The following is a 72,089-nucleotide window of genomic DNA, read 5'->3' as shown; positions in this document are numbered from 1 at the left end:
TGGAACTCACACTTCCTTTAATAAGGCACTTGGTATGAAAGAGGTTCTCTCTTTGATCATCCAAGACCTTACTAAACAAAGTCCTCCGAACCACATTACTAGGGATATCACATTCCCTTTCACAAGGAAACACCTCTTTCTCACTTCCCTCTTGAGTTTTTGGTTCTATGTACTCTCCATCTTGAGAGTTGTCATTATTCCCCTCAGTTTCTAATTTTACTTTTTCACCAAGGTAGTACAACCTACCTTCCCTTAGGATCACATTTCTTCAAGTAGCACACTCACTTGCCTAATGACCCCAACCTTCACACTTGAAACATTACAAGCCCCTAGATAAATTAGGAAAGGCATTCGGCTTTACCTCCAACTTTGGAGATCGGTATGACACTTGCTGTTTTGAGATCTGAGAAGAAGGAGAAGATAAAGAAGATTTGTTTTTGTGCCAATCCAAAGTCAAAGGACTCTTTGTTTCTTGTCAAACTCGAACCTTGTTAGATTTTAAGCGTGTAAGATGACATCTCTTTGTTCTCTTTTTCAATCTCCATGGACGGTTGGAAGACTTTAACCACGATTTCAAACTTGTGAAGAGTCAAACAGGAGGATATGTCCTTGTTAAATCCAACCTTGAAGCGAATAACATTATGTTGCACTTGTTCACCTCTATGATCAAGCTTCAAAATGAGTTGCTGAAATTCGTCATAATAGGCCATGACACTCTTGCTTCCTTGCCTCAAGTTATAAAGTTTTGCAAGAAGTTCATGCCAATAGTGTTCTGGTACATACCTCTCTCTTATTAATCTTTTCTAGTCTTCCCAAGGGGTTGGTTGGCCACCAATCAAGACATTCCCAAATCTCTTAGTGTTATCCCACCATATATTTGCATAGCCTTCAAAGTATGCAATGGCATAGCAACTTTTCTTCTCCTTAGTTAAGTCATTCACTTGGATCAACTTTTCACAAAAGGATTCCAAGCTAAGTACACCTCTGGGTCACTTTCTCCCTTGACGACTGGAATGCTAACCTTTATAGAATTGATGCCAATGTCTCTGATTCTTGGTTGATCTCCAAGCCTATGCCTTGCATCTTGCCCCTAGAATCTACCATAAGGCCCTCTTTGATCATGTCTTGCCCTCATTTTTTCTTCAAACCAATAGTCATCATTAGGAACATCATAACCTTCTTGCTTTCCTCTACCATAATCCTCAATTTGGATGGGTGGGTTTTGGATTTGAGGCCTTTGGGGAAGTGGGTTTGGTCTTTGGTTATGTGGTACTGGAATTTATGGCATTGGAGGTGGTGGATGGTAAGGTATTTGGTACATGGGATTTGGTATTTGGTAAGTGGTATTTTGTGGAGGTATTTGGTTCAGATTTGGTGGTGGAGTTTGAGTTCCAAGTCCCTTTTGTTGGAACTGGTTTATTTAGTAAGGTATTGGCCTTTGAAGGGTCCCGTTAGGAGAGGTTTGGGATTGTTTTAGTGTCTGGTTTTGTGGAGCTCTTGGAGGATTAAGCATTTGGTAGAGGGTTTCGGGTGTTATAGTCTTAGAAGATTTATTGGCTTGGACACTAGAGGATGCATGGTAGGCATTAGGAGTAGAAGGTCGTGAGTTCCTCCTACTTTCAACACAATCAAGTCTTCCACTAAAAGTGGAAATTTCACCCTTCATAGACACTATTTCACTCCTCATAGCATCCACATTACTTCTCAAGGCATCATGATTATCTTCCATTTTTCGGCCTAAGGCATCAATCCGGGCCATCAAGGCTCCAATAGCATTATTTCTCAAAGATTGGGAAGTAGTTCCTTCATATTCCATGGCAAATGTACCTAAAAAGTGCTAGTTCAAAAAAAAACCTCACTTCACTCACCCTTAACCTCACCTCACACTTGGCTTCACAAGTGTTGGAGAATCGGCAATACTTGGCAAGTTACTTGAGAGGTGAAAAGCTTTCGATCGGAATTGATCTTTGATTGAAATGACTCAAATGAAGTGATGCACACACTTAAACCAACAAAATACTACAACTTAAAAATGAGAAAAGCACACAAAAAAATGAAGACACGAAATAAACGCACTCTAGACTAATTACCAACCTAGTAGGTACTTACTAGTTTGCTAATTGGTGATAGGATTTAGCTTAAAACAAACTTGAATCAAATATTAGAAACTAGGAAACCTAATTTTAGATTCGAATTTTGGTTGAGCTCAAGTGATAACGTGACACTACGTGGTTGGTCATCACTTCTTGAAATTTCAAACTTTCCAAAACCTAATTTTGGCCAAACACCACATTGGGATGAGAGAATTTTGGATTTTGGAGGGAGTAACAAGGCAATTTAGGGTTCTTTCAAGTCTCAAATGAAAATGGAATGGAATGGTCCCCCCCTAGTAATTCCACCTGTACTTTGTTTGTCCCCTTGCCCCATCCTCCTTTTGGGAGAATGGAATATTCTTAGAATATGTTTTAGGACCAAAAACTTTTTCACTCTCTTTCTCCCCTTTTTGGATCAAACAAGAACTTTGAATACTCTTCTTCACTAAGTTATGAAGGTCATGGATGAACAAGATGAATATTCAAGTGTTGACCAAGTTTGACCACCAAGCAAATGAGCCCCAAATCTGAATTTTTTTATAGATCTAGGTTCCTTATGACAAGACAACCCTAACCAACTAAAATTCAGCCACCAAACACACCAAAATCACCAAGACAAAATCAGATCTAGCTCAAAAATCTTCAAAACTCCATAGCCATGGTGGATCTAAGCTCAAACTCAACCAATCTTCAATCTAAAAGTAGATCTAGACTCTTTAAGTATTAGAGAACAAGAATCTAACACTAGAAACTATCAAAACACAATAAAAAATTGTAGATCTAACTTGGAAATTTCGGATCAACAACAAACACACAAGACAAGACAGAATTTTTTTTTGGTATTTTCTGATTTTTTGACTCTTTTTTTATGAGTTTTCTATATAATAGCACTAAAACCAAGATTTAGGGATGTTGGAACAACCCTAACCAAGGCTTTGATACCAAATGATAGCCTAAAGGCTATGAAACTCACGAAATGGACTCACAAGATGAAAATTCCAGCAACTAACAAAGAGAAAACAACACATAGAGAATAGAGATAAAGAAGAGGAATACTTGAAATTTAAAGATAGATAGAAAGACCCTTACTCCTATTAAGTGATTATCACTAGAAGATGTTTCAAAATCTTCAACACACCTCACAAATAATAGTTCAAACCTTCCTCTTAGGTGACCCAAAGGAAACACTCTTCCTCAAACCACCTTTCGTGCCAAATTATCCAAAACAAGTGAAGCCCTAACTTCAAATGTTCTTGGACCTTAGTTTCGGATTCTAAGACCTAAATCTAGAGAGTAAAACTACAATATAAGAGTAATATAAAATGTCATCCAAGTCTAATAACAAAAGTAAAGAAATGGTCTATTTATACTAATACATGCCAAATGACAAAACTACCCTTAATAAGGACTTAGATAGGGGCGCCTATGGAGAGTTAATTTGAAGTGACAAATGTCTTCCTTGCCCTTCACTTGAGGCTCCTATGGAATGCACAAGTTCCACTCCTTCCTTCTCTTGATCAAGGCTTGAAAATACTCCAAAAATTCTTTAATTGATTGCCAATTCCGAACCCTCAACCCTTAGACCATACTTTGTGCTTTTGATGCTCCTTGTGCTTGTATCATATGAGCACTACTAACACTGACTTGGGAATTAGAGCTTGGTGCTCTATCCCTATTATCATTTCTGAATTTGGGTACGGAAGCACTGGCTCAAGAAGGTGCTGGGGCTGAAGACCTCTGGTGAAACTAAGTATGGTTACCACCCTCTGACTTTGGCTGAATAAAGTTAGAACTACCCATCCTAGCCCTCTTATTTCCTCTCTCCCTCTCCTTAATCTTCTACTCCTCTATCTGTTGAGCATAGACCATCAGCCTAGACAAGTCCATATCACTAATCAGCATTGTGGTCCTACACTCTTTGACCACATTATTAGATATGCTAGACACAAACTTACTTATCTTAGACCTATTATCAGCTACCACATAAGGAACATATCTAGATAACTGAGTAAACTTGAGGGAATACTCGCTCACGCTCATGCTGCCCTGTCTCAAGTTAATAAACTCTAATACCTTGGCCTCTCTCAATTCCAATGAGAAGAATATGTCTAAAAAAGTTATGGCAAACACTTCCCATTCTATAGGCCTTGCCTGCATCTACACCCCTATCAACCTTCCACTGCTTAAACCAAGTATGGGCTACATCCTGCAACTGGTATATAGCCAACTCAACACTCTGACTAGATATCATGCCCATAGCATCTGTGACCTTCTAAACTATATTTAAGAATTCTTGTGGATCCTTTTCAGATTTGGATCCCATGAAAGAAGGAGGATTCATTCGGGTGAAATCCCGAATTCTGGTTAAAGCAGTATTGGCCACTGGGTTGGCCGGAACAATAGCTGGCCATTTATGTTGTACCGCTACAGAGTTTGCTAGAGTAGTGAACGCAGCTCTAAATTCTGTATGAGAGACATGCTCATCCAGAGGATCTGCCTGGATGGGCTGAGGGGCTGGCAGGCTTTCTGTTCTTCTTTAATTCTCCTTGGGGGGCATGTTTTGTAAATGAAAGAAAGAAATGGATTAGATCGAGAGTTTAATTTAAGCTTATGGTCACTCGTACGACATCAATACTGAAAGAAGGGAAACTTTTCCTAAACGCCTTATAGCCTCCTGCCCATAAGTATGGTGCGCTACACACCCATGCACAAGACTCTACTTGATGCGACTTTTGGACTTCCTAGGACACTTTAAAACCTTAGGCACTAATATCAAGTTTATAATGCCCCGAGATTACACCCTGGGTGTCACACGATACTTACAGTCTCAGAGACCACAAGCTAACCCATGAGCTGGTACTTACTATGAGCACTGGATAACATGATCATAAATGTGGAAGAATACTGACATGCCATAAGGTTTTAATAACTGAATTCAAAACTAAAATATAAGTCTATAGAAATAACTGATTGAATTTGATAAAATAATGATAAAATGGATAACTAAATGTAATGTCTGAATATTGAATAACTGACTCTAAAGTCTGATAAGCCTCTAAAACTAAATGACTGTGAATTAATGGGACAGGCCTCAACTAACTCCAACAATTACTAAACTGAGACATGAAATAAATTAAGTCTGTCCTCAAAGTATGAGGACTCACCTATGCTACTGTTGAGGATCTGATAAGTCTAAACGCGAGCTGGGAATTGAGCATTAGAGCCTATGATATAATACATCATAGAACAAAAGAAAAGGTATACGATCAATACTTTGAATATACTGGTATGCTAAATAAATGAGGTAGGCTGATATGCATGGTTTCATGAATAGAACTAATAATTAACTGAATATCCATGTAAAGCATAGAGTACTGAATAGAGAGCATGAAATTTGTAGGTACTGGGAATATGTGGAAATCTGTAAATATTGAGTATGCATGAAAATTTGTAAATACTGAGGATGCATGACCAAGCATATAATATGAATTGAGTAAAATTTATAAACTGAAATACTGAAATAACTGAATTCTATATGTTTTGGTCAAACAACACTAAGACTAAATAACTGAACTGGGACTGTAACTAAGACTGTAGGAGGTATCATCTAACCGCATTCCCCAATTTGAGCTAATCAGGGTCCAACCTATAACCCTGGTTGGAAGGGTGTTAATACCATGCCATGATACTAACACTAGTTGTGTGGATCCACTAAACTGATATAATGTCCAAAGGACTAAGGGTGTCAAGCCTGAACTGACGGGTGACCCCTGTGAGATAGTCAACCTAACCTGACAGGTGACTTCTCATATCCTACACGGGCTACGTAGTTCTGGAGTAGAAGGACTGCCACTAATGACTGGTTATCTGATGGGGAATCCACCATACCTATACTGGCTCAGTGCTAAATCCTACTCCCAACTGAAAGACACTGAAATACTAGACTGTTTTGAGTTTAACTAACTGATATTTGACTATTCTGAAATGCTTATAGTACGCTCTAAAGACTATTTATTCTATAATGTACTGAGACTTATATTAAATAAACAGCTATGGTTTTTGGGTATTCAATATCCCCAGGACTCAAAACAACAATGGTAAAATGACACTAAAGCTTGGGGGACAGAGCATGAAGGCTTTTATTAAACCAATCACTCTTGTAGGCATTTTATCAAACACTTGTACTTCATAGTTTAGTCAATTCATGGGAATAGTATAAAACTTAAAATAATAACATGACTTCAATATTTATAACACTAAATCATGATCTAATTCGAAGAATGACAATAATAAAACATGGGGAATTTGATAACAACAATAATTCCATTAAAGTATGGTATAAAATTAATATTCATGGAGTTCATGGAGATTCATAGTTTTAAATTACAATTTAATATCATAAATCTTGAAAAGGTGAAAGATTTGTTATTAAAATAGATACTTGGACTCCATGGATGAAAGGAATCCATGGATGAACATCTAACATACCTGGAATAATAAATTTGGAAGGATTGATGGTGAGTTTTTGAGACTTGGTGATATAAGAGAAGACTAGGAATTCATGAAATGGACACACAAAATGCAAAAATCAGCAAGCAAAAACAACACAAAAGAAAGGGGATGAAGAAGAAAATTGCATAAACGTAAAGATAAATAGAAAGATCCTTAGTTCTACCAAGTGATTAACAAAAGATGGTGCTTCAAACCATCAATCACACCTCACCAATAAAATCTCAAACCTTCCTCTTAGGTGGAAGGGAATTCATACTCCTCAAAACCCACCTTTCTTGCCAATTTGTCAACACAAGGTCCATATTGTCTTTCAAGTAAGGCGTCTCTTGAGTGTATGGTTCTCTTCTCCTTCTTCAACTTGCCAAGGCTTTAAAAGGCTCCAAACACTTGCCAATTCCGAAGCTTGAACCTTTAACAATACCTTGTACTCTTTTATGCTATTCATGCTTGTATCATCCTCTCCATCTTGAAAGGAATTTGTCCTCAAATTGCACCTTGCCAAACAAAAGAGAGGGAAAAACAAGCACACAATCCTTATGATAGGAGGGTTAGCATTAGTACCACAAATTAGGTGAACATGCCAAGGGAGTACACTTTTGGAATATAACCAACTATCCCTTGTTATGATCATGAAACACCTACCATAAGCATCAAAAAGGACACGGCTAAGGAAAATATCAAGAGGTACGACAACTACAAAGGTCCACAAAAACCATATAGCATTGTAACTTGAAGTGGACCAACAAACAAATATCCTACCCCTACATAAAGCAAATCCAAGACTAGCATGGATATCATCATAAGCAAAGAGGTAGTATAGGAAGGCATCAAGTGTAAAGGCATCATCCAAGGTGCTATAATCTATAAGAATACCAATTAGTTCAATAGTTTTAGCACCTAAGGTTTGAATCAAGTCATTTAAACACATATGGCTTCCTTCTTTCAAGTAAAACATCAACTTGGCATCCACAAGTTTGGATTCATTCAATTCAAGCACAAGTGTGTCAAGCAAGGATGCACATTTAGAAGCATTATCCCAAGACGACAATGGCATATTTGCCCCTGGGTTTTCAAGAATAATACCTTTCTTGTCATGTAGACCAAGCAATAAGTTGGGTGTGCCAGAATCCTCATATCCACATTTGGCATCGGGGTCAAATGGCAAGAGTGGCCTTAGACATGGATCTAGACAACACTCTTTTTCCCATAGGCTTCGCCCCATCTAAAAGACATACTCTCTACAATAGCATACATATCATCAAAGCCAAATAGAGAGTAAAGAAAGGTGTCACACAAATCAACTTCAACTATGGTGCCCTTATGCAAGTACTACTCACTAGTTCTAAGTTCATCACCACTAGGATGTTCAACATAGGAAACATACAAATAAGAAATAGATGGAATCTCTAAGCATGCACCACTTCCTATTTCAAGAGAGTAATTTCCCCATAGATATAAGTCACTATGAGAAGCAAAGGGATCACACACAAAAAGATGTTCATAAGAACAATCACAATTCGGGTTTCTTTCTTACATATTCAAGCAATTCAAGGTCACCTTCATCCGATTGTGCCTTTTCTTGGTTTCTTTGAGAAAATCTATCAATATGTCTTTCATAATACAACATGCTCAAAGAATTATCTCCAATCCCATGATAAACTCTATCAACTCCATCACTAACTCGAGACTTATCAAACACACCACACATATGCTCAAGTAGTGGGCTATATTCGTGAGTAGGTTGATCATCATTCACATCCTCACTAGTTGTTGGCAACTCACATACCAACGTAGACTCACCTTGGTTTTCACAAGGTTCAACTAGTGTGTGAATACTCTTATCACTTGGTAATGGAACCTTATTCAAGTTATAAGTGCTAGCACTAGATGGACACAAATCATTCTTACGAAAAGAATTAATTTTGTCATCTAAAGGATCAACTAGTGTTTGCATACTCACAACAAGAGTTTGGTCATTATTCAACCAAATAGTATTAAGAGTATCACAAAGGGAAGACTCATGCAATTCTCCTCCAAGAAAACCATCAACTACATCAACTTGGCTACTACTAGCCACATCACGGCATTTTAAGTTTATAGGAGTGTAGGAGATAGCATTGTTACCTTTTAGCTCACATGAGGTATGGCCTTCACCTAGATTTAGGTCATGGTAGCCCATTTGTTCCTTTGGAAAGCTCTTATTACAAGGGAGTTTGTCAAGGCATTACCTCTTTGTCATTTTTCCCAAATTTGGAATTCTTAGCCAAGAGCTCCATTTGATCAACAACCATGTGTTCTTGAGGAACTCTCCTTGAATCCTTCGGTGAAAGTATATTATCTTGAACCTGCACATAAGAAAAATTGATACAAGGCAAAATGCTTGTATCTTGGTTAGTGGTGATTCGGTTTAGATGGCATGCTTCAATCATCAATTGGCATAGACTTTCAAGGTGCCAATGGAAATTTTCAAAAGGATCCGATGTAGTATAAATACTATAACTATTCGGAGTGGATGATGTTGTTTCTTCCATTTTCAAGGTACCTAAAAAGAGCAAAAAACAACAAAGGCAAAAACCTACAAAACGAACAAATAAGTTAGTTCAAATAACCTCACACACTCACACTCAAATCTCACCTCACACTTGGTCTCACAAGTGTTAAATACTTGGCAATACTTGGTAAGTGAGTTGAGTGGTGAATATGCCTTGGTCCGGAATCGATTTTTCTTTGATAAGACTCAAATAAAATGATGCACGAACTTAAACCAATGAACTACTACGACTTAAAAACAAGAAAAGCACACAAAAAGTGAAGACACGAACAAAACGAACCCATGACTAATTATCAACCTAGTAGGTACTTACTAGTTTGCTAATTAGTGATAGAATCAACACAAAAGCAACTAGAAACAACAAATAGAAACTTAGAAAGCTAATTTAGAACTCAATTTGGTCGTTTGTATAAGTGATGATGTGGCAACTTGTGATTGGACGTCACTTTTCAAAATTTTCAAATCCCAATTCACTTGTTTCGGCCAAAAACACTTAGAAGAAGATGAAATTTCATTTGGGAGGGAAATATTGAAGGTTTGGATCCCTTTTGGGGCTTCAAATGAATTTAAAATGGATTGGTCCCCCCTTGTACTTTCAATTGTACTTGATTATTCCCTTTCTCTTCTTTCTTTTGGATAACAATGAATATGCCAAATAGTATTCTTTCATAAACACCAAGTACACTCTCTTTCTTCTCCTTTTCTGGATCAAACACACTCTTTGAATATTCTTCTTCAACAAGCTATGAAGATGGTGAAGAACAATATGAATATTCAAGAGTTGACCGAAGTTTGACCACAAGGCAAATGAATTCTAACTTTAATTTTTCTTTTGGACCTAGGTTCCTTGGGCCAAGGAAAGCTCAAATAACACAAAATAACAACCAACCAATGTCCACAACACAAAAACCACACGGATCTAGCTTCTTGAAGCTTCAAAATGCCATAACCATGGTGGATCTAGCTCAAAATTGACCAAAACTTGTTCCAAATATAGATCTAGACTCCTTAGGTGCTAGGGAGAAAGGATATAACACTTGAAACCAACAAAAACCCAAAAAAAAAAAAGTAGATCTAAGATCTAAAAATCTATGAAAACACAAAAACGGGTTTACAATTTTTTTTGTGAGATTTTTTATTTTCTACACTCTTTTTTGTTGAGATTTTCTTAGATCCAAGACTTAGAGTTGTGGGAACAACTCTAATACATGGATCTGATACCAAATGATACAAGAGAAGACTAGGAATTCATGAAATGGACACACAAGATGCAAAAAAATCAGCAAGTAAAAACAACACAAAAGAAAGGGAATGAAGAAGAAAATTGCATAAACGTAAAAAAAATAGATAGAAAGACCCTTATTTCTACCAAGTGATTAACAAAAGATGGTGTATGAAACAATCAATCACACCTCACCAATAGAATCTCAAACCTTCCTCTTAAGTGGACCAAGGGAATTCACACTCCTCAAAACCCACCTTTCTTGCCAATTTGTCAACACAAGAGAAATCTATCAATTGTGCTAACCCTAATTCAGTTTCTCACTCTTAAGGATAAAGAGAATACTACAAGCTAACACTAATAATACAATCTGAAAATTCACTCGATTCATTATGTCAAAACTAAGGAAAATAAGAGCTAAGGTGCCTATTTATACTATTATAAAAAAAAGACTAAAATACCCTTAATGAAGGGTGCTCCTTTAGAGTGTAAAAAGAAAGTCTTAAAGGACGCTAATAGCCCTAACAATGGGCACCTCTTGAGTGTCAAATTATAGTATGCAAGGTCCATCTTATCTCTCAAGTAAGGCGCCTCTTGAGTGTAATGGTTCCCTTCTCCTCCTTCACCTTGCCAAGGCTTTAAAAGGCTCCAAACACTTGCCAATTCTGAAGCTTGAACCTTTGACAATACCTTGTACTCTTTTATGCTCTTCATGCATGCATCATTTGGCCTTTATTCTCAAGAGCTAGAGTTTCTTCTTCTTGAAGAGAGTTGATTTTAATTTGATAAAATAATGACAAAGTGAGCAAATAATGCACTCTTCGGGTTAAATTCCGTGTTTAGGCGGATTTGAGGTCATCAGAAAAAGACCAAACAGCCCCTAAAATTTCAAATCGTAAAATTGGAAAAATTCTAAATTTTTGTCCTTGGCGCAACGTGGTGCTATCGTACCGTGTCACTGGAATCGGACAACTGAGAACTGAGGGCTTGGCGCGACGCGAAGGAATCACGGTGCCCTTTTGATTTTGAAATTCACCCTTGGCGCGATGCGCTATTATCGCGATAAGAAATTAGAAAAAGGACTATTAGGATTTTAGCTGACGGCACGACGTGGGGGTTTCACAGAGTTTCACTAGAAATTGACAATAGTTATTTATGATGGATCCTCAATGCTCTAAGGGTTAAAATGACAGTGTTTAATAACTAAAACTTAAAATCACCATAACTTCTTTCCCAGTTATCGAATTTGGGAAAATTTTATATCATTGGAAAGATAATTCAATTTCCTACGCAATGACAGGCTCTAAACTAACAAATAATAAGTGTTTTGAAAATTATATATACAAATACTTATGTATTAGGACTTAGATTACGCTAAGAAAATGTGGGGTATTACACCCTTGAGTGGACATGCTCCAAATGAACTTCAAGGTAATCAAACTAACTCTTACACTCTAGTAAATGAGGCTAGTAGCCAACTAATTGTGAAAGATAGTTTATCTTTAAGTGAGCCTATGTCTCTTTACTTCATGATGATAATGTACAACTTGAAAATGTGGAAACACTAGTTGATCCTTATGATGATAAAATTGACTCTTCCAGTAAGAGTCATTTGTGTCTACCTAGTGTTGAAGCTATTGATATAAGTGATAGTACATTGTCTTATGGAGATAATATGGACCAACTTGTGTGTGAACATAGCCCTCCACTTGGGGATGTTTGTGAAGTGTTTAAAGGACCCCAAGTAAATGGTGATATTGAAAATATTGGTTAAATAAATACGAGTGACCCTCTAATTACCTTTGTTGATGGTTATACTAGTATAGAGGGTGTAAATGATTGTATTGGTAGTAATATTGGGGGAAATAAGTTCTTTTTAAACCCATGTCCATGGACACTCTACCTATTTGATCCCGGTGATCATTTGAAGTATGGTGGTTACATGATTTGTCCCATGTCTTGGTATCATTATGAAATTTACCCTAGAGTAGACAATTCTATAAAGAATTTGCCTTAAAGTCCTACCTAGATGGTATTGATGTCTCTTGGAATGTCTTGAATGTGCATAAAATGTGTGGCTTCCCTATTCTGGATAACAAGTCCATTTGTTGTTCCAAGAAGAGTCTATGGTTTCCACTTGATAAACAACTCTTGTTCATTGTTTCTTGTCATACTTATGTGGATAGACTAGTTGATTCTTTCATGGAAGGTTTTTTAGGTAAAGGGGAGGTGTAGTATTAAAGCATGGTTTCTTGTGATTGGAAGGGTAATCTACTACTTAAAGACTCCTTGCTTCCACAATTAGTTATTTCAACATGTTATGATTTGCTTGGTTATATTGTTAATGAAACTCGCTTAAGGGAAATTCTTGATGATTTTTTTAGTTGAATCCTTTGCACTCTAAAAGTTAACTTTCTTTTCAATGTCTTGAAGGATATTTGGCTATATATGAAGTGTTTGCAGCCTTGGCATAATGCTATGATTGTTTGAACTAACCCTAACCCTCATGCCATAAGGTGTTTCTATATGTTTGTCCTTCCTTTGATTTTGCAAGGTTCGGATTTGAGGTCTAATCTTTTTCAAGAAGGGGAGGATAATATGAGTCAAGGGGTTATCATAGCTTTTGATGACACCATGGGAGGCCAACGCATAAAGACTCAAGCTTGGGGATTGCCTTTAATGCCTAACCAAGAGAACAAGCATTGAAGTGTGAAGAAAGATTTCAAATACTCCAAAGCCTCCCCATGTATACACTCCAAGGCCACCACTTTTGTAAAGCCTCATTAAGGGCTTTTTGGTCTTTTATTATGTAATAAGTTTAGGACAATACTTTAAATTGTTCCTTTTAGTTCATTTTTTAGCAACTTGGACTACATTTTGAGAGATAAACTCTTTGAGAGTAACTTGCAAGTGCGGATTCACTTGTAGCAAATGTAGATTCACTTGTGGCAAGTATGGAATCACTTGTGTTGGTTACTAGTTTAGAAACGGAGGTTGCTTGGGAGTTTCGATTCCCTTGAGGTCTTCGTAAGAACTTGGTATTGCTTATAAGAATCTTTGGGTCCTAATGTTTGATACACATTTTGGTTCTTAGATTTGAGCATTCATATGTCAAGTTATCTATCCATTTATTGTTATTGCTCATTGTCTATCTTGTTCTCGATTTTTGTATTTAATCTTTAGCTTGTTGTTGTCATCTTATTATCGTGTTGTTGGCTGGTTTTATGTCTATTATTGTCTGGTTTGTATCATTAGCTTGTTTGGATAATTTCCCACTCTTTCACTTTATTTGCTCTCTCAAATTGTGTAAAAATAATAGAAAAAGTATTGAAAATTAGGCTGAAGAAGGCGATTAAATATGGGGTCAGGAGCCATAATTGCGACTCTAAAATTGTGATCGCGATCTTCAAGGCATAAAATATATGTCGCGATCGCATTTTATCCTTCACGATAGTGATCGCACCAGTAACCTGATGCACCAGTAATGTCAAAAAACTTATTTTGACCCTCAAAACTCATCTGAGCCCTATGAACATGATCCAATAATGAATTTTGATTATAAACAATATTTCAAATCCAATCAAATCAGCGAAACTTTCAACTGAGATCATTTATACTAAATGTAGGGCCCACAACTATAGTTTCATTTTTCACATAATTTACCCAATAGCCCAAAATGAGTTTGGAAGCCTCGGGGCCTTAACCAAGGGTCCCCCAACATAAAATCAATGTTCCAAAGCTTATGGCATTACCAGAATTATCATTTGAGGTTATCTACTAAGAGTTTTGGTCCGAGACCAAATCCTAAACAATGAAAACTCCAAAACAGGGAAATGAGCCAAACATGAATAGTCCAATCACCAAATGAATAGTTTTGACAAGTCAAAAATGACCTATAGTTGCTATAGAAAATCTCAAAATACTAGAAATACATGCAAATCAAGAAAATAACTTGGAGGGTCTTTACAACAAAATAATTTTAGCATGGAATCTCCTATGCTCAAGCTATCATTCAAACAAATGTTGCTCGATGGACCCATAGATTGTATATATGGTTATATCTCCTCTCGTACACCAATGTATACTCCAATCACGTACTTGCTTTCCTAGAATAATCAAATCTTAGATCCTTATATGTAGCCCTTGAAGCATTAATCTCAAAAGAGTAGAACTGATTCAGCTTATATCACCTATTGGCATGTAAATTATGTCTTAAATTTATTGGGTTAATTTTGAGTGTGCACAAAAAGTAAAAGCTCCTTACTGAAGGGTCTGGGCTCGTATTTTAAATTTTGTAGTAGGTTACGACTCACCTTTCCTCAGATCAAGCTGGGTAATTAACCATTCATGTAAATTATATTATGGGTTCGAGATTTTACCATGAGATTCATCTTTTAAGATCATCATTTCCATGAAGGGGCTTATGTGAATATTATTCTTAACTTGAGAGATAATTATCATTGCGATGGTGATGCGGTAGTTGGTATTGGTCTTGTTTCAACATTATTTATTCCTTATTATTATTATGATGCCCAAGTAGGGGGTCTAGATTGATATTATTAATGTCTTACATGACTCTTTACTAACGTGTTGTCATGCGATAACTTATCTCATGATCTATTAAGACTTAAAGAGAAACTAATGTCAGTTATACCATTATTGAGTTGATTCATCTTATGATATTGATTTGGTTATGAGTATTCACCTTTATTTCATTCATCCATATTCATGGAATTAGTATTATTGAGCAACACTTTATAAACGTAACGTCCCAAGTCTGCACCCCGGACGTCACACGGTGCTTACAACCCCGAACGACCACAAGCTAACCCATGACTGGTACCTGCTGTGAGCACTAAATAGAGACTAAAATAATGCGACAGTTAGGCTGAAATATCATAAGGTTCATAATCTGAATACTGATATATATAGCAACTGATCATAATATTTGAAAACTGAATACTGTCGAAACTAGTCTAGTCTAAAAAGTCTCCAACTAAACTATCTAAATGTGGTGTTGATAGGATAATCCCCCAACTAACTCCGACTAATGAAATACCGAATCTACTGTAATATTAAAGTAAAGGAATATCCTCAATAGATGAGGACTAACTACTGAATCTGTTACTGCTGACTGAATCAGGCTAAGACGCAGTCAGGAAACTGAGCTTCTGAACCTATGATATCAGATATCATAGCACGAAAAATGAGTATGTGATCAGTACGTGAAATGTACTGGTATACTACATGAGGTAAGGCTGAAATGCATGGATTCATATGCATGAACAATAACTGACTAAGTGATATGAATATAATTAAATGAGAGTACATGGACAACTGAAGCTACTGTAAATACTAATTATGCAATACTGGGTATATACATATATTCTGTGCCTGAGATTTATACTGAAACTGAGTACTGAGTTATGATAACTGAGTAACTGATATCTAAGATTATTGATAACTAAATTACTGATAATTGGGTGACTGTTATTGATAGTCCTGATCCTGTAGAACTAAACTGAGTTCTGAAACTGAAACTGTGGGAGATAATCATCTAACCGACATACCCCATGTTAATCTCATTTAGGGTCCAACCTATAACCCCAGTTGGTAGGGTGCTATTATCGTACCACAGGTACTAACAGGCTAAAGAGTCACCCTCATCTGGCAGGTGCCCTAATGAGAATTGTATTACCCTCAACTAGCAGGTAAAATACCTTATCAACTCTCAACTGGCAGGTTGATATCTCAACCTACGCTGGTTAAGTAGTTCTGGAATGCAAGGACTTCTACTAAGGATCACAACCTCTATTGATAGGTGAGCCCCTATCCTTAGGTTCGCTCGATGTTGAACCTGCTCCTAACTGAATGACACTGATTATTAAGCTGAACTGAACTGGACTAAGTTTCATAAGTTCTGTAACTGACTAAGTACTATTTTTCATAACATTACTGAGTCTATCTTGTAGCTACTGTAATTCTAGGTAGCAGCTAGATTTCAGATAAGAAATACCCCCAGGACTCTATAGCATCAATAGTAAAACATGGCACAATTTTGAAAGCATACTAGTCATGATTCATTCATTGAGACATTTTATCAAACACTTGCAAGGCATGAACTTGTACATAAACGGAACACTTGCTAACATGTCATGGTTGCACTATTCAATCCACATAGGCATTCTATCAAACACTTGGGGAGCATAATTAATGTACATGAAAATGGTCATCACACAAGCATCATGGATAACATACTCAACTTGCAATTAAAAGGTTTAACAGAGGATCACATAATTCAACATACATACTATCTTAATTTTCATGAAACTTGTAATTAATCACGGATTAAAACCCAAACAATATCAATATCATGAACATAATCTAATTAGGCATGGAAATCACAAATCTGAAAACTTGTATTTTAAATAGGGTTCTTGGACTCCATGGTAAGGGCCCATGGATGAATACCTAACATACCTGAGAAGATGAGTTCTTGAAGTTTCTTGGTGGATTTCTTGAGAACTGCTCTTGATTCTTGGAGGCTATGGTTTTCTATTTTGAGAGAGAATGATCTTGATTTGAGAGGAATTGAGTAAATAATGATCTAATTAGGTTATTAGGGTATTAATCTCGTATTTAGACTGATTAGGGTCTAGAAAAGACCAAACTGCCCTTGAAATAATTTAAATTTTTGTCATTAAATTTCTTGATTTTGGCCTTCACCGCGACGCGATGGCATCATGGTGAGTTTCTAAAGTTTGGCTGGAACTGTTTAAAAATGGACATTTACGAAACTAGACCTCGGGGCGATGCAGTGGAATCGCGTTGCGTTACTGGAAATTGATAATTCTGAACTAGAACTATGGCGCAAAGCGGCACCATCACAGTGAAATATTGGAAAAAAATGAGTGGGAACTGAAACTTTACCGCGATGCGATGGAATCGCGGTGTTTCACTGAAAACTGATGAATGCCATTTGGCCTTGGTTGCATCACATAAAAACTGCACGGGCAGCATATATAATCCTATCTATACCATTAACACTTGCTTAAAAATCTTACCCGTTACTATACCACAAGGCTATAAAAGGTTCCAAATAATTAGAACAAGTACAAGCAAAATATGGGATGTTATATCCTTCTTCCCTTAGAAACATTCATCCTCGAATGTTAGCATAACTGTCCAACCAAAACAAGTTCATGCCTAATCTTAATATCCCTATTATCACATAGTACCTATATATTACACTTACTTGTTATTGCTTCAATTCAGCATCTTGAACTTTTTCTTCATATTTGAATAAATGGGGGTACTTGGATTTCATCGCTTCTTCAGCTTCCCATGTGATCTCTTCTACTTGTTGATTCCTCCAAAGCATTTTTATAGAAGCTATTTCCTTATTCCTCAACTTCTTAATATGTCGATCTAGAATAGCAATAGGTATTTTCTCATAGGTGAGATCTTCTGTAATTTGTACATCTTCAGTTGGGCAATATGAGATGGATCTCCAATGCACTTTCGAAGCATTGAGACATGAAATACCGAATGAACTGTGGAGAGCTCTTGGGCTAGCTCTAATTCATAAGCGACTTGTCCAAACCTCCGAGTAATCTTATATGGGCCTATATAATGTCGACTTAGTTTTTCTTTCGTACCAAATCTCATAACCCCCTTCATTGGTGACACCTTCAAGAATACCCAATCACCTATAGAAAACTCTAGCCCCCTTCTTCTAACATCTGCATATGACTTGTGTTGACTTTGGGCTGTTTCTAGCCGCTGTGGGATCACTTTAACTTTTTCCATAGCTTGATGAACAAGATTGGCCCGAATAAGGCAGTTTCACCAGCTTCAAACCATTTAATTAGTGATCTACACTTTCTTCCATACAAAACTTCATATGGTGCCATTTTGATACTTGAATGATAGCTATTGTTATAGGAGAACTCGATGAGAGGTAAATGATCATCCCAACTACCTTTAAAGTCCAATACACAAGCTCGTAGCATATCTTCAAGTATTTGAATGGTACGTTCTGCTTGTCCAACTATTTGAGGGTGAAAAGTTGTACTTATATTCACTTGTGTTCCCAAATTTCTCTGGAAAGACTTCCAAAAATTTGTAGTAAATTAAGCTCCTCGATCTGATATAATAGAGATTGGAACTATAATTTTGCATATTCTTCAACTGTGTAAGTGGTCCTAACCAGTAGAAAATGTGCTGATTTGGTAGCCTATCAACGATCACCCATATGGAATCAAACCTTTGAGATGTACGAGGCAAACCAGTTACAAAATCTATGTTGATCATGTCCCACTTCCAGATTGGAAGATCTATACATTGCATATAACCCCCGGGCTTTTGGTGCTCTACTTTAACTCCTTGACAATTTGGACATTCGGCTACAAATTTTGCAATGTTCTTCTTCATGTCACCCCACTAATATATCCTTTTCAAATCATGGTACATTTTTGCTGACCCTGGATGGATAGAATACCTTTAATGATGTGCTTCTGTCATAATCCTCTTTCTCAGTCCATCTATATTCGGCACACACAATCTGCTTTGGCACCGAAGTACTCCTTCTTGTGTAAGCTCAAATGCTTTCATCATACCACATTGAACATTTTCCTTAAGCTTTAATAGAATAGGATCTGCATATTGCTTCTCTTTTACTTCAGCTACTAGGGAAGATTCTGCCGCATTATGCACAATAATCCCCTCATCTGGAGTTTTAAGAAGGCGAACCCCCAAATTTGCTACTTAGTGTAGATCCTTAGTCATCCCTTGTCTTTTTATAGACGGCTCCATAGCCTTATGACTTAACGCATATGCCACCACATTTATTTTTCCTGGATGATATAAGATATCAACATCATAGCCTTTTAATAATTCAAGCCATCTTCATTGTCTCAAATTTAGGTCCTTCTGATTAAAGATATATTGCAAACTCTTATGGTCAGTATATATATCAACATGAATCCCATACAAATAGTGACGCCATATCTTTAAGGCAAATATAACTGCCGCTAGCTCCAGATCATGCGTCAGATAATTCTTTTCATGTGGCCGTAATTGTCTTGAGGCTTATGCTATGACTTTACCACGCTGCATCAATACACACCCCAAGCCAATTCTTGAAGCATCACAATACACTACATACCCTTTTGTGCCTTCTGGAAGTACCAATACGAGTGTAGAAGTCAACTTATTCTTTAGATCTTGAAAATATCTTTCGCATGCATCATTCCACTGAAACTTGGACGCTTTGTGTGTTAACTTTGTTAAAGGTGCAGAAATTGAAAAAATTCCTTCAACAAACCTTCTATAATAACCTACAAACCCAAGGAAACTACAAACCTGCGTAGGCATTATAGGTTTTGGCCAGTTCTTCATGGCTTCTATCTTTTGAGTATCAACCTTTATTCCTTCATCAGATACAATATGACCAAAGAATGCCAAGATTTTAACCAAAACTCACATTTAGAGAACTTTGCATATAGCTTATGATCACGAACAATCTGCAACACCTGTCGTAAGTGATCAACATGGTCCTCATTTGATCTCGAATAAACCAGAATGTCATCTATAAAAACTATCAAAAACACATCCAAGAATGGCTTGAACACCCTATTCATCAAATCTATAAAAGTTGCAGGTGCATTAGTTAGCCCAAAGGACATGACTAGGAACTCGTAATGACCGTACCGTGTTCAAAAAGCTGTCTTGGGTATGTCCTTCTTTTTTACCCTCATTTGGTGGTAACCAGACCTTAAACCAATCTTTGAAAACCACTTAGCGCCTTGCAACTGATCAAATAAGTCATCAATTCTCAAAAGTGGATATTTGTTCTTAGCAGTCACCTTGTTTAGCTGTCTATAGTCAATACACATTCTTAATGAGCCATCCTTCTTACACACAAATAACACTGGTGCGCCCTAAGGGGACATACTATGCCTTATGAATCCTTTTTCAAACAAGTCTTTCAATTGCTCTTTTAACTCCCGTAATTCTGCCGGGGCCATTCTACACAGGGGAATTGAGATTTGTTGAGTACCTGGGATCACATTGATACCAAACTCCACTTCTCGTTCTGGAGGTAAACCTGGAAGATCTTCAGAAAATACATTAGGAAATTCATTTACCACTGGAACGTTTTGAAGAGTTGGTGCCTCCGCATCTGTATCCTTCACTCTAACTAGATGACATAGATAACCCTTAGAAATCATCATTTTTGCCTTAAATATGAAATAAATTTACCTCTTGGTGCACCAATATTACCCCTCCATTCAAGGATTGCCTCTTTTGGAAAATAGAAATACACTTTCTTAGTTCGGCACTCCACTGTGGCATAACAAGAAGCCAACCAATCCATACCCATTATAGCATCAAAATCTACCATTTCTAACTCATCTAGGTCAGCCATTGTATTGTGATTGCAAATAGTTATTATACAATTTTGATACACTCTCTTAGCTATAACAGATTCACCAATCGGCATACATACTTTAAGTGGCTTAACTAGCAATTCTGGTGTTCTTTTGAACTTTCCACAAATAATGTAGTGACATATGATAATTTAGAACCCAGATCAACTAATGCATATACATCATGTGAAAAGATGGACAATGTACCTATAACCACATTGGGAGAAGCCTCTGAATTTTCTCAATCCGCTAAAGCATTGTACAATTCTGAACTCCACTAGAGCTAGCTCCTCCTTTAGCACCTGTACATCTCTACCTAAATAAGGCACCGATGATGATGATGCAATGGTTGATCCAGTCGGTCGTGCCATACTACCTATGCCCCTTTGAGGGCATTCTCTCATCATATGTCCTGACGTACCACACCAAAAGCAAGCATTTATCTCGAACCGATATGCACCTAAATAAAGCTTTCCATATTGTTTACATGGCTGTTGAGGAGGCCTTAATTGGCTCATACTCCCTTGATCTTGATACCTCGGTGTTCATGAACTCTGACTCTCACTTCTTTGTCCAAAACCACATCAGCTTCGTTACACCCTCCAACCAACACACAAAATAAATTGGGTAGTAACAAGTGCAACAATTAGTTCGGTGGTGTACTACCACACCTTTCTTCTATATTTCATTACAAACTAACCACACCTTTCTCCAACATCAACCTGGCATCCCATAACACGAACACACAAAACAATCCGTAAAAAACACCCTAATCATTCTTTAATAACAACCAAATATGTCCAATCCTCTACCAACACATGTATATAGAAAAAGGACAAAAGTGGACAGCAAACATACCTTGATTTCCTTGTTAGTTTAGCCTCTTAATTTTTATCTCTTCAATATATTAATCCCTTCACACATACACCAAAAGAGAAAGAAAGAAATCCCTTAATAACGAAGAATAATGGACTGTCCAACTTATAGAGAGGGTTGTCCAGAAATTAATCTTAAAGAACACATAGTTTCCTTAGTACAAGCTCATGAATTTCTCACTCAACTTTATCTTGGGAGGAAGGTCAATTCCAATAACCCTCGTGGGAATATAGGGTTACTTCATAGCCAAGAGAGAACAAGAGGGAAAAACCTAGAAGCTGAAATTTTTGTTTAAGTTAAAAATGAGCAAAAATTGCTGATTTCAATCTATATAAAGGAGCTTCTCTTTGGACGACTTTCTTGACCCTTTTTTCGCCCATATTTTATCAAGTGAATGATGTATATACTTGCCCAATATATTGGGCTTTTGTGGATCCAAAGTTATTAGGCCTTAGCCACCCATTTTCCCTTCTTTTCTTCTCTTTAACCTTGGGCCTTGGCAAATTTGAGTATTGGGCCTTTTTACCCATTTTCTTCCTCTTCTATTTAATTTGGGCCCAAATTAGTACATTAAATTGCTCCATAGAAATATGTCCATTAATTTGGTCCAAATAACTCAAGTAGATGACTCACCTACTAGCTTAATTAATTCAAGCAAGCACCCCAATATTTTGTTCCATTTTCAGCTCCTAATCCCTTTAATCTAACCTTAAACTTATACACACTTGGTCACTTTAAACTTCAGATTCAAATAATAGCTTACGATCCCAAGTTTAAATAGTTGTATTGATGTTAACTCGGTCGCATCACATAAAAACTGCACGGGCAGCATATATAATCCTATCTACACCATTAACACTTGCATAACAATCTCATCCATTACTATACCACAAGGCTATAAAAGGTTCCACATAATTAGCCGCTAATAGAAAACCGAAATAACTAGTTATAGTAAGCATGAAGGGGCTAAATTTAATGAAATATGTTCTTTTTATACATATGTTTAAAAAGCACTTACCTAAGTTTCAAATTTTGCAAAATAAAAATAAAAAGGAGGGTAGACAAAAATCTCAATTGAAATTGGAAGAATAAGTTGAATGAAAAGTTTTTGATTCATCTATCATTATAGGCAGATAACACTAACAAAGATAAAGTGCTAGACATATAAAAGAAATTGATTCATCATCTGTAACATCTATCCATCTCGCAATTCCAATCAACCGATTCATTGAGTAACTCTTGGGTAAACTATTAAACTAATAAGAGTTGTATCGTCTAACTTCATTCAAAAATGAAACTTGAATTTTTATAGAATCAAAATAGAAATGATTTTAGAATTTGACCATTTCTTAGATTCTGTTGAATTGTATCTAATCCATTTTTGATTTTAAAGCGAACAAGTACAAGTAAAATACGGGATGTTACACCTGTCACCGCGACGCGATGATATCGCGGAGCCTGACTGCTGAAACTAAAATCACCATAACTTCTTACCCGATTATCTAATTAATGTAAATTTTATATCGTTGGAAAGCTGACTAAATTTCCTACACAATGGTGGGTCTTAAGCTGGTAAACTCTGAGTATTTTGAAAGTCATATGTAGGAATTCTCGTGTACTAAGAGCTAAACTGAGTTAGGAAAATACGGAATAATATAATATCTCTCCCTTGGGAACATTCGTCCTCGAATAAAATTAATTATGCTGAGAATACTGATATATTGAGTTACATACTAAACATGCTCAACTAAAGCTTACTTACATGACTGAAACTACTAATAAACTGAGTTTTTATACTGAAACATGATTACATGGCTGAACTGATTCATGAATTTGAATATATGACAGACATGGAGATAATATGCAATGGTAATTGATACCAAGTTTGTAAAGGTAATTGAGCATGGAATTGAGTAAATCTAAGGAAGATTGTTACTCAAGCTGAGAATACTGATGAACCTATGATCATTACTGAACATGCATGAATAGGAACATGAGAACATAACTGAGTCTAAAACATGATACATGAACTGAATATCATGAATTGAACTGATTTCTTGAATACATTACATAACATGGGAATGGTCATATGGCTGAGATTGGAACGAGAGAGTTAACTTATGAGTACCTATTACTTCAAACTGGATCTTGTTACGTGAAGAGAAAATAGAAAGTTTAGGACATGAAAGCTCGGGGGATTATAGTGCATCTCCCCCTTGGGATATTATGTCCCTCGAAGGATGTTGACTTGGCTAAGATATTGAGGAAAGACTAAGAAGATGCACGGGGCACCTATGAACTGAATCGTGATTGAATATCTGGAATCTGAAATTGAGGCATGATACATGAACTGAGCTGAACTCCCAACTACCAAGATGCTCCATCTTGCAATAGTCATATTCATGAGACTTCGGATAGTACGACTAAATGAAAAAATGGGAAACCATACAAACTTGTCCACCTGACTGCTAAACTGAATTGCTGGCTTTACGAACCAACTTATGCTGAAAACTTATACTCGACTTAAGCATTTTTTTGACACTCTTTCTATAAAGTTCTAATGACTTTAGGGAGCAAGGAATCTTGGCATGGTCTGAATAAGACATCTAAATAAGAAATCACAATATGGCTAAAATCTGTAATATGGAGCAAGGCCTACGAAACATCATCTAAGATAGAGTTACTAATTCTTATGCACTGCAACTACTAACTTGCAATCTTAGCTACGTTTCTCAACTATTCCCTCAACTATAATTTCTACTTCAACGCCGCATTTCACATGAGGCTACTAAAAACATTCACATGGGTACTGATAACTCTACCTACTGAGGTCTGAGCTGGACTGAATTCTCCTACTATGTTCAAGCCTACACAGATCTACGAAATGCACACATAACACTGTAGTACTAGCTCGAGTCATGAATTTGATACACTTCATATTTCATAACTTCTCATCTCCTAAAAAATTCTGATTTTCCCTTCAACAACTAAATACAACCTCCTACTAGACATTCACTACGCGAAATGCATTTATCTACTTATACACCAACATGACATTCAAGCCTATCTTCATAACTACAGCCTCGTGTAAAACAAGAATGCAATAATCTTTCCTTATTATGAAAACTTTACTCTCTCCTATCTAAGCAATTGTTCATCGCTACATCATTTCATAAGGAGATTTCACTAAAAGGTTAAAACATGAGGACATGAAGCATGAATGGACACTATACAGAACTTGACACTTAACTGAGACCCGAGGAATAGAATATCAACATCATGGATTTATCAAGAGATCTAAACTGAGGATATACATGACAAATCCTGAATTTAGCTAATCATTAGGAGTGTAGCATGAGTCATGGGAATTGAGCATACTGTAAAGCATGAGTACATGAGTCACAGATGCATGACCTAAGATTGGAGTTTTTGTATTCATGAAACATGATTCGTAACACTGAGTGAACTGGAACTCCTTATACTAAGAACTATAAGCGTACATGATTTTCGATAAAGTACAAAAATATGAGCTATGATCATGAAGCTGACATTGAAAGCATGAGTAGATATCGTGATAGTTGAAGTACGAAACTTTACACTGAGGTAAAAACGAGTTGGGCATCATCGTCTCCCACTACTTTTCTACATATTCTGACATTACTACTAAAATCTGAAAGACTGACTTGGTTAATTGTTCTACCATCTCTCTCTTAGCTTAAAGTCGTTATTCTAAGTCTATGAACCACTTAATAAACTCTAAATAAAACTGAAACCACTTTACTCTAGAGTCTGAGATATAACAATACTCTTAAATACTAAACTAATCCTGAAGGATACACCTGATAATGTAAGGTCCACTGATAGTACTTCCTTCTGATATACAATTCTTAGCTTTCTATTGCCCCAACAATCATCAAATAGCAACCTCAACACTGATTAACTTAGAATTCTCAAATCTTCTTTCAACTAGTTTAATCTTTAAAGATTCAAACTTAGATTCTAACACATAACATGAATACCCCCAAGTCTTTGATAACCATACTACTTTATCATAGCCTACACATACTACATCCACAACATATGTTTCGAATCAACAAACTTAATTCTTCTATACACTACTTCAAGCTTATTGATTCACCTTTCATACAACTCACCCCATGAAATATAGCCTGCCTAAATTCAAATAACACTATCCTAACCCTGCTACTACTGCTAAACTCCTGGGTTCATACTTCTAACTCTAGGTTACATGTTGTCATAGGACTCCAAAAAGAATTTGAAAACACATCTGACTCTTAATAATTGAGGTACTACCCCTTTATTCAATGTTTGGTCCATCAGGAAATTGAAACTGAACAACTCTATTACTGAAATCAACTAAAGAGATTTTCGGGAATACTGTAACCAAGCAATTTCTGTATACTCGTCTGGCTAGAATAGGTTTACCTATTGAGGTAGACACTGAGGAGGGCTCTATAGAGTATCGAGACTGACATCGAAATTAACAGCTATATACCGAGTCACAATAGAAAGTAAGGCTTCGGGGTCTAATAAAGCATACATAAGAAACTAAAAGGCCTGTAACATACCCGTAACTACATCAGGAGAACTTTCCTGATCATGACGAGACTGGAGTACATACAGTTCGTTCTAGGGTTGACAGCTGGTGGCACTGGAAGTGGCACTCTATTGAGTCGGGCGATCGGATGGGACTAGAGGATGGTTAGACTGACCCTGTTAGTGCAAACCCTTTCCTCTTTGAGCTATTACTTTACACTCTCGCATCATGTGGCCTGGCTTATGACATCTAAAACACATACCACTACCAGCTCTGCACACACCCTGATGATTTCTACTACATTTCTGGCAAAGTGGGTTGGTACGACCTCTTTTCATGCTACCCTGAGACTTAGAGCCTGACGCATTATCTTGACTGTCATTTCTAAAATTTGGCACTAGCTGTAGAAGAATTTGGGGCTGAGAATTTCTGACGGAACTGGAAGCGGTTACCACCCTCTAACCATGGCCTAAAACTACTTGTTCTGACTCTCTTATTCTCTCTATCCTTCTTTCTATGCTTCTCTCCCTTGATTTGTTGAGTCTGAACCCCAAGTATATATAGGAAAACAGCCTATAAGTTATTTTGAGCAACTACTGAATAAGCTAAAGTAGTGAAAGTAGCTCTAAATTCTGCATGGGAGACGTGCTCATTTAGGGGATCTGCCTGAACGAGCAGAGGTGTTGGCTGATTTTCATTCCTTTTTCCATTAGCTTTTCTGGAGGTATGTTCCTTAAATGGAAGGAAGAGTTGGATTATACTGAGAGTTTAACTTGAGATCATGCACACTCACACAATATGAATACTAAATGAAGGAAAACTTTTCCACAAATGCCTTGTAGCCTCTTGTCCATAAGTGTGGCGCGCTACACACCCATGTACAATACTCTACTTGACACGGCTTTCAGACTCCCTAGGACTCTTTAGAACCTTAGGCTTTTATACCAAGTTTGTAATGTCCCGAGTCTACTCCCTAGATGTCACATGGTGCTTATGACCCCGAAGGACTACAAGCTAACCCATACCGATACCTGCTGTGAGCACTGAATAAAAATACTGAAATAAAGCAAAAGTTAGGCTAAAATATCATATAGTTCATAATTTGAATACTGATAAATATAGCAAATGATAATAACATCTGAAAACTGAATATTGTCTGAACTAGTCTAGTTTGAAAAACCTCTAACTAAACTGTCTAAATGTGGAGTTGATGGGATAAGCCCTCAATTAACTCCAACTAATGAAATACTGAATCTACTATAATACTGAAGTAAGGAAATATCCTCGATAAATGTGGACTCACTACTGAATTTGTTGCTGCTGACTGAATCTGGCTAGGTGCGGTCAGGAACCTGAGCTTCTGAACCTATGATATGAGACATCATAGCGCAAGAATTGAGTATGCGATCAGTACGTGGAATGTACTGGTATGCTAGATGAGGTAAGGCTAAAATGCATGGGTTCATATACATAAACAATAACTAACTGAGTGACATGAATATAACTGAACGGGAGTACATGGACAACTGAAGCTACTGTAAATACTAATTATGCAATACTGTGCATATACATATATACAGTGTCTGAGATTTATACTGACACTGAGTACTGAGTTCTGATAACTGAGTAACTAATATTTGAGATTACTAATAACTGAATTACTGATAATTGGGTGATTGTTACTCACAATCCTGACACTATAGAACTAAACTGAGTTCTATATTGAAGACTGAAACTTAAACTGTAAGAGATAATCATCTAACTGATATACCCCATGTTAAGCTGATTTAGGGTCTAACCTGTAACCCAGTTGGAAGGGTGCTAATAGTGTGCCACGGGTACTAATAGGTTTAAGAGTCACCCTCATATGGTAGGTGCCCTAATAAGAACGGTATTGCCCTCAACTGGCAGGTAAAATACCCTATCAACCCTCAACTAGCAGGTTGATATCTTAACCTACGCTGGTTACGTAATTCTAGAATGCAAGGACTACTACTAAGGATTACATCCTCTATTGACAGGTGAGCCCCCATCCTTAGGTTCGCTTAGTGCTGAATCCTACTCCTAACTGAATGACACTGATTATTAAGCTGAACTAAACTGGACTGAGTTTCATAAGTTCTGTAACTGACTGAGTCCTACTATTTGTGACATTACTGAGTCTATTCTGTAGCTTCTGTAATTATAGGTAACAACTAGAATTCAAGTAATAAATACCCCCAGGACTTGATGTCATCAATAGTAAAATATGGCATAATCTTGAAAACATACTAGTTAGTCACTTATCATGATTCATTCATTGAGACATATTGTCAAACACTTGCAAGGCATGAACTTGTACATGAACGGAACACATGCTAACATTTTATGGTTGCACTATTCAATCCACAAAGGCATTCTATCAAACACTTGGGGAGCATAATTAATGCACATGATAATAGTCAACACATAAGCATCATGGATACTATACTCAACTTGTAATTAAAAGGTTTAATATGAGGATCATAATTCAACACATATACTATCTTAATTTTCATGAAACTTGTAATTAATCATGGATTGAAACCCAAACAACATCATAATCATAAATATAATCTAATTCAGGCATGAAAATCACAAATCTAAAAACTTGTATTTTTAAATAGGGTTCTTGAACTCCATGGTGGTAAGGGCCATTGATGAACACCTAACATACCTGAGAAGATGAGTTCTTGAAGTTTCTTGGTTGATTTCTTAAGAACTGCTCTTGATTCTTGGAGGATAGGGTTTTCTATATTGAGAGAGAATTATCTTGATTTGAGAGAAATTGAGTAAATAATAATCTAATTAGGTTATTAGGGTATTAATCCTGTGTTTAGGCTAATTAGGGTCACGGAAAAAACCAAACTATCCCTAAAATAATTTAAATTTTCTTCATTAAAATTCCTAATTTTGGCCTTCACCGCGACGCGGTGAGCCACTGAAGTTTGGCTGGAACTATTTAAAAATGGATATTTGCAAAACTAGTCCTCGACGCAACATGGTGGAATCACATTGCGTTGTTAGAAATTGATAATTCTTAACTAGAACTATGGCGCGATGCGGCACCATCGCGGTGACACACTGGAAAAGGACGAGTAGGAATTGAAACTTTACCGCGACACGATGGAATCATGGTGTTTTACTGGAAAATGACGAATGTCATTTGGCCTATCACAGCGACGCGATGATATCGCAGAGCCTGACTACTGAAACTAAATCATCATGACTTCTTACCCGATTATCATATTAAGGCAAATTTTATATCGTTGGAAAGCTGACTTAATTTTCTACACAATGGTGGGTCTTAAGCTGGAAAACTCTGAGTATTTTGAAAGTTTTATGTAGGAATTCGCATGTACTGAGAGCTAAATTGAGCTAGAAAAATACGGGGTATTACAATAAATCACCTTGACCAAGGGATGTGACGATAGATTGATTGATAATATTGTGATAGTATATGAGTTGTGAAACCCCATGGGTCTTCTCCTACAAGCTTATTCTAGAAAGGTGTATACGAGGTGGTATTAAGCATTGCATTATCTGTATTTCTTGTATGTGTTTATTATTGTGTAATTAGTCTTCCTTTTATATATATTCGTGGTAGTTACTTTTATTATAGTTGTATTATTCAAATTGTTTAAGAGTTGTATGACTTGAGGCCATTGGGAGCTTTTCTATATGCAGGAGAAAGTGTACTCATAGTATTCTTTATATGTTTAGTTTTTTATTTTTCTCGATTGTCCTATGATGCCTACTAAGTAAACATGGATCATACTCACTCCTACTTTTTGTACCCTTTTGGTGTAGATCCCAGTTCATATGCGACCCACAAAGCTTGAGTTGATAGCCTAAAGGTAGGCTATACATGAAATTGGTCACTTAGATGCAAATTCCAGCAACCAAATAAAGAGAAAACAACACATAGAATGTAGATGAATAAGAAGAATGCTTGAAATTAAAGAATAGATAGAAAGACCCTTACTCCTATTCAATGATTAGCACTAAAAGATATTTCAAAATCTTCAACACACCTCACAAATAAGAGTTCAAACCTTTCTCTTAGGTGACCCAAAGGAAACACTCTTCCTCAAGTACACCTTTTTTGCCAAATTATCCAAAACAAGTTAAACCCATACAAATTGTGACCCCAACCTCGCAGATATTTCAATTCCAGCAAATGATGACGCCATATCCTCAATCCGATTAATTCTTAATAAATTAGTATTCGCAATTTGTGAGGGTCGTTCTAGCTATATAAGAAATCCTTGATTAATAATAACATAATAAGATAAATAACTTACTTCAGAAATCCTTTATGGAATCGCTTACTATTTCTGAATTTCAAAAAAGAGATAAATATAAGTAATATCCCTTGGACCAATTTTTAAATTATAAGAGCTAAAACTAGAGACTAAAAACTACAATATAAGAGTAATATCCAATTTCATCAAAGTCTAGTGAAAAGAGAAGTAAAATGGTCTATTTATACTATTACATTTAATAGACAAAAATTCCCTTAATGAGGGAGGGAGTTTGGGGTGCCTCTTGAGTGTTATTTTGGAGTGCATAATGACTTCAATGACCTTCACTTGGGGTGCCTCTTGAGTGTATAAGTTCCCTTCCTTCCTTTTCTTGATCAAGGCTTCAAAATACTCTGAAAAGTCTTCAATTGCTTGCTAATTCCAAAGAATTGACCCTTAGACCATACTTTGTGCTTTTGATGCTCCTTGTCCTTGTATCATCCTCTCCATCTTGAAGGAATTTGTCCTTAAATTCGGATCTTGCAAAACCAAAGAGAGAGCAAAAATAAAACACAAAATCCCTTTGGTAGGAGTGTTAGCATTAGTACCTCACTTATATCATCAACCCATGGTTGCTCACACTTAACATACATCCACATATCCTTGGTTTTTAACATAAAAAGCTTAGCATAAAGGGTACAAAAGACATGAATAGCCTCAATATCAAGAATAAGTAAGGACGACCAGCAACTATAACCTTCACATATCAAGAGTATGTCGGTGTCAAATGGGAGCACATGATAAAGGTTTAAGTCTAGATGGTCCATTCATTTCAATAGGTTACCAAGTTCACAATCATTCAAGACATTATGTACAACTTTGACATACACATGGCCACTATAAACAAGACTAATATCATGGATTTCATTGCACAAGTTCAAACGGCCATGTTCAATACCAAGATCATCAATACAATCATCATCACTAACTAGGAAATTCTCAAACATACCATTCTCATGCTCAAGTAGTGAACTAGTTTTAAGAGAAAGTTGATTATTATTCACAACAAAAGAGTTACTAAGGAAAGAAATATGCACTTGCAAACCCAAAACCACTTCATTAGACACTAAATCACAATATTTGAAGTTCAAAGAAGTGTTGAGGGTAGCAAAGTCACCTCGGGTAAGGCTTGGGAAGCCCACTTTTTTGGCGCTCTTGGTCAACTGAGCCTCTAGTTTATTTCTCATGTTTTCATGTGGAACTCCCTTTGGATCCTTCTTGATTATCATTTCTTCTAGTACCTGCACATAAGAAGAATCAAAGCTAGGCAAAATGCTAGCTTTTGAGTTAGGTAGTGACAAAGGTTCTTTGTGGACAAAACCCACAATCAAGCAATTTTTTTCCTTATCAACTTCACAACCCTCGACTTCCCTTTCTTTTTCCTTCTTTTCTTCACACCCTTCTTATATCTCAACATCAAGCTTCTCTCCATCTTGAAAACCGACCTCATCACCCTTCGATTTTATCACCATCTCTTTTCTTAGTTGTATGGGGTAATTTTGGTTTAGTGGATCTTGGGGAGGAGGCATTGGATTACCTTGGTGATGTATTTGGATTTGTGGCATGGAATTTTGTGGAGTGTGAGGTCTTTGGTAAAGTGGATTTGGGACTTTAGTGGTTTACATTTTGTGGAGGCTTTGGTGGATATAATCTATCATTCCTCTCTTTCAATCTAATCGCACCACCCGTCAAGGATACTATTTCACCCCTCACAACATTCATATTACTTTTCAAGGCATCATTATCATTTTTCATTTCTCAGGCAAAGGCATCAAACCGAGCCATCAAGGCTCCAATAGCATCATTTCCCAAAGGTTGGGAAGTATACCTTTGGATTCCATGGGAAATGTACCTAAAAGAACAAAAGAAAAAATAGCAAGCAACACAATCTACAAAACGAGCAAACAAGTTAGTTCAAAAGCCTCACTTCACTTACACTCAACTTTACCTCATACTTAGCTTCACAAGTGTTGGAGAATCGGCAATACTTGGCAAGTTACTTAAGAGGTGAGAAGCTTTGGTTCGGAATCGATCTTTGATTGAAACGACTCAAATAAAGTGATGCACGAACTTGAACCAACAAAATACTACGACTTAAAAATGAGAAAAGCATACAAAAAACCGAAGACACGAAATAAACGAACTCTAGACTAATTACCAACCTAGTAGGTACTTACTAGTTTGCTAATTAGTGATAGAACCAAAAAATTGAAACAAGAAACAACAATTAGAAACTAGGAAAACTAAATTTAGAGGCGAATTTCGCTTGAGCACTAGTGATGACGTGGAACTATGTGGTTGGTTATCACTTTTCAAAATTCCAAAAAATTTTCCCAACTTGTTTTGGCCAACACCTTTTAGGAAGGAAGAGAATTCGATTTTGGAGGGAAAAATTTCAAGTTTGAAGCCTTTTCAAGCTTCAAAATGGATGAGAAATGAATTGGTCGCCCCTTTGTACTTGCAATTGTACTTTGTTGTCCCCTTGTCCCCTCCTCCTTTTGGAAGAATGGAATATTCTTTGAATATGCTTTTGGATAAACAACTTTTTCACTCTTTTTCTTCCCTTTTTTGGATCAAACAAGAACTTTAAATATCCTACTTCACTAAGTTATGAAGATTATGGATGAACAAGATGAATATTCATGCGTTGACCAAGTTTGACCACCTAGCAAATGAACTCCAAATCTGAATTTTTTTGAAGATCTAGGTTCCTTAGCCCAAAACAACTTCAACCAACCAAAAATCAGCCACAAATAAAGTCACCAACACCAACCAAAAACGTCACCGTATCCCAAAAAAACTTCAAACAAGCCACAACAATGGTGGATCTAGCTCAAAATCAACCAAACTTCACTCTAAAAGTAGATCTAGACTCCCTAGATGCTAGGGAACAAGAATCTAGCACTTGAAACCAACAAAACAACACAAAAACATGTAGATCTAAGATCTAAAATTTAGTCAAAACACAAAAACGTGAAACACCTATTTCTTTTTTGATTTTCTTGACTCTAAACTATTTTTTTGTGGAGAGTTTCTTCGATCCAAGACTTAGGGTTGTAGAAATAACCCTAAACAAGGATTTGATGCCAAATAATAGCCCAAAGGTAGGCTATACACGAAATTGGTAACTTAGATACAAATTCCAGCAACCAAATAAAGAGAAAACAACATATAAAATGGAGATGGAGAAGAAGAATGCTTGAAATTAAAGGATAGATAGAAAGACCCTTACTCCTATTCAATAATTAGCATTAGAAGATGTTTCAAAATCTTCAACACACCTCACAAATAAGAGTTCAAACCTTCCTCTTAGGTGACCCAAAGGAAACACTCTTCCTCAAGTACACCTTTCTTGCCAAATTATCCAAAACAAGTGAAACCCTAACTTCAAATGTTCTTGGCCCAATTTTCAGATTCTAAGAGCTAAAACTAGAGACTAAAATCTACAATATAAGAGTAATATGTAATTTCATCAAAGTCTAATGAAAAGAGAAGTAAAATGTTCTATTTATACTATTATATTTAATGGACAAAAATGCCCTTAATGAGGGAGGGAGTTTGGGGCGCCTCTTGAGTGTTGTTTTGGAGTGCATAGTGACTTCAATGCCCTTCACTTGGGGTACCTCTTGAGTGTATAAGTTCCCTTATTTCCTTCTCTTGACCAAGGCTTCAAAATACTCCGAAAAGTCTTCAATTGCTTGCTAATTCCAAAGACTTGACCCTTAGACCATACTTTGTGCTTTTGATGCTCCTTGTGCTTGTATCATGAGTGTATGATGAGTTGAGACTGTTTTGGAGTACTAGTAAACTCTCGTTCGGAGCATGATTCCAGACTTCATCATATGTTTATCTTGTTTTTATTTTACATTTAAGAGGTAGAATATATTCTATGTTAGTTTGCTAGTGTTCTTTACCCGTAACAATAGATTTTGGAGTTTGAATTGTATGTATTCCAGTTTTGGATTTGATTTTATATTATTGGCCTGACTTTATTTTTACGTTTCGTATTTGGGTGTTATATATCTTCTTTCCATATCTCTTATTGTAGAGATGGTCCTACCTACCATGGTTGGATTGAGGCAGGTGTCATCATGACCTCGACTTTTAGGTCGCGACATTGGAACCTTTAAAAAAATAGATGTTCTAGCAAGTATAGGAGCGAACAATCCAATTATACTAGAGTCAAATACTTTTCAAATACATTTCTAACATGTTATCTTCCACTTTTCTTATATTTTTGGCCTTTTAACCAGATAGATTTGAATACTTTGGTGGAGAAATATCAGCATGAAACTGAGATGAACAATGTCTTTTGGTGCAAACCTACTCATCTTATAGTTAATCTAAACATAGATGTAAATGCTTAAGACAATTCGAAAAACATAGGTGCTATTGGTATACTTAGAGATCGCAAAGGGAATTTATTTTTGCTTTTGCTATTCCTCTAGGTGTTGGTACAAACAATAAGGAAGAGATACAAACAACGGTATATGGACTTTACCGGTACATTCAAAATGGTTATAATAGAGTCATTTTTAGGTGGATTCAGAATTACTTATCAAGTGGCTCAACAACAACACTAGCCTCCGCGAAACATCTAGAGATTCATCATTACACTTTAAGATCTTATCATCTTGCTGAACTATTTTCAAATCAAACATACTTATAGAAAAGCTAATTTTACGGTTGATAACTCATCCAAATATAGTCATAAGATATTTCTTAACATTTCAACAATCTGGAAAAACTTCCAAAAAAGGTAAGAGGATATTACAACGGGTATGGCAAATCTTAGAAGAAGGAAGTTTAAAAAAAGCAAAAATGGCCAAATGCCCCTCCAACCTATACTCGAATTCTCAACTATTTTTTAGAGAATTCCATTTTTGTGCATACACCCCCATGAAGTTGGAGTGTATAGTTGAGAATTCGAGTATAGTTTGAAGGAACATTTGACCATTTTCTCATAAAAGAATAAAGAAACCTCCCCGAGATTATATTGTATTACTTGGTTCTTCTTCAAGCTATGATATAAATTTCTTTGTATCATCTTTCGATTTTGCTTTATTTGCTTCATTAAGGCTATTTTGTTTTAAGTCATAGCTTTTTCGAATAGGTCTTAATTTTTAGTAGATTTTCGTTTCGTACTTCCTAAGGGGAGACTCCCCCCCGTTTATTGCTTTCCTAGATATATCGTGTATTTGAGATGAGCCTTCTCTTCTTAAGTGTAATATATCTAGGTTTCCTTTTCTAGCATGAGAGATGAGTTGATTGACCTTAGTAGGGTGACCAACTTATGAACCACCATAGGATCGAAGACAAGATTTATATCCCCCTCCTTATATTTTTCTTGCTTTGTTTTAATTATGTTAAGGCCTGGAGATGTTGCTTAACCCCTGACGTCTCAAGAGTCATTAAAAAAAGGTGGAGTTTATAAAATATCTATCATAGGCAAAACAGTAATTTTATCCAATTCTCAACCTTTATAAGAATTCTAGAGTGTAATATCCTTTTTTAATTACATCCAAGATTCTACTAGTTAAATAATTATTGAGGTAGCAACTAGAAATAAAGTGTCTCTTCCATTCAAAAAATTATATAATCACACGTAATTATATTGTAATCCAATTTCCATCTTACCAAACTGGCCCTTAAAGAATTTAAGGGGGCGTTTGGTAGAGTGTGTTGCAAAATATAATGCATTAGTTAATCTGTACTGCTAGTACCTTGTTTGGTACGACTTTTTGCCTATGTGTTATAACTAATGCTCACTCTATTGTGTATTGAATTGTGTATTAGTAATACACTCTATTTCCTGTATATTAGTAATACAAAGACTTAAAACACATGCATTAACTTATTAAATGACCTTAATACCCCTTAATTTCCCTCTCAAAATATTTCACCATTCTTTTTCCCAACATTTTAATTTGCAATAGTGAATATTTTAAAAACATTTCACAATTTCTTTTCCCACCATTTGAATTTACAACAATGAATGATTGATTTAAATAACTATAACATATTTTTTCTTTGGTTCAAGAGTCTTTAAAAAGATTTTAAAAAAATTGAGACTATTTCTTAATTTTACGTCTTGTATTTTATTTTTGTTTCGACTATGTTAATCCATTGGCATAACATTTTAGCGCAAAGATGAAGGTCTTGCAATTAATCCTAAACCTCTATGTAATAGTTCAACAATACTAATTATGTTTGAAATGATAAAAGAATTTTGCTGCAAAAAAGTATACAAAATTAAAGAAGAGTATTTTTGTAAACAAAAATTTCTTTTATAGAAATTATGTAAGATTATTATTTTTTATACATCAAACCAAACAATGTATAAGAAATAATATATGCATAACTAATATAAGTATAAATAATACAAATATTACTAATACAAATATTATTAATATACTATATTTTACATTATTTTTATACACTCTATCAAACGTCCCTTAAACATATTGTAAAAACGAATAGGTGTGGAGTCGATAACACACAGTATCTATCGTGGGCAAAACAGTAAAACTACTTCGCCTCGAACATGAAGCAATAACACTGTTATTTAGCTAGCTCAAAAATAGGTGGTCCCGGTACTAATTAATTCAAACAATTAATCGAAGCCCTTAATCATATCGAAATCGAAAGGCTAAAGTTTCTCCACGACAGTCACGTATCAACCTTTGATTAAGCCAACACCTTATGGCTTCAAAACAATCCACGACCACACCTTTATGTCCGTCGGATAAACAATAATCCAACGGGTGCTTATTCATTCCATCAGGCTGCTTCCTCTCTCTCCTGGTTTCCTTTCTGCAAAATTACTTCATGTCCCGCTATTTTTCTTGCAGTGTCAGATAAATATCTGAATATTCACACAATACAAAACTCTTCTTAATTAACTCTATCTGAATTTGTTTTCGAGTGTTAAAGAGGAAAATGCAAGAGCAAGCGACAAGTTCCATTGCGGCTAGTTCTTTACCTTCAAGTAGTGAGAGATCTTCTAGCTCAGCTCTCCATCTTGAACTCAAAGAAGGTTCTAATCAATCACCTCTTTTTTTCTTTTATTCATAGATTAACTTTTAGCAATTTCTTGTTTATTATAGCATTTAATATTTAAGAAAAAGCTTTAATTTCTGGAGCAAGTTTTTGAGACCCGTTTTGAAGGATGTTTGGTTTTGGACTCTGGGTATCATTTAATTTTCGAGAAAGTTGGGTTCTTGGTGGTTTTGAATTGTAAAAGAAGGTTTCTTTTATCCTTGATTGTTCATTGAAAGCACAATTTTTAGGACGCTATCTACATTCCTTGTAAACAATTTAAATTTGGCAATTATGGTGTTATAATCTTGGAGAGAAAAACTCGGTTTTGTTGAGTTAATTTTGGAGCTTCGAAGGTGTGTTTGTGTTTTTGTTGAGATTTTGAAATAGTTGGGTTACGTTCTTGGGAGGTGAACGAATGAATTAGAATAATTTATTTATTTATTTATAAATTTTTAATATGGTTTTGTGTTTGTGAAGGCATGGAGAGTGATGATGAGATCAGAAGAGTGCCGGAGATGGGTGGAGAAGCCACCGGAACCACCTCAGCTTCTGGCAGAGATGGAACTTCCGCCGCCGGTCAAGCTCAACCATCAGCTGGGACTCAAAGGAAGAGAGGAAGAAGCCCAGCTGACAAAGAAAACAAGAGGTTAAAAAGGTAAAACAATAAAAAGTTGTTCTTTTAGTCCTTCCACCCTATCATATCATGCCACGTAGGTGTATCCAGTTATCTTATCTGGGTCCCCCACTTGACGTGTTACCGTTGTGGGTTTCCACTCTCTTTGTTTTGTGATCAGTGGGGCTTTTTTTTTTTTGTGGGGGGTGAAAAAGGTTGCTGAGAAATAGAGTATCGGCACAGCAAGCAAGGGAGAGGAAGAAAGCATACTTGATAGATCTGGAAGCAAGGGTGAAGGAATTGGAAACAAAGAATGCAGAACTTGAAGAGAGGTTGTCCACTTTGCAAAACGAGAACCAAATGCTTAGACATGTAAAATTTCTCATCACACCTGCTACTGCACATGTATACTTATTTATTTATTTATTTTTAATTAAAAATATCAAAGGGGACAATTGATTTTGAAAAAAATCAAAAGGGACAAATCACTGTGGGCCTAGCGACTTGTAAGTTGTCTCGAGCCAGCAACTTGTAGGTCGCCTGGCCCACATCGACTTGTAAGTCTCGTGGCCCACAGCGACTTGGACGTCGCCTGGCCAGTCGCGACTTGCATGTTAAATCTGTCGGTACGTCAGTGAGAAGAATGCTTCCTGCACATTCCGAATTCATCTCTTAACATAGGAGAGATCTCTTAACATAGGAGAGATGTCACTGAATTCTTATAGCTACTCCCCTTATTTGTTTTTTCCCTTTTTAATATTTATGTATTTTAAATTAACATGTGAAGAAAAATAAAAAGAAGTGTTTGATATTCGTAGTGTATTGCAACCTAATCAAAGATTTATCATATTAAATATTTTTCAAGGCCAAAGATTATATTCTTTTAAATTGCCTTCCGACAAATATTTTACAAAATTATACACGTGTTTTTGTTGTGCGCATGATATTATTGTACAAAGTGATTAAAATTTGTGTGCATTTTAGAAGATTACAGATATAATTTAACAATGACCCAAACTATTCTTTTGTTTTTCAAATATAAAAGAGGCTATACAAGTGTGTGTTCTTATAAAGGATAGAGCAAATTGTGTAAATTAACATAGCGTATGGAAAAAGCCTTTTTCCTGTTTAGGGGAGGGAGGGGGTGTGGAGTGGGGGTTATTTGTTTGAGTGTGTTTAGTATGGAGAAAAATATATGTTTTTTCATGTTTGGTTGGTAAAAGTTATTTTGAAAAATATTTTATCTAGGAAAATAACCCTTTTTGGCTCCGGATTCCACATTTACTCATGCATATTGAGTTATCATACAATTCCTTTTACTTGTGTCATGACTCATGGTCCCAATATTCCTTATAGAGGTTGAAGTAGATTGATATATCATATGGAGTTACTTTTCTTTCTTTATTGAGAAAAGACGTAAAGTCACCTCTGAACTTGTCCGACTTTTTCAAAAAGACACTTAAAGTTTGCGGGCGTCCCATTATCCCACAAAACTAGTTAAGACTATTAAAAATAACCTCTTTAGAGGAGGCGCGTGAGGGGAAAAAATTATTGCACCAGCAAATTGAAAAATGCCACGTGTAATAAAAAATGTTTTCACTTTTTTTTCTATTTTAGTATTTTTTCTTTCTTTTCTATTTTTTTTTTGTTTCTCCTTATTTTCGCTTCTTCTTCATCAATGGAGTCTTATTTCCCCTTCCTCTTCTTCTCCGTTAATGTGATGGTGGTGGATATTATCGTGGTCGATGTTTATTTTCTGATAAAAATGATAAAGAGATTAAGAACAAGGTAAAAAAAAAAGAGATGGTATGTTGGCCACCATTTTTTCTTGATCGGGTGTGCTTGCAGTGATTCAATGCCCATTTTGGCATTGGTCCCCCCGCTCTCAGTCCCATTATAGCTTTACCGGCGGCTGGAGACAGTAGCTCGCCGAAGTTTTTGCTGATAGGATTGATCGAAATTCCTTGGGGAGGTACGTCTAAGGATCGCGAACAAACCCCAATGTTGTAATCGCCACAAATCTCGCCAGAATTTGGTTGACACTTTGGCGATTTTGCTTTGCCACTGGCAGCATTCGCCGATGATTTGCCATCAAATTGCATGGTGAAATCGGCTGTATTTTTATCACATTATGGAATAAGACCAAGATTATGAGCACCACTTTGATTCACAAACAATTGAGCTTGCGATAAAATTAAAAGATAAAGATAAGAGAGAAATAAATATTAATAAAAAATTTTAAATAATTAAAAATATATTTTAATTAATTAACACATGGCAATCAATAATTGGTGGGTGTTTATCACTTCCTTATAAAAATTAGGATTGATCCAGAAATGATATAATAATATCAATTCGCAATAGTTTAGGGGACATAGGACCCCACGAAGTTTAAGTGTCTTTTTTCAAAAGTCAGACAAGTTCAAGGATGACTTTATGTCCTTTCTCTTCTTTATTTCTTATGCACATTTTAAAAGTGTTTCTAATTTAAACTTTAAAGTAGTCAAAGTACTGCTTTTAGGGTCTAATTGGAAAGACATCTATTAATTAGAATTGGTGTAGTAATCAGGTAGTAATTACAAGCGTAGTAATTACACAATCTAGTAATTAAGCCGATTTGCTTGTTTGCCACAGCGCAATTACAAGTGTATTATTTGGTTGCACAAGTGTAATCATGATTATGTTAGGTTTTTGAAATAAAAGTTAATCATCAAAACTAAAAATTACTATTATTTGACAAACGAAGGCTCTATAAAGGATATTAAATTAGGTATTTAGGATATATAGAGAAAATGGTCTAAAACTAGAGTTGTCAATATGGGTCGGCCCAGCCTATTCGGGCTAGCCCACACAGACTTTGGAGCCGCCATCATCTTTGCACACTTTCTTCCTTTCTCATAGAAACATAGACAAATTTCTCCACCTCTCACCATGCCATTGCTATTGCCGCTGCCACCATTTCCACGCTATTCAACATGAAATTTTAAGTTTTTTCTTACTTCATAAATTTTGATTCTATAATTTGTTCATGGAATGAGGAAATTTTGAAAATCAACCTCTATTGATATTATTGAAGCTGTTAATCATCCTTTTACATGTCAAATTCTATTCTTTGTTCTTCGGAATCTCAATTTGACAATTTTAATCTAAACCCATTTTTTAAAACAATTTTAATGGGTACTGCTAAACATGAGTTGGTGCGTGTATGTCACTCCCCACTCAAAATGTGGGTGTATCATTTCAAGGGGAAATTAATCCCACTTTAAAATAGTCCAAAGGGGTAATAAGACTCTCGCAAAGTATAGGTGTGCATTTGGTAATTAGGTAATAAATTGGGGAGGCATTTGACCATTTCCTCAAGATATATATTGTCTTTTGAAATTATATTAATTAACAAGCATATGTTCTAAACTAATAGGGAAAAAGGTTCAAAATATACCTAAACTTTGGCGAAATTTGTTGTAACATACCTCAACTTTATGGGGGTTCTATGACCCTCGACTATTTATTACTGTATTTCTTTAACATACTAGATAAGGCACGGGCATTTTGACAATAGTAATGTGCAAAAAATATCCAACTTTGAGGAAGATTATTTCCTATTTATTTTAATTGTTTAGTATAAGAATAAAAGAAAAAAAATATAGTACAATAAACCGAAGTTAACATAATATATACATTCAGTGGGGAACAAAATTGAGCTTGCTAGACTGGTCCAACCAATACAAAAGTGATTATATAAGTGGATAAAAATCTATTTAGATTGTTGCAACAACAGTTGGCGACATGTCTTTTGTTTGGATATTCCTGAAAAAGTACATGATGCACGTCTCATTTGAAAGTTTCAAATATATAAGTTGAGGAGACATACATCGATTTCAAAATATTTATTGCACCATAAAATTATCGAAATACCCTTGGTAGTCATTTAATAAGGATCAAAAAGATATTTATAAAAAATTACTACCATGTATAATTCAATTACAATGGTCTAAATAAAAATATTATTAAAATAATACATAAGGAAAATATTAATAAATAAGTAAAAAAAATATGTATGTGTAACCATTTTATTGCACTATAAAACGAGGACAAAACTAATAAATATAAGGAAAAAACAATATGTATGTGTAACCATTTTATTGCACCATAAAATTATTGAAATACCCTTAGGGTATAAAAAACAAGTAATTTAATAAGGAACAAAAAAATATTTATAAAAATTTACTATCATTATAATTCAATTACAAATGTCTAAATAAAAATATTATTATAATAAAAAATAAGGACAAAACTAATAAATATAAGAAAAATGAGGACAAAACTAATAAATATACGAAAAAAATCATATGCATGTGTAATCATTTTATTTACTAGTATATAGGCCAAACCCATCGACGGCTCCCTAAACTTGGCCCCATCTTTCACTTTGACACCTCAAGTGGACGTTGTTCACTTTTGGCACCTCAAGTAGCTATAGAACATGCCATTTTGGCACCTTTCGACATCAGCTCTGGTGCATGGGTCTCACTCGCTGCCAACGTGGATTACCCGACCAATTAATTTGTGCCATCTAATTTTACATTGTCACATCATTATATACACACAATTAATTTTTTTTTTAAAAGGCTAAAATTCATGGCAATTATATCCAATGAATTAATGACACATTTTATTCCCTAAATAATTACAAAAAGCCCCCCACATTGTCTTCTCCACCCAACTTTCTTTTAGCTTAATGGAGATTGAACTTTTCAATAATGATAAGCATGCCTCCTCATTCTCTAACAATGATAGATCTACATTAATAGCTTCACGAATTCCAGATATATGATGAAATATGGAGAAAGATGAATTTCAGATCTACATTGATTCTTTCCTACAAGTAAAGAATCCACTATCCTTGTGAAAAAGTAAAAAAAGATTGCATTTGTCCTGCTAAATAATTTCACTTTTCTTTGTTCGCTTTGTGTTTGATAAAATTCCCCAAAGAAGTAAATCATTGAATTTTTAGTGATTCTTTGCATTTTTGAGGAGTTTTGGAGAAATATTAATTTGGGTATTTTTTATCGAAGTCGTATGTGTTTGTTCAATAGGTAAAAGAAAATGGAGAAAAAAAGGAGTATTTTGCTGTGTTCTTTGTGTAGGTTGATGGAATGAATATTTTTTTTCTTTTGGGTGTTAATGATGTCGTGGGTAGAAGAGGAGAAGTTTGGGTTGCTGTTATGGGTGTAATTTGGTTGCTGTTAGTGTGGTAGTGTGTTCCATTGATTCTTGAAAAATTCAACCTCCATTAATGGAGGTTAAGGTAAAGAAAAATTGTGCGGAGAAGATGAAATTTTAAAAATCTTTATGTATAATATTTTAAAAATTTAAAGATGAAAAATTACAGAAAGGCCCCTAAAAATTACAAAAATATCCCTGAAACACGCCCAAAAGCGAGTGTTATACACTCTCTTTGCTGAATCAGCAAAAGGTGTCGAAGTGACACAGTTTATGACTACTTAAGGTGTCAAAAGTGAACAACGTCCAGTTGAGGTGCCAAAGTGAAAGATCGTGCCAAGTTTAGGGGGCTACCGATGAGTTTGACCTACTATATATAAGTGAAGGTTGGGGTGACTAAAATTATCGAAATACTCTTAGTAGCCACCCCAACCTTCACTTATTACACCATAAAATTACCGAAATATCCTTGGTAGTCATTTAATAAGAAACAAAAAGATATTACTACTATATTAAGTGAATGTTGGAGTGATTAAAATTACCAAAATACCCTTGATAGTCACTCCAACCTTGACTTATCGCACCATAAAATTATCGAAAGATCCTTGGTAGTCATTTAATAAGGAACAAAAAGATATTTATAAGAAAATACTACCATACATAATTCAATTACAATGGTCTAAATAAAAATATTATTAAAATAATAAATGAAGACAAAACTAATAAATATAGGAAAAAAACAATATGCATGTGTAACCATTTTATTGCATAATAAAAATGAGAATAAAGCTAATAAATATAAGGAACAAACCATATGCATGTCAGCATGTGTAACCATTTTATTTACTACTATATATAAGTGAAGGTTGGGGTGACTAACATTACCGAAATACCCGTGATAGTCACCCCAACCGTCACTTATTGCACCATTAATTTACCAAAATACCCTTGGTAGTCATTTAATAAAGGAACAAAAAGATATTTATAATAAAATACCACTGTGTTTAATTCAATTACAAAGGTCTAAGTAAAATGTGTAACCATTTTATTGCACCATAAAAATGAGGATTAAATTAATAAATATAAGAAAAAAACAAATGCATGTGTAACCATTTTATTTACTCTATATATATAGCGGTAAAAAAATAATAATATGATAATAAATAAATAGAAATAATAGTAGTAGTAATAATAATAGTAAAGAAAAATGAAAGAAAAAGAATAAGACAAATTAGTGGTATCAAGGACTTTCACTTTTATATAATAGAAAAATATATATATACCCATCTATATATATAGAGTTAAAAAATAATATAATAATAATAAATAAATAGAATAGAAATAGAAATAATAGTAGTAGTAATAATAATAGTAAAAAAAAAAGAAAGGAAGAGAATAAGACAAATTAGTAGTACCAAGGAAAGAGAATAAGACAAATTAGTAGTACCAAGGACTTTCACTTATAAATAATAGAAATATATATAATAATTATAATAATAATAAATAGAATAGAATGGAAATATAAATAATAGTAGTAGTAATAATAATATTTAAAAAAAATTAATGAGAATAAGACAAATTAGTAGTATCAAGGACTTTCACTTATATATAATAGAAATAATTGTCCAGCTGGACCATTACGTGAATATAACATTGAGCGCGTGAGAGTTTGAAGTGGTCTAGCTGAACAAATATGTGCCACAGAAATATGATAATAAATAGTCGAGGGGGTCATAGGATCCCCGCAAAGTTGAGGTGTGTTATAATAAATTTCGTTAAAGTTTAGGTATATTTTCGATCCTTTCCCTATCTAATATTAGGAAAAATATTTAATACTTATATATTTTTAAATTAGCATATTTTAATTAAATTAATCATAAAACCCTAAAAGTGCATGAGTTTTAAGAACATCATGAAATTTAGGTATATTTTCGATCCTTTCCCTAACTAATATTAGGAAAAATATTTAATACTTATATATTTTTAAATTAGCATATTTTAATTAAATTAATCATAAAACCCTAAAAGTGCATGAGTTTTAAGAACATCATGAAATGCAAATTTGACAAGAAGATTGATATTATAGATATAATGTCATAAAATTATTAAAACATTTGATAAAAAGATAATCTATCACTTCCAACTACTACTAAAACAATGTGAAATAACAAATAATTGGAACTAAAAATATAACATAAGTTCAAAGTTCAACAACAACAGAAGTTAAACATGATACTCTTATGTCAAATTTTAACAATAATGATGTATATGAAATACAATTCAAAAGAAAAGGAAAATGTAAGTCTATAACCTTATTCAATAATGAATTTTATTTTAATTAAAAAATTGGAATACCAACACAATTATGCTTAATGAAAAAATAAACAAGAAATAACACAAAACAATTGCATGAAATCACAAGAAGTAAAGGTTGGAAAATGATAAGTAAAAAAATGAAATATAAATAATGTAAAATATAAAATATTTTTAAAAATATTAGAATAATAATAAAAAATTTAAAAATCATAGAAATAAAAAATAAATACAAATAAAAATAAAATAAAGATATTTAAAAGTAATCAACACCGTGTAATTATCAGCAATTCACAATTCCTCTCTGAGAATTGGAAAGTATAATTATCCTCTGCCAATTACACTAAATTACCCACAAACTAGGTATTACCTGGCTAACCAAATAGGCCAAATAGTGTAATTACACCCAATTATACCAAATCCAATTACAAGGGTGGCTTTCAAAACATGCTCTTAATATAAGCGACAACATGTAATTATTAGACTGAGGGTTATAAAGTTAAATTCTTAATCATGTAGCTGTAGAGATCAAAATTGTACTGGGTTTGAGATGAGCCTCTATGAGATGAATCCCTTCTGTACCCTTCAAACTTTAAGGTCCGTTAGGATTTCACAGAGGCTATTTTATCCTAAACCCTATCTCACACTTAAAAATGGTACATATTCTCTTAAAGAGGTATCTCAAAATTTCATAAACTTCTTGGAATATTTTTACAGAGATCAAGACATTAAACATTTTATTCATCGAAAAGTAGTAGTTGGAGGTGCCTAGCATCAAATTAATTGTAAGGAGGTCCAAGTCATCCTAACAACCTTCGCCTTCGATTATGAAGAAAATTTAGTAGAAAAAATCTAAGGAAATGCACCTAATTATAGGAAGAGCACTAGCGGGGGAGGTCTGGAGTGGTTGACAAGGTTCTTTAACATTATTTTTAGAGCTGCTAAGATGCCTGAAGCGTGGAGGTGGAGCACGATGATTCCAGTGTATAAGAACTAGGGAGACATTCAGAGTTGTAACAACTATAGAGGTATTAAGTTGTTGAGTCATACTATGAAGGTTTGGGAATGGGTGGTAGAGTTGAGGATGAGGCGGATCGTGACGATCTCTGAGAATCAGTTCGATTTCATTCCTGGTCGCTCGACCACTGAGGCCATTCACCTTGTGAGGAGATTAGTGGAGCAGTTTCGAGAGAGGAAGGAGGACTTGCAGAGAAGGGGTGCTCGTGGCATACATTAGGTCAATTCAGGATATGTATGATGGTGCGAAGACTCGTGTGAGGACGGTAGGTGGAAATTCGGAGCACTTCACAGTTTTGATAAGGTTGCACCAGGGATCGACTCTTATCCCGTTTCTATTTGCCTTGGTGATGGATGTTTTGACGCGACATATTCAAGGGGAGGTGCCTTGGTGTATGTATTTGTAGATGATGTGGTTCTGATCAACGAGATTCGGGGTGGAGTTAATGATAAGCTAGAGATTTGGAGACAGACGCTTGAATCTAAAGGTTTTCGGTTAAGTAAAACAAAGACGAAGTACTTGGAGTGTAAGTTCAGTAATATGTCGCAAAAAGATGGAGTGGTTGTGAAGCTAGACTCTCAGGACATCCAGAAGAGGGAGAATTTCAAGTATCTGGGGTCTATAATTCAGGGTAATGGTGAGATTGACGAGGATGTCACGCATCGTATTGGGGCAGGGTAGTTGAAATGGAGGCTCGCTTCGGGAGTTCTTTGTGATAAGTAGGTGCCCCCGAAGCTTAAAGTTAAGTTTTATAGAGTGGTAGTCCGGACGGCTATGCTGTATGGAGCGGAGTGTTGGCCAGTTAAGAACTCTCACATTCAAAAGGTGAAGGTGGCGGAGATGCGAATGTTGCGATGGATGTGTGGACATACCAGGAAAGATAGGGTGAGGAATGAGATTATCCGGGAGAAGGTGGGAGTTGCCTCGGTGGAGGATAAGTTGCGAGAGTGAGGCTACGTTGGTTCGGGCATGTGATGAGGAGGGGCCTTGATGCTCCAGTGTGGAGGTGTGAGACTAGCTATGGATGGTTTTAGGCGGGCTATAGGTAGACCCATTGACACTTCTATGGATCCAAATGCTAAACTTCTATCAATATAGTGGGAGCCACTCAGTGATCCTGAAAGGTATAGACGGTTGGTTGGAAAGTTGAATTATCTCACCGTGACAAGGCCTAACATATTCTTTCTTGTGAGTGTTTTAAGTCAGTTTGTGACTTCCCCCTATTATAGTCATTGGGATGCAGTTGTTCGAATTCTGCGATATATAAAGTCAGCTACAGGTAAAGGACTACTCTTTGAGGATAGAGCTCACGAGCATATCATTGGATACACAGATGCTGATTGGCAGGATCATTCTCTGATGGACGTTCTACTTCCGAATATTGTGTTTTAGTAGGAGGTAATTTGGTGTCTTGGAAAAGTAAGAAACAGAGTGTGGTTGCTCGATCTAGTGCGGAAGCAGAATATCGAGCAATGGTTGTAGCAACTTGTGAGCTAGTTTGGATCAAACAGTTGCTTAGAGAATTAAAATTTGGAGAAACCGGTAAGATGGAACTTGTGTGTGATAATCAAGCAACCTTCATATCGCATCAAATCCAGTGTTTCATGAGAGGACTAAAAGATACTCTCAGGAGATATTATTACGAAATTTGTGAAGTCAAGTGATTAACTTCCAGATTTCACCAGGTCCCTCACCGGTCCTCGTATTAATTACATTTGTAACAAGCTAGGTACATATGATTATGTACCAGCTTGAGAGGGAGTGTTAGAATATGAGTAAAAATAAGATTAGTATATAAAAATCCTACTTGGAAATGGATTGTACAATAGTGTCTATAAATAGGATTTCGATGTAATTATGTAAACACAATTTAATAATATTTTTCTCCATTAATTCTCACTCTCTTCTTAGTTGAATCTTCTGATCTTAGTTAACGATCTTGTGCTAGCAGAAGGTCTCCCCAGTTACACCTTTCTTCTGCTATCTCTACATCTACAGAGTATGTGTTGGAAGTATAAGATGGGCCCTTGATAATATCATAGGGTACAAAGAGAAGGGGAGAGAGAGAGATACACATTAAGCTCACGTTTTATCATTAGATAAACTCCACTCTTACATTACAGGATCATAAAAGGGGTTTATAAGGTGCCAATGGAGTCTTCTAGACCCGCTCCTACTAAATATTATCATCACACGCGGTCTTGAATCTTTCTACATTGACAATATAAAAGGTACCTAGACAATAAAGATCGCATAGGATATAACAGGAACACATACTATGAATCTAGACACTTGAACATTTATGTTGACTATTTTCTACAATATGATGTTAACTTGCTATATACACTTAGCTATTACTCCCTCTATTCCTAAATAAGTGTATGTTTTGTCTTTTGATATTGTTCCTAAGTAAGTGTATGTTTAAGCGTTCAAGAATATTTTGATCATAATCTTCATATGTTTAAGCGTTCAAGAATATTTTGATCATAATCTTCATAATATATGCCGTTGTACCATTAATGTTTAACTCTTCATTTTAGATGTAATCAATGTCAACTTGGAAAGAAGTATAAACTTTATTTAGGGGTAAGTTGGTAAAATTACATTTTAATTTATAGGAACTAGTAGTTTATTAAGGGTTGTGCCAAACCTAAAACATGTACTTAGTTAGGAACAGAGGTAGTACCTTGGTAAATCAAGGAAATGGGCTCATGATTTGGAAAATGCAGATATTACTTAGGTACAACTGTTGAAGGCTTTTTTGCGTGAACTTATGATTCCAGTTACTTGTTCCTGTAAATTTCGATCTTGAGCATGTGTTGTATGTTATACATTCTTCAGCCTGTTTTTAACTTACAAGGCGTTGCTATTCATAATAATCTTTCTTAATACACTGTGTCTTTTGCCAGTTTAATTGATTCCTATGATCTTATCCCCGTTCTTCTTGGCTTATTTCTGCTCTCTGTCAAGTTAGTTGCAGTTGGCAGATTTAAAATAATTATGATTTGAGTCTTGCTCTTTTTGAATATCAGTAAAAACATCTTGGAAATTGCAACATTATGTAACTGTGAACCTTGGATTTATCATGATTTAACTGTTCATGGTTGGAACGCTGACTTTAACTGTTACCACTTCTCAGTAGCAGATGCTGCTAACTAACAGTAAGAATCTCCAAAGACCAGGGAAAAATTTCAAATGCTGCTTAATCATTCCATGCAGTAAAATTGCTAGTTAGGAGATGGTCAATTCAAATTTTTCCTTGAAGGAGTATATTATTTGGTTATTAAGACATTATTTGAAGCATGAACCCCTTTGGTCTGAAATATTAAGCTTGCTATTCCTTGATTTGGATTCACCTGGTTTCACTGGTGTGACCATTTATCCTATTGTTTGATCCCATCTCTTTGGTAGTACAACAATAAATGAGCCTAAATCCCATGCATGTTGGGGTCAGCTATGTGACTTCGAACTGTCTATGTTGCTGCTTATAAACTCATCTGAGTCAATTCTCTTTTGTACTGCTACAGAAATCAATTCTTCTATCAAGTTCCATAGTTGTTATTATATGGTTGTCTGGTACCCTGAACCTTTATTTCAACACAAGGAAAATAAATGGTGTATATTTGGGGTTTGACTTTTCTGTTAATCTGCAGATACTGAAGAACACAACAGCGGGTGCACAGGAAGGGAGGAAGTAAACATGTGATGGATCTTGTCATTACAAGGCCTGGATATGTAATCATTCTTGTGTAGATCCTAGGTGGGCATCGAAGAGAAAATCTCTTCTGGATTTGAGAATGCATGCTTGTTCGTGGGTGGACTGTCTTGTTCTGATTTGATTCATACATGCTACACTTCGATGTTGTCGATTATATATTAGCAGAAAGTGAAGTACTGTAGCTATGTTAGTGAAGGACTATTGTTAAACTCAAGTCACCATCATTTGACAAGTTGCATGAACTCTCTTGTGTACGACCTTTGCCACCAACCTCCTCTAGCATTTCCTTATGAGTTGAAATTTTCATTAGTAAAACCAAATCGATGTACTGGTCATGAAGATCGGTATAAAAGTATATGCGCAATTAGCCTAAGTTAGATTGCTAGGATTGAAGTCACAAGCAATAAGCCGAACCTGGTTGATTCTGTGACCATGTAATAAATATAATGGGAAAGTGCCTAAAATATCCTTGGACCATTGGAATTGGTGGAAAACTAACCTTATCTACTTAATAACCCCAAAATATTCTTGATGTCTATCTGTAAACTCTATGTTATCCTTGAGATCTAGGCTCTATATTACTCAGGTAATGGTTCTCAAATTAACCCAATTAGTATTTTTAATAATGCGGTGTCGTTCATGCAATGGTCATCTTATAATTAATTTAAATTAATTAAAACCCACTCATTATACAGATTACCTTCAAATTAACTCGACCCCCCTCCCCCCTCTATGTTATTTAAACCTAATGGAATGTAAGGGGGTTGTACCACACTATGAGGGACCGGATCCCTTAGGGTCAAGACACAGGCAATAAAATAGTAAAACACTGAGAAACTAAAACTTTGCAGGAAAGTAAAGAACACAGAGAATTTAACGTGGAAACGTCCTTGCTCAAGGGGGAAAAATCGTGGCTTGCCCTCACAAGCGCTCAACAATTCACTATAATCAAACTCTTGATTACAGTCTCGATTTGAACCTAACTCTAGGCTCAGCTAGTTTGTAACAACTCCATTACAAACCTACCTTGAGAACTCTGCCTAAGAACTCTCAAGAACATAAAGAAGGCTAATCCTCTTATAACACGAGTAATTCCGTTACATATCATGAATTTACTCAAGAACACTCACTCTTTCAGTACATAAGAAAGTTGAGCAATATTGTAAAGTTGAGTTTTTGCCTATTTCCCTCTCCTCTATTCTGATTTGCAAACACTCCCAATTGAGAAGCATTCTTTTTCTTTTATAGTGGAATTATGATTAGGGTAGAAATCTGATTGGTCAGGTGTCCTGATGGGTACAAGCTCACCCGCGCAATTTGTTACACTAGAGGACAAAACTGTGCAGGATAATGACAATTGCACTGGATTTATGAAAACCCATGGACCTGGTCCGTTGTTGTCAGCTACTCACCATCAAGACAAGATGTAATAATTTGAAAACCCAGGGATCTGGCCTCTTGGTGTCAATCATCATCAAAATAAAATATAACAATTTTCCCCCTTTTTGATGATGACAAACCAACCACAAACTTTGAGCATCAATGTTCATTCCTCACATTTAATTAGAGTGATCACCACTACTGTCGATGAATGTTCCCCTATCATTATACACCTTGATCCCCCCTATCAATATATCATGCAACTTAGGTACCTGGTCCCTTGTTGCTAATTGACATAAAAAACTCAACTCATTCATTATGTTTCAATGTTCCTTCTGTCAATCTACTTGCATTCATATTCATTCAGTTTATTGTTCCACCATCACAATACTTTCCCTTATCGATCTGCCTTCATGCTTTCCAATCATTCTTTTCCTTGTCAATAGTCCATTCAACACAAGGCCATTCAACACATCTATATTTCAATATCTGGTACTTGGTCTTTAACGCATCATGCTGCATACTTGCACACCTGGTCCCTATCACATGTTTTTAGTATTCCCCCTTTTGGCATAATTGAAAAGTGATAACAATAAACCAAGAGTAAAACAAGCATAAGTTAGTTAACCCGTGGCCACTGAGGCAACACTAGCATGTAGAACAACTTTAAAGAAGAAACAAATGAAATATACAAATAGATAATTCATTCATTGTTAAGTAAAATCATTACCAGTACAACCATTCCGAAATAACCATAAAAAAACTATCTTCAAAAGCCACAATAGAAATAAGAACTTGAAATTGACACAAGGATGATTAGACTTAGGTAGAGGGGGGCTTAGTGGAGAAGGACTGGGTTAACATCTCCATTCTAGAACTATCTACAGCATGAGCTTTTAGCAATTGCTTAGTGAGGTCTTTAACTTCGACATTCAGACCTTGAACCTTTTGAGTGAGTTCCGCAACCTTGATCTAGAGCTTAGCATTTTCTGCTGCAAGTTCCTCTGTGGTACCAGTGATACAAGTAAAAGGGGCATCATAGATTTCAACGACATCATTGGAGGCTAACACATAAAAACTCAAATTTGGGGTTTGCCTTTGATGCCTAACTTGAAGAGAACAAGTGTGTACCATGGAGAAGACTCAAGTTACACCCCAAGACCGCCCCTCATTAAAGGCCTTTTGGTCATTGCCTTGGAGCAAAGGGGTGCCTGTGGAGTGTAGAATCTCATTAAGGGACTTTTGGTCATTTTGCTATGTAATAGTTAGGACTAAGACTATAAATAGATTCCATTAGGTTATTTTTCAGCAACTTCGATATTTTGAAAGACTTCTCTTTGAGAATGTATTACAAGTGTGGATTCACTTGTGCAAGTGTGAATTCACTTGTGGCAATGTGGAATCGTTGTGTTGGTTACTAGTTTAGAAATGGAGGTTACTTGGGGATTCCGGTTCCTTGAGGTCTTCGTATGAGTGTGGTGTTGTTTATACGGTTTATAGGGTTTTTTGTGTTTGACGCACACTTAGATTCTTGTTTATTGTATAATCTTATGTTTCACTACCTATCTTATTATATTTTGTTATCTTATCTCGTGTTTGTGTTGTTGTCGTGAGTTGTTTTTCATCGTGTGTTCGGTTTTCTCTTGTGTTATTGGCTATTTTTAGTGTTTTGTAATCGTTCTTGTATCACCAGGTCCCTCTGAGGATAACTTCTGATTCTGTATCCTTACCATCTCAACATCCTTAGTAGCTATCTTAATCCTCATCTCCTTCATTCCTTGCTTAGATTTTCCTGAGCAGCCAATAATTCTGACACTTGGAACACAGTCCCCACTTTTCCTTCTATGCACTCATTTTTCACCAATGTTGTCAGACTAAACCTTTGTTTGACTGTTTCAGGTGTTCCCTTAGTTCCAATCACTCCAAATTAAACAAATACTTTATTCAAGAAGTACCCATAATGATGTTTGTAACTTTCAAAGTGATTGTATAATGCCAAATAATGATAAACAGTAAAATGATGGTTGAATTATAATGATGGTTAGTGTAAATGCTGCATGCATAAGTTATTCTATCCATGTGTGTACTCTCTAGTTGTATGGGATGTTGTGATGAGTTCTTTACTTTGTGCACCAATTGGCGTTTGGGAGGCAATTGTGTAATTATGTTTGCATGTGTTGATCCTTTTACTTTATGTTATCATTTTATTTTAGTTTATTTACTAATTATATACATTGATTATAGAGATGATTTTGGTTTGATTCTTTACCTTGGCTTAGATATGATTATCTTGCATTATATTATCTTTACATCATGATTTAGCTCAGTTGGCCGATGATGCCTACTGAGTACTCATTGTTTTGGTACTCATACTATACTTCTGCACCTTTTGGTGTAGATTCGAGTACTAACATCCATTGTTGACTGTTATTCATATAGAGTTGATCTTTTGAAGATAGGGTGAGTGAAGAGTGGTGAGTTTACCACTCATTTGCACTCATTATTCGTGCATATTACCTTGTTTTGGATGAATAAATAAGGTAAAATTTATGATTAGATGCACTAATATCCATTCTTAGCAGGCATAAAGTTGAGGAGACCAAAAGATGTGGATTGGAGCTGAAAAGGATAAAAAGGGAGCAAGGAAGAGAGCAGTTGAAGACCTACATAGCATCGGTTACCATGACTACACACCTCTATTCACGGTCACAGTCAGTCAACATGGTCAGAGCAATGCGGTCGGGGCACACAAACTGCGGTCGCATAGCCGTGATCATAGTCAAATAGATGTGATCACGGCACAACGGGATTATGCCCAGGAGAAGATTCATAAAATTATAAAAATAGATTCCAAACCATTTATAGGCAAAAAACCTTTATAGATTACTTACCTTATAAGATATTTTCAAATTCTAGACTTGAAACCCTAATTGAGCAAGTGTGTAATTAACTTTGGAGTCTAAACTTCGTACGATTTTTGTGAAGAATGAATGCTTTGGATAATCATTATGGTATATTTCTCTTTACTTTCTTCATGAGTAGCTAAAAAATTTAGTCTTGGGATTATTTTGAACTAGAGTATAGTTTATGTGTGGGTATTGTTGTATTTGCATGATTATTAGTAGTTCAGTAAGTATTTCAACATTGCTTGAGCATATGAATTGGAATTTGATGGGTGAAAGCCCCAAATTTTCAAATAGGTTTGATGGGTGAAAACTCTAAACTCTCAAAATCTTTTATCATCCTCGAAAGAGGGATGAAGGTGAACATGAGGTAACCCATAACATCCTTAAAAGAGGGTTATAGGGGGATAAGAAAATAGTGCACAATTAAGCCTATGGTTTGCTCTCTTTTGCAATATTATAAATAAGTGTATTAGGAGTGCAAAACATATCAAGAGCATCATCCCAGAAATAGGTACGCTTGATTAAGGTCTTGGGTAATTATGGATTTCATACTTGTTAGTTGCTCGAAAGAGCCAACGGGTGAAATCATTATGGTTTTATCGAAAGATTAACCAAAATGACCTTCGAACTAGCCTATCCTTTAGTTACTAACTAAATTTCATGATTAACCAACATCAACCCACATGCATTACCTTTAGGTAGACATAATCCCAAGATTTCCCTCAAATATTTAATTCTAAGTAAAAGTTTCATTCACCTAGTGCTTGTTAAAGTTTGTTGTGAAGAGTTTCAAAATAAATCCCCCCATTTTAATTTAGATTTTATTTTTATTAACATTTCGAGAACTGTTGTAGTAACTCGAGCATCGATAAGAATTGAAGTCTATAATTCACTTCTCAAGATTCGACCTTAATTCAAATTGGGTTACATGACAACGACCTCCTTACCCTATGGTTTTAGGAGTGAGTTGAGCGTTATCAGTGAGCACTTGGAGTTCCAAGTTGCCTATCTCCTTTTCTCTTATTGTTATTTAGTCTTTTATTTCAAGACAAATGTATTTAATATATTTTGGGTTTTTTGGGTTGTATTATTGACATTAGATATTCTTGTACTGACTCTACTAGGTCATGGGATTGGTATTTATTTGTTGACTTATTTATCTATTTAGAACACTTTTGTTACTTATAACTTGTGTTCATTGGATTTGTCCTATGATGGGCATTCCCTACCGAATTAAACTATTATGTTAGCTCTAGATTATGGTATTGGCTTACCTACTGGTGGGACTTAATAGGTGTCATCATGAATTATAAATTGGGTTGTGTCAAATTTGTATCAGAGCGTAGTTTTCATTGATATTACTGATACAAGAGCAAGTGTATAGTACAATTCTATGGATCTGAATGTTAACATCTGTTTCCTATCTTTGAAAGGCTATGATACCTTATTGAGAGTTCTTCACTTCTTTCACTCATATCGTTCTAAGAGTCTAAGTTGGTTTATAGAAGAATTCCTTTGACTTCTCTTTTCATAGATGGCCAAGACACATGTTATCGCTACATGAAATGAGTTTCCTGAGAAAAAGCCTAGGGATTCTTCTCATATTTGTTGACAACCTAGATGTCATGGATATCCTCGTGATGTATCCCCAGCTTATGGCTATGATAGGCCGCCTTCCTATGACCTTATTCCTACAACTAAGCCAGAGATTCTTCCGCCACAGCCAGTGGTGGGACAAGGATGAACCCAGGCTCCACCAGGGTTTGTTCCTTCTTTATTGCTCATAGATGCATTAATTTAGCTTATGGGGATAGGTGCACAGTCTACTGCTCATAGTGGTACTAAGGTGGAGGCGATTGTAGCTGTGGCTCTTAGAGTTGAGAATTCTTCCACACCGATAGTTGCTCAGCCTTCTATGTCTTCTGAGGAGCAAAAAATTATAGTTAGATTCTTGAGATTAGATCCGCCTAGGTTTTATGGTACTGCAAGTGAGAATGCATGAGTTTTTTATTGCTTTTGAGGATAGGCTATAAGGTTTTGGCCTTGTTGAGACTCGTGGTGTGGATTACACCACATTTCTGTGGACTTGTCTACTCGTCATTGGTGGAGAGGTTAAATGGATTCTAAACCAGCTAGATATTCTCCTTTATCATGGGCTTTGTTCTTCGAGATGTTCTTGGAGAAGTATGTGCCTTACATACTAAAGTATTATTTAAGGGATTAGATCTCTAGATTGGAGCAGGACTCCAAGACAGTTGCAGAGTATGAGGCACATTTTAATAAGTTGTCAAGACATGCTACCTCTATTTTAGAAACTGAGTATGAGAGAATTCCTTGCTTTGTTAAAGGGTTGAGAATTCCTATTCATATTTTTACCTAGAGCATAGTTGTTGCGGGTAGACCTTTTACTGAGGTTTTAGATCATGCTCAAGTGATGAAGGAGATGTATTGTGAGGCCCAAGGGGACAATAAGAAGAGGGATAAATATCAAGGTGGTTTTAGTAGGATCTGTAGTAGTTCCTAATTTGGAGGTAGTATTTCACATGATCGGTATTCTTTGCGTCCATCTTATCAGCCTTAGAGTTAGCCTGGTTGGCAAGTTTAGGTAGCTCTTCAGATTACTGATGGAGGTCAGTCTAGTGCTATTAATCACACTATTTAAGGAAGTGGTAAGTCTTTTAGGGGTTCGTCCTCTAGTTATTCCAGTCGTAGTGGCTATTTTGGGTTAGCTGGATATGCTGGTTCTTGTTTATCTTAGAGGATGTGTTATGGTTATAGGTATTTTACTTATATTATATGTGAGTGCCCTAGTCATGGGGCGATTATTGTTTTAGTCCAGTGTGCTTCCCCTATTTGAGCAGTTCATCCCATATCTAGAGGTGGTTCTCAAGGTTGTAGGATGGTTTTTAGGGTACTCGAGGAGGTTATCATGCAAGTAGGATAGGAGGTTGGTCAGTGCCCAGCTAGGTGTCGGGCGTGGCCGATTGTATGCAGTAACTACTTGATTCGAGGCTGAGATTTCGAATGTTGTAGTTGGAGGTATGATTTTGATGTGCCACTAGTCAATCCTTATTTTATTTGATTAGGGATCTACTTATTCTTATATTTTATCTTATTATACACCACGGTTGGAGTACACTAGTGATTTATTATCTGTGCGATTATGTGTATCCACTCCTGTGGGCGATTCTTTAGTAGTGGATCGAGTTTAGATTATGTGTTATGAAAGTTAGTAATGTTGATATTTATTCTGATCTTATTATTCTTAATATGGTGGATTTTGATGTGATATTGGGCATGACTAGTTATCCCACTATCATCGTGCCATGGATTGTTTTTCCAATACTGTTACCTTAGCCATTCTCAACATACCCGTAGTCGTGTGGCAGGGAGTGGTTATCCATGATATGATGGGAATTATTTCTTATGTCTGAGCTAGAAGGCTTATCTCCAGGGGTTGCAATTATTATGTTGCTTAAATTTGTGATACTAGTTTGAAGAGTTTGTTATTTGACTCTATTCATGTTGTTTGTGAGTTTCTTAATGTGTTCCCCATAGACTTGCCAAATTTCCCCTATCTCTGAGATTGAGTTTTCCATTGATCGCGAGCTTGGCACCTAACCAATTTCTATGTTACCTTACTCTATGGCTCTTACCGAGCTTAAGAAGCTAAATAATTAACTTTAGGATCTTCTTGGTTAGGGTTTTATTAGACCAAGTGTGTCCCTTTGGGAGCTTCTATCTTGTTTCTAAAGAAGAAAGATGGTTCTATTCGTATGTGTATTAATTATAGGCAACTTAATATGATGATGGTGTAGAACCATTATCCTATGCCTCGTATGGATCATTTGTTTGACAAGATTTAAGGTGCAGCCGTGTCTTATAAGATTGATTTGAGGTCTGGTTACCATCACTTAAGGATTCTTGTTGAGGATATCCTGAATACAACTCTTAAGACCTGTTATGGTCATTATGAGTTCTAAGTGATGTTTTTTGGGTTGACTAATTCCCCAGTAGTGTTCATGGACTTGATGAACCGAGTATTACAGCCTTATTTGGACTCCTTTGTGATCATGTTCATTGATGACATCCTTGTGGGTTTGAGGAGTAGTGAGGGGCATGCACAACATTTTAAGACCGTGCTTTAGACTTTGAGAGATCTTATGATTTTTGCCAAGTTCTCCAAGTATGAGTTTTATCTTGATCCAGTTACATTCCTGGGATATGTGGTGTCTAAGGAAGGTATTGTGGTAGACCCTACCAAGATTGAGGTGATTCGTGATTGGGCTATGACTTTATCTCTAACTAAGCTTTGTAGCTTCATTGGTTTGGTCGGTTATTATAGATTTTTTGTCGAGGGTTTTGCTACTATTTCATCCCCTATGACTAGATTGAATCGGAAAGAGGTTTCTTTTTTATGGTCCAAGAAGTATGAATCAAGCTTTGGAAAGCTCAAGGAGTTTCTTACATCATCTCTTGTGTTAGCTTTTCTTGTTGAGGGTGTGTGATTCACGATGTTTTGTGATGCTTCTAGTGTTGTTTTAGGTTGTGTTTTGATGTTGCAGGTTCGAGTTATTGTTTATGCATCTAGATAGCTTAAGGTGCATGATCTCAACTACCTCACTTATGAATTAGAGTTTGCGGTGGTAGTTTTTGCACTTAAATTTGGAGGCATTATTTTTATGATGTGCATTCTGTGAATTTCACAAAACATTGAAGTGTTCATCATCTTATGACCCAGGGAGAGCTTAATTCTCGATTACATAGATGGATGGAATTTCTTAAGGACTATAATATTTCCATCTTGTATAATTCGTGAAAGGCAAATATAGTTGCAGATACCTTGAGTTGCAAGACAGTGAGTATGGGTAGCCTTGCTTATATTTTTGTTTTAGTTTTTAAGATCCTAGGAGAATTTTAGCTAGTGTTGAGGTAAGGTCCTGACTATTTCACTAGATTCATGATTGTCAATTTGAGGATAGCAAGCTTTGTTTCCTTCGTGATCAGGTGTTGAGTAGTGAGTCGCAGAGGCACACCATTGATTTTGAGGGTGTTTTGAGATTTGATTGCCATTATTTTTCTCAGATTGACATCTTGGTTTAGTTGATGTTGCATGAGTGGCACAATTCTAGATATTCTATTCACCCCGGCACAGCCAAGATGTATATATATTTGTGATAGCACTGTTGGTGGAGTGGTATGAAGAGAGATATTGCAGTCTTCATAGCTCGTTGCCTTTGTTGTAGCAGGTAAAGGCCGAACATCAGGGACCAGGTGGATTAACTTAGAGGTTACCCATTACTGAGTGGAAATTGGAATGAATTACCATGGATTTTGTTAGTGGTTTACCTTATTCTTCCCCTAGTTCCAATAGTATATGGGTTATTGTGGATTATTTTGCCAAGTCAGCACATTGCATTCCAATTCGAATGAACTTTTGTGCTAAAAAGATTAGCCCATATCTATGTTCAAAAGATAGTCCGATTGCATGGTGTGATAATTTCTATCATTTCATTCCATTGTTCCATATTCACTTCGAGGTTTTGTAGGGCATTTCAGGAGTTGGGTACTCAGGTGGATTTGTGTACTCAGGTGGATTTAAGTACATCCTTTCATCTGTAGACCGATGGTCAGTCCGAGTGGACTATTCAGGTTTTTGATACACATCACACAATAAATCATAAATATCCAATTAAACCCTATTGAAAATACAACCACAAGGCACCCCCCAACTAAAAAAATCACAGTGTCATCACTGTATAACATCGAAGTATTAGAATGTAATGGGGCTCCCTCAATTTGATTCACTGGCTTTCATCACTATCGGTCTCCTCATTATCCACAACTTCAACATCACCATCATCATTCTTAAACCAATATGCGGGGAAATCATCATCTTCTACTACGCTTAAAAGGGGAGTGGATCTCTAGGCTTCATCACCTTCCACAAACCCTTCATACCCTTTCACATTAAGGTGAAGAATTTTTTCCATTTTTTCTCTTTTCTTTATCTTCTCTTGAGAATCACTCAAATCTCAGAGTGATTGGCCAATTTAGGGTACTCCCTTTCCATTCTCATGATATAATCCCTCTACCTCATCTGGTTATCTAAGAACCTATCACAATTACTTTGAGATACATAGGAGGTAGGTCCCTCAAAAATATTTGCAGGCCCTATGGGTAGTCTAGAAACCAACTCTCAAACCTTCCTTAACTTATCAGTCAACACCTCAAGCAGTCCTGCAGATGATGGTCTACATAAGTTGAACTTATCCTTAAATGACTTGCATATATCAATCTTTCTTTTTTTGTTTTTGGCTGCTGTGACTTCACCGTAAATTTTCATTGGGTAGATTTTTTCCCTTGGTAGAACCCTATTATCCTTCTAGTATTCATCAACTCCAACCCATATGTATAATTTGGTAATCATGGAGGGGAGCATCAGAGTTAGGTTATCTGATGTTGGGTGTATTTACGCATTCTAGCATCACTATTTTAGCCTTTTTAGCCTTGTTTTGAGGATGAATCTTATGTTATATGTGATTATAATGACATAAATGAGCATTCATGTGTCCAAGTATGTGCTTACAATGTTTAATGGTGTTTTCATATGAGTTTTGATTCAATTTGAGCATTTGGAGTTCAACCGAGAAAACTAGTGTGACTAGCATGAGCTAGGTGTTTCTCTAGTCTATTGTGTTGGGTTATAATGTGTGTTAATGAGTTAATAATTCTGTAATTATGTATTTATATGTGAAATAACTTAGTTATAATGTTCAAGGGTCAATTGGATCAGGAAAACATTCAAAACAAAGAGCTAAAACTCAAAGTGAAATTAACCTATGCTTAGCTCGTGTTTTGAGTTATCGTCTTGAATGTTGTGTTGTTTTGAGTTCTATTTTGTGGTATTTGATTCTTTAATATGCATTTGGAAGGGATAATGATGATATATTAAGGATATACAAGCTTTAAATCAAGTGGAATCAACTCAATAAGGCTCGGAATGACTCAATGAAACCAGCGTGCAGAATTTGACTCCATTTGGAGTCCTGATATGTATTAGACCATTGAGGGTGCGTGAACAGTGATATGGACTCATTAAAAGCATAATTGGATTCAGAAAAGGATGAAGTTTAAGACACCCCGACGCGTGTAGCAATTTATGGAGTGTAAAGAGGCGCCATGATGTGGTGAAATCAGAGTAAAATTCTGGAAATTGACTCACTAGTGGTCAAAATAGTGGACCACCAGTCTTGTGACTGACCACCAGTTTGACCTTCAGGCTAAAACAGAATGCAGGATTTCAGCACACTCAGTGAAGTAGAAATGGTGGACCACCAGCTTTTGCGGCTGACCACCAGAATCAAGATTTCAGAAAATTCACTGAAGGCCAGGATGGTGGACCACCATCTTTGTGTCTGACCACCAAACCACCAAAATAGAATCCAGGATTTCAGAGGAGCTAGTGAAGGTCGAAGTGGTGGACCACCAGTTTTGTGGCGAACCACCAACTTTGACAAAATTTTTTTGAATTTTAATTTTAATTCCTCTCTACTTGGGAACATATAAATACTAGTTTTAGGGTTTCTTATTGGGTTCTCATCATTAATTTTTTCTCTTTTTTTTTTTCATAGCCTCCATTCTTGGAACTCTTTGTAAGAGTATTTTTGGGGAAATTAAGCAAACCCATTGAAGATTCAAGTGAAAATTCTTGTAACCTTTGTGAGTAAATCTTGAATTTATTTATGAATTACACAAATATGCTTTCTATTTCTTCCATGGAAATGTATGATGAAGCTCCCATAACTAGGGTTATGGGAGCCTTGATGTGAAAAACGAAATTTAGAGTGTGAATCCAATTGAACTTTATGAGGAATTGATATTGTATAAATCTTTCTTCATTTTCATGATTCTTGTTGGTTTCAAACTTGAAGAGTGAGCCCTTATACAATCACTTGTTCAAATAGAAAAGTGTTTATTGGGAAAAGAAAGGGTTTACACAAATCTAAAGGCTTTAACCTTTGCATCGAGGGTAGATGCGTTAATCGGATCAACCCATGTGAGAATACAATTGAATTATTAATCCATTCCTTAAGTTTGTGAAAATTAAGGGTGATCTACTCATTTAGGTTGAGAAACTAATGGGTAAACCATAGATATCAATTACTCTTACAATGGAAATCGTTAACTAGAGCTCATAAGTAATTCACAACCTTAATTGTTCAAACATCTTGGTAACCATAACTCTGGTTTGTTTAACATCTCTGAATTACTACTTACAAAAAGAATCATTAGATGGGTTAACTCTATTACAATTAATTAGGACATAATTCACAAATTAAAAACCCCTATTTTATCTTTTCGTATAATTTGATTGAATTCAACTTGTAGCTATAGTTTCAAATTAGTTTAATCACCACTCACATTGTTCCCTGTGGATTCGACCCTTACTCTAAAGTTGGATAAATATATTGACGATGACCGCCTTGAACTAAATTGATGTGTAAGTTGAGCGTTATCAGTAATGAATAGACTATTAGTGTAAATATCCTCCCAAGTTAGTTAGAAGTCATGGGATTCTATTAGGGTAAGTAGGGAAATGTCCAAAATACCCCCACTCAAGTTATACAAAATTCCTGTCACAGGGATACGTTTGGCCCTCACGAGTCGTACCCTCCCAAATATGATTGGTATCCATTACTCGTAACAAACCCTCAACCCTTGGATCAAACATTGTGTAGTATACGACTCATTACATTTGAACTAATAAAATTTGGTCTTACTTTGTTGTCCATTTCTACAAGGATTGCTGCTCCACTTGAGAGTACTCAATGAATCATTTAGGGACCTCGCCACTTATTTTTTTTTTTTAAAATTAAGAAAGCGGATCAGGTTGTAGTCCATGTGAAACAATATCATTTCTTAATCCTAGTATGTCTTTACAAGACAAGGCAAACATATCAACATATTACTTGAGAAATTTTATCAATTCTCATTTCCTTTTGGTTTCCAAGTACATGTCGAATCGTATTTCCTTCACCGATTCTTTGACTCTCAAGTCGGAACTTTGATCTCATCCATATTGTTTTTTTTTTGAATTTCATGCTGTTCAGTTTGTAGATTTTTGGACATCGTACATTCATTGTGAAATTTATAATCATGTTTGTCACTCGTACTTTGCTCAAAGAATTTCTTATATGTCATAATCATTGAACGAAAGTTTTTACTAATATTATCATTGAAAAAATTAAAAGGAGAATAATAAATAGATATTAAAGAAAATAAGTTTTTGAAAATAAAGACTTTATTTAAAAGAAAAGCACTCTACTTTTAGTAAGAGAAGAGTAGCAAAAGGGCTTTGGCATTATTAAAGCCTCAATCGATCATGCAAAAATACCTTTGAAAATGATTACAATTCGATACTACAATGACTCATGCCAAAAAGGGGATTGTCTAATGGTCCAAATTTGCAAGATTTCTCCAAGATCAGTATCACAGATTGTTAATTTCATAAGACCCACCTCCAATTCTTTATCCATCATGGCTACAAACAAATTCTTTATTTCTTCAATTATGTCTTTATCAACCATCTATCTCTAGAATCAAAACTTGTTCCAACATTATTGTTGTCCATTCAATTATACCATTGGCCTTTATGTGAAGTATTGTCTTTGGCTGCTACCCATTTGTAGTGTCAACTTCTTCCCTGTTAAAACTAGTGACAATGGTTCTTTCTAAATCATAGTTTTTCTCTGGAGAAGCTATGTTGAATTGCATTCCCACGATTTGGGAAGGGTTTTTCGTTCGTACATGGAGGAGATTTAGTGCACTTACTTGCTCTTTTTGATATTAGAGACTCAATCTGGTTCTTTATACCAAACAAATATTCTATGTCATTCCCTTTTTCTCCTTAGTGGTAAGTATATTGCTTGTGTCCATAGAAGCTTTGAGAGGTTGATGTCATGAACTAAAACCATACCTGGGCGTGACAGGTATTTCCAATCCACTGTGGATCGGAAACCACTCCCCGAACCTAAGCAAACACTACACATAGCTCAACAATGGTTGAATTTCAAATATATAACAAGATAACACAATGTAAGTTTAAGGAATAAAAGATATGTCTATAACCGATGACTGACAATCGTCCAAACACATATTACCAACATCACCCAAGTCCACAGTAATCTAATAATGCCTTTAAAACAAAATCAGAATTAATAAAGTGTTGGGACATGCCCTCGACCCTGACAATAAAAATGACAATGTTAATGATAATGTGAAGTTTCAATTCTAATCTATTATAAGAATAGGGGAAATGTCTAAGTATTTTGAATAATGGAAGATCACCATTTACCACAACGAACTGATGAACCAAGATGATCTGCCCAACTCTTTGCAGGAAAGGTAAACATATCTCCAGTTCCTGCATCACATGGGGATAAAACGTCTAGAGAAGGTTAGTGGGTTGAACACTAGCCTATAATTTAGGGTTAGTGGATAAAAAATTCCATGGAGAACCATTCAAAACCACTCCAAAATCCAATAAACATAATCATATGCAATACATATATATATATATATATATCACATGCCGTGGTAGGGAACAAGGCTTAGAATTCCCATTAAAATTTTAGCCTGGATTGTGTAGCTCGACTGCCATAATATAAGAAGGCACCCACATACTATATGGGCCCAGCTCTACCCTAGTTGGAAGGTCCCTAATGCGTGTGGTCGCATCAACTAGAGAATATAAATATGCACTATAGGGGACTCAAACCTCCTGCTATATTAAGGTTACACAAGCATCAAATCATGTAATATAATATGGGGGACTCAAACCTCCTGGTCATATGATAATAATAAGGGAGAGTCAAACCACCCAGTCATTTAGACCCTTACATTGATAATCATAATTTCTAGTAGTGATCCCTCGAGACCTCCATTTTAACAACTCAGCTACACAACCCTTATTAAATCCCAATTGATAGAATTATCACACATTCCCATTCATTGAACCATGATACACATTTTGACATACATTACTGGTACCATTATAAGGTAACATCAGCTTACCAAAATAATTTCATTATTTGGGGAAGTTCATAGCCCCTTTTGTTCAATTATTAGCTTGGGGATTTAAGCAACCCTATAAGTTTCAATTCAAAATCATTATGCTTCATTGACTTTTGACATTATACAATAGTTCAAGAGTAGTTTAATATGTATATTGTTCATATTCCAAACCAATTTCACAATATGGGTTTGGGGTCATTACCACTTCCAAAGTCATAGATTGGGGGAAATCAAAATCCCCTCGTTTATTCACCATACCCATGAACCCCAAAAGTTCAAAACCAACAATAAAACATAACGAATCATATGTAACCATAGGAAACTTTGTTCAATACCAAACATTCAAAACCCCACAACCCATGTTCCAAAACCAACGTCAAAACCATAGGAATAACTATTTAAAGCACATGCTTTTAGAAAATAATAGTTGGGAAAGAGTAACATGCCTGAAATACCTAGTTACACGAAAATAATTCAACCCTTAAGACCTTTAATCACCTATTTCTTTGAAACCCTAAGAATTTTACGTGAGAGAATTTAAGAGAGTTTTGAGAGTACTTAATTATATTATGAATGATAAATAACACACTTGAGTGCTATATGAATGTAAATCCCGGGGTTTTTGGTTCTTTAAAATTTCTAAAATTTTATCCTTACTATGTTGACTATGACTAACCCTATGATTCGTAGGGTGTCTAGATAGGCCTCGAAAGAAATATTGCAGGCTTATTCTTTTGATTTTGGTGGTAGTTAGGTTGACCACTTACCTTTCACAGATTTTGCCAATAGCAATAGTTATCACTCTAGCATTGTTATGGCTCCGTTTGAGGGCTTATATAGTAGGAGGTGTAGGACCTCTTTTTGCGTGGTTTGAGGTTGGTGAGAATAAGTTGCTTGACCCTGATTTGGTTCTGAAAGCTATGGACTAGGTGAAGTTCATTCAAGATAGATTTAAAGCCGCCCAAAGTCACCAAAAGTCCTATGCAGATGTGGAGCTCAGTATTAGTGATTAGGTATATTTGAAGGTATCCCCCATGAAAGTAGTGATGCAGTTTGGTAAGAAGGGGAAGCCCAGTCCTATTTATTAGTCCGTACTTAGTTTTGAAGAAGGTTGTTAATGTTTTATGTGAATTGGAGTTGCCTTCTACCTCGCTCTATTCATCTAGTGTTTCATGTTTATGTTGGGAAAATATGTGGATGATCCTTCAACGATTATTCCTTTGGAGGAGATAGGTATTACAGATTTCTTATCTTATGAGGAAATTGCAGTTGAGATTTTAGATATGCAAGTATATCGGAAGCGGACAAATGATATGGAAACAGTGAAGGTTCTTTAGAGGAACCAAAAGGTAGAGGAAGCTACTTGGGAAGCCGAAGAGGACATGAACTCCAAATATCCATTCTTGTTCCCCGTTCTGAATAATTATGCTTGAGATATGCATGTATGTTAACGTCTCTATTTTTTTTCTTTGTTAAAAGTAAGTATGATTGTGTGTGAATTCCAATCATGCTAATAAATGCCTTGTCCTGTCATTTGAGGATGAATAATCCTAAGGGGGGAGTATGCAATGGCCTGGGATTTTGGTCCTTGAAAATTTATTAAATTTTATCCTCACTACCTTGACTGTGACTCACCCTATAAGTCGTAGGGTGTCTTTACGGTTCAGGTGACCCTAGTCGTAAGGTGTCCAACGAATGTTGCTTGAGTTACTTTCCCGAGTCCATCTTAGGAACACAGTTCGTAGTGAGTTTTGACAGGTCTTAGGGACCCAATCATAACCAAATCAGTAAGTATGTGGTAAAGTTATGCTCTGAGTACAAGTGGCTCACTATAAGCCGTAAGTACTTGTTATGAGTCACTGGGTGCAAATAACAGGGTGCCCAATATTTACCCAATTAGTTTTTGTGCTGACTAGGATTGGACCCTGCGAGGCATAGTGTCCCATTATGAGTGGAACTTGTAGAATAGTAGGGTCAACAGTGAGGGCATGTCCTGGGGATTATCTTAGCTACATCTCAGGGTAATGAGTCATGATGAGTCTATATGAGTCGTATGGTTACCTATAGTCATTGACGACTAAATTTTAACTTTTAATTTTAGGGAAATTTGGAGAATTCACTCCTTACCCAATTAAAACTCCACGTCCATAAAGATCATAAGGGGGTTATATTTCATCCTTAATGTACTAAAAACATCAACAACTCTCTCAAATTCTCTCAAGCAGCCATACATAGAGTTTCTAAGAAGTAGGTCATCCAAGGGCTCAAGGGTATAAATCCTTTTGTGAAACATGGTATTTTAGGCATGTTACTTTTCCTTAAATATTAATTTGCTAAAAACATAAGTTTTAAAGTGTTTGGCATATGGTATTGAGGTTGGTTTGAAAATATCGGTTGAGGGTTTTGTATAACTATTGTTTATGTGATTTTTCATGTTTTTCCCTACATGACTTAGGTTTAAATGGTTGTTTTAAAGTTAATTTGATGCATAGGAATGGTGAATAAACTAGGGATTTTGATTTTCCAAACTTGTGACTTTGTGGTTATGACCCCAACCCCATATTGTGATAGTGGTTTTAATTATGAGAAACATAGGAGTTGAACTATTCTTGAACTAATGGATTATGATTTTGAATTGAACCTTATGAAGTTATGTAATTCCCCAAGCTAATGTGAAATTAAATCAAGGTGGTTGTGAATTCCCCCAAGTGAAGATAATTTGTGTGGCATATTGTTGTTACCTTGCAAGTGTAGTGGTATGACGATACTAGCAATGTATGCCTAAATATGTATTGTGGCTCAATTAATGGGTTGTGTGATAATTGTTTTAATTAGACTTTTATGAGGGTTGTGTAGCTGAATCGTTAAAGTATAGGTCTGAGAGACCAATACTAAAAACTGTAGTATCTGACGTTAGGGTCTATATGACCGGGTGATTCGAGTCCTCCTTATTATTATTACTACATGATTGGGAGGTTTGAGTCCCCCACATTATATTATATGTTTGGTGCTTGTGTAACCTTGATATGTTGTGAGGTTTGAGTCCCCTATAGTGGATATGTTTACCCTCTGGTTCGTGTGGCCACACGTACTGGGTCCATACCGTTGGGGGAGAGCTGGGCGCATATAGCCCATGGGTGCCTTCGTATGTTGTGACAGTTGAGCTACTCAATCTAGGCTAAATTTTTAAAGTGCTTGTTAAGCATTGTTTCCTATCCCGACATATGATATATGTCTTTATATATGTATATTTATATGTATATGCATTTGATTATGTGCATTGGATTTGAATAATTTAAAATTGTTGATCATTGCATTATGTTATCCTTACCCCTGGTTTCATGTTAGCCTTCATCCCACTAACTATCTCCGGACGTTGTATCCCCACATGATGTATGGTTTGAGGGAAGTGTTCTTTTCCTGCGGAAAGTTAGTTCATCAACTTGGTTCATTTATTCGTTGTCGTGAAGTGGTGAGCTTTCATTCTCCGGAAGGCTTAGGCATTTAATATATTTCCACTCTTAGAATTGAGTTGATAGTTTTCTTTATCATTAACATTGTCATTGTTATCTGTCAGATTCAGGGACTTGTCATGACTAAGACTATTTTTGGTTTTTCATTTAGAAGGCTTTGTTTGGATTACTGTTAATATTGGGTGATGTTAGTAAATTGTTTGGCTGGTCACCGATCGTCGATGATAAACATATTTTGAATTTCATTAAGCTTGTTGCATGATATCTTTTTATATGTTCGAAATTCATCCTACCTTGAGGGATGTTGTGTTTGGTTTTGTTTGGTGAAAAGGGTGATCTCCGAGCCAAGTGGGACTTGAAATACCCATCATGACTAGGCCCTAGTTTGGGTTGTGACAATGAATGTGGGGTTTTAATTGGGTAAGAAGGGAATTGTCCAATGTGCCCTCAAATTAAAAGCTGAAATTTGGTCGTCAGTGTTTACAGGTCACTATATAACTCTTAGGGATTCGTTACAACTCATCACCTTAAGCTATAGTCAAGACAGTTTCAAGGGCACACACACACTGTTGACCGTACGGATTAACTAATACAACTTGTAATGGGACCCTACGACTCATGGGGTCCCTTCATAGTCAACACTAAAACCACATTGGGTAAACACTGGATATCCTACTATTTGCACAAAATGACTCATAAAGAGTCTTTACAACTCATAGTTAGCCTCTCATACTCAGAATAGAAATTAGCCACACACATACTCACTATTTAAGCTACGATTTCAGTCCAAGGACTTTTCATGGGTCTTTACGACTCATGACCCCAAGTCGTAGTTAGGATAGCAACTTAAAGACCATTCACTGGTCATCGTATGACTATGGTCATATGAACCCATAAGACACCCTACGACTTTTAGGGTTATTAGTAGTTAGGACAGTGAGGATAAAATTTAAAACATTCTTAGAGATCAACTCCTGGGGTGTTTTAGTTGGATTAATTTTCTTCCTCCAATTAAATGTTGCACCCTTGCTTCCTTCAACCTTCAAACAAATAATCCAAAGTTCCTTAGAATGTTTATATGTGTGGTTGTTCTTAGCTTCATGATTTTGATGTTTTCTAGGTGTATATGTATATTTATTCTGTAGACTACATCTTGGACAAGAGCATGTAGTCTTGACTGGTTTTTGGATGCTGAAGATTGGGTAGATTATACCATCGTTGGGTATTGTGTACTGGTTATGAAATATATAGGGTGCTAGAATCAATTTAGGATTTTTAGGATATTGGCAGGATTAATTTCTAGGTTGGTAGTATGGTATGATAGTTGAGACCTATTCCATCTTCCTCTTGATACCACCAATAGAATTTTACTACATGGCCTTACACATAGCTGGTGATGCAACCATATTTGGAATCTTCCCTGACTTGGTGCCCTATTCTATAAAATCCCCCTTCTTGGCTAATTCTACAAACCTCTGTCCGACTATTGATACCATCTTATAAAATTAAACATGTTCTTGAGCTCGAATAAAATACTTGGAGAGCTCACTCTCATCCAGTGGAGATTGGACCCTAGGAGACTTACTTCTCCAATGTAATGCATATTCTTACAATGTTTTTGATGACTTGATGTCGCCCAAAATACACCTCTTAAAATTTTTAATGCGGTCTCTTGTCAAATATAGAACCCAACAAGGTTGGAATCGATCCCAAAAGAAATGGGAAAAAAATATATCACGAGCTTGTTACTGCAGTTTGAAAGTACAGAAAGTAAATGGGGGGTTTTTTAAGAACAGTTGTAATAGTAACAATGCAAGTTAATATGGTTGTTATCAGTATAAGGCAGTCATTAGGACTATGTAACCCCTGTCCTCCGTACACATATCATGCTTGTCAAACTATATTGGTGCCTTGCATGTAGAATCCAACAAGTAATTTATCACCTAATTATATATTGACCATGGATTTGGTTAATTTTACTCATATCCCTTTGCTATCAGAGTGTCAAATTACTAGCCCTTGTTCTGGATCCCATATTAACTATCTCCTTTCGGTCTCAAGTTAATAATAAGATGTAGGTTGACAGTTTTAAATTACTATTGTGACCTCATTTTCCTAATCTAAACCTCTCTTTTGAGATATTATTGACTATTGGTAGGTTCTTAACATTTGCACCATTAAGAAAGCAATCAAAGTAAAGAAAACAACAATACATGCAAGAACACAATCAAGAATGACATTGCATTTCCTTTACTTTATCATTCCTTTAGGGTTCCCACAACCCTAGTTATGGGGTTTAGATACTCATGATTATAAGAACTCACATAAAATCCGTAATTGAAAGCATATATGATCTCACAAATAATGAAGAATGAAAACAAAAATCTTTAATTAATATCAAACCCTAAAAACAAAGAAGAAGCATTTCGAGATCAAAATAGTATCTCAAGACTTAAAACAATGTAATAAAATATATAGTGTGTAAACTATTAATGAAACATCTCTTGGGTATTTATAGATACATTAAAAAACCTAGTAGCCTATATAAAATAAACTAGGAAAATAGAGTAGGTACTAACCTATGACAACACTTACGAGCAATAGGTACTACCTACGACAAGTAAATGGGGTTATAGGAATTTGAGTGTCCTTCAAGTCTTCAAAACCCTACCTACAAAGGGTACCTACGGGGAAATAAGTACCACTTATGACTTATAGGCTAGACTTCATATGAATCATAAAACTTTTCATCTTTCCAAATCTT

General features: G+C 35.7%; 1 protein-coding gene across 1 annotated transcript; it reads left to right on the top strand.

Annotated features, from left to right (window-relative positions):
* The first annotated feature begins 37,258 nt into the window (after positions 1–37,258).
* Positions 37,259–50,760, top strand: LOC107838859 (transcription factor HY5). The gene is made up of 4 exons (XM_016682099.2): positions 37,259–37,600; positions 38,083–38,260; positions 38,434–38,590; positions 50,426–50,760. Exons 1-4 carry the CDS (start codon positions 37,504–37,506, stop codon positions 50,468–50,470), a joined length of 477 nt encoding a protein of 158 aa, XP_016537585.1. The 5' UTR covers positions 37,259–37,503; the 3' UTR covers positions 50,471–50,760.
* Positions 50,761–72,089: the final 21,329 nt, after the last annotated feature.

The sequence above is a fragment of the Capsicum annuum genome, chromosome 1 (assembly GCF_002878395.1).
Source record: "Capsicum annuum cultivar UCD-10X-F1 chromosome 1, UCD10Xv1.1, whole genome shotgun sequence".
NCBI lineage: Eukaryota > Viridiplantae > Streptophyta > Magnoliopsida > Solanales > Solanaceae > Capsicum > Capsicum annuum.
The sequence above is the reverse complement of the archived record's forward strand: the minus strand, read 5'-3'. Positions and strand labels throughout refer to the sequence as shown.

What these genes read in the sequence shown, in the direction of transcription:
- LOC107838859 (XM_016682099.2), top strand. Translation starts at nt 37,504, where the DNA reads ATGCAAGAGCAAGCGACAAGTTCCATTGCGGCTAGTTCTTTACCTTCA. An exon ending in CCATCTTGAACTCAAAGAAG is followed by an intron (nt 37,601 to 38,082) that starts GTTCTAATCAAT and finishes GTGTTTGTGAAG; the next exon opens with GCATGGAGAGTGATGATGAG. An exon ending in GAAAACAAGAGGTTAAAAAG is followed by an intron (nt 38,261 to 38,433) that starts GTAAAACAATAA and finishes GGGGTGAAAAAG; the next exon opens with GTTGCTGAGAAATAGAGTAT.